The 72,089-nt window shown below is 33.0% G+C and overlaps 3 protein-coding genes across 3 annotated transcripts in view; all 3 read right to left on the bottom strand.

Annotated features, from left to right (window-relative positions):
- LOC133194982 (uncharacterized) overlaps nt 1–914 on the bottom strand; it is a 922-nt gene extending 8 nt beyond the window's left edge. Inside the window, exons 1-2 of the mRNA XM_061330874.1 lie at nt 891–914; nt 1–586 (exon numbers count right to left, since the gene is read on the bottom strand). The exon at nt 1–586 is cut by the window's left edge and continues 8 nt beyond it. Coding sequence (XP_061186858.1) covers nt 1–586; nt 891–914 — 610 coding nt within the window. The remainder of the gene's footprint in view (nt 587–890) is intronic.
- A 36,623-nt stretch (nt 915–37,537) lies between these two features.
- LOC133194512 (uncharacterized) lies at nt 37,538–44,712 on the bottom strand. The gene is made up of 5 exons (XM_061330453.1): nt 44,216–44,712; nt 42,488–42,736; nt 41,574–41,706; nt 40,915–41,073; nt 37,538–37,729 (listed from the first exon to the last, which is right to left on the bottom strand). Exons 1-5 carry the CDS (start codon nt 44,710–44,712, stop codon nt 37,547–37,549), a joined length of 1,221 nt encoding a protein of 406 aa, XP_061186437.1. The 3' UTR covers nt 37,538–37,546.
- Nucleotides 44,713–51,789: 7,077 nt separating this feature from the next.
- LOC133194228 (uncharacterized) lies at nt 51,790–56,450 on the bottom strand. Its single transcript, XM_061330229.1, has 4 exons — nt 56,160–56,450; nt 53,831–53,852; nt 52,457–52,663; nt 51,790–52,004 (listed from the first exon to the last, which is right to left on the bottom strand). The coding sequence occupies exons 1-4, from the start codon at nt 56,448–56,450 to the stop codon at nt 51,790–51,792; spliced, it is 735 nt and encodes a 244-aa protein (XP_061186213.1).
- Nucleotides 56,451–72,089: the final 15,639 nt, after the last annotated feature.

Genomic DNA, 72,089 nt, shown 5'->3' with positions numbered 1-72,089 from the left:
TAAATAGGCTTGCTCGGTTTTGATGTTTACTAGAGTTTGCAATGAGTTTCTTGTTGGGCTCTGAAAACATGCTGCACTCTTTCTTTGGGTGCTCTCCATAACATCTGTTGCAGATGTGCGCGTACTCACAGTTTGGTCGAACACAGTCCCCATTATTGTTGTTGCAGCTGAAGCATGGCTTATTTTTCCCACGAAAGGACTGCTGGCTCTGTGTTTTCTGTTTGTCTGTTTTTTCATTCATGTCTAACCGACTTTTAAGTCCAACTTGTAATGCCTCTAAGTAATGTTTAGCATTGATTTTTTCCCAGGGCATTTGAGCAGGATTTTCACCTCTCCAAGAACCAACCTGTTCATCGTAGTAAAAAGCTACTTTTTCACCGACATCGTTGCTGAGTTTCTGAATCGTTGCCATGTACTTCATTAAGCATGGCGAATGTGATGGGGATTTTTCACAATACACTGCTACAAAAACATGAAAAGCGTTCATCCACTGTTGGAGGGATTGGAAGAAATACTTGTGCTCCTTTTGAAGGAAGGTAAATGAATTATCATTTCCTTGCACAGCTTCAAGCTTGGGAGAGGTTTGCTTGAAAGTACAATTTTAGGCAAACATTAATTTACACAGTTAGCACTGCATTGAGTTGGTATGATCTAATTTAATTAAGTTACACCCTTAAAGCCATTCCTAATGGAATGCACTGGATAATATAAAATTTGGGTAGCACCAAATATCTACATCTAGGGTTTACATTCACATTTTACACAAACATGATAATTTACACAGTTACCATTGTTTCACTGTTACAAGCATTTGAGATAGAAAGATATAGTTTTCTTAATTCAAACTTTTAAAAGCCAGCCTTGATGGAATGTACTGGATGATAAAATACTTGGCTAGCACCAAATATCTTCATCTAAGATTTTATATATTGACTTCTCAGTGAGCCCTATTTGTAAATGCCTGTGTTATAATTACTCAAACTTCAGTTCAGCAGAGCTAACACTCTTGTCTGTTCTGTGTTGCACTTTCAAGGCTGCAAAATTAAGGAACAAAATTAATACATGTAGACATGTGACTTGCATAATGCACCCAATATTTTAGTCACTTCAGGGTGACCTTCTCCCACAGATTCATGGAATATTTGTTAGCAATAAAAGTTTTAATCTGTTTTAAAACCGAAGAATTAAAGTTGAACTTATTTTTCATAAATGCCTTTGATAAAAGTTTTAATTTGTTTTTAAAGTTGAACTTATTTTACATAAATTCCTTATCTGTCTGTCATTTCCACACACCTGGAACACTGCAAACTTTGGACAAAACCAAAATTAACTTATTTTACATAAATTCCTTATCTGTCTATGTCATTTCCACACACCTGGAACACTGCAAACTTTGGACGAAACCAAAATTAACATTTTCAAAGTGTTGTATATGGTCCACCTCCTGACATTTCATAGCATTCACTGTAATGTCCTTAAATCTAAAACACAATTATTCTGTACTCTCTCTCTCTCTCTCTCTCTCTCTCTTCTAGTGAATGCAAAGGGGCTTGCAACCCTAATACCCCCCCCCCCCCCCACTCTGGATCCGTCACTTTGAATGCATAGTAAATTACACATGAATCAAAATTAGATGTTTATACACTGCATTCTTTTCCTTGAAAATTGCATTCTGTCCTATAATCTATTATATAATGCCGCATTGTTTTTTTAGGTAAAGAATTCAAATCTTAGATTTACACACTACATTTACATATGGATATATATAACATTTACACCTGTAATACATTGTAAAAAGGCTTAAATTCAATACTCAATATTTATTTTATTTTCTTATTTCAGCTATATTATTAGGAAGTTGCAGATTTTCGAAATACAGATTGCAATATGACGAAGATGATTTTAGGTTGAAGACTGTTAAATACTATACCTATGTTTACTGCAGTGGTCTCTGTGACTATGTACTCGAGACTTGTGACTACGTGTACAACATTACAGTCTGTAGTATATCTGCCGCATCACTTTTTTTCTCTTTTATATGCATTACAATTTTAGGTCTTTGATTATAGACTATTTTTTTAATTTGTTTTCAGGATTATTGGGTCCATAATATGCATAGTCTTGGCTGTTTAGCTGGCCTTCCAGTTTTAGTCTATTTGTATAGGAGTGGCTTGCGTTTGTGCACGGCAATGTAGAAGTCCGGGGCAGGTTGTTTATACCAGTCGTCAGGGAAACACAGCTGTCGCATACAGCAATCGTAAGTTCCTTATTATATTCATAGCAAAGGTATTATTCTAAATGGATTCTAAATGGAATGAGGGTTATTAACAAATTTGAGGAATTTTAAAGATATGACATTACCACTTAGTCTATTAATATTGAGTGACCGCTGTGCATAAATATGAAGACTTCTTAATACATATGGATAAACCTATTGATAAGAAAGAAATTAAAACATTTAGAACAAGAACGTTTTATTCTTTTAATTTTTTTTTAAAAACTTCATCATTTCTTTTTTTCTTTTTTTTAATAAAATTTCTGCAGCCACAATATCCAGTTGCAGTTCAGCTGTCCGTTTATACAGTTTCTTCAATGAACGAAAACAGCAAACCTCACTAACAGGAGAGTGACGTAAAATAATAATAATAATAATAATAATAACAATAACAATTATAAGATAACCTAATTGAAAATAAGAGACTTATTGTCTTAATAATATGCTGACAAGACATAATCTCATTTTAAAAATGTTAATACTCTTCTGTTTGTTGCTTGTATTTTCAAACTATTGAAAAACTACTGGAAGAAAACTCTGTAAATGAGTAAGAATGTTTAAAAACAAACTCATTGCTAAGAATACTTTACCAAAGTGTGATTCATTCAAAGAAAATCATGTACTATTTAACATTATTTTTTGATAAATTTTTAACAGAGATTTTCAGTCCTTGTTAACGTAAAAAAAATGTTAAATATTGATGCCTTTTATTTCATGTAAATTCATTAAACTTTATACATGATCCTCATTTCATTTTGTGATTTCCTATTATGTGTGAATTCAATCTATAAAGTAATATTTTTATCGAACATGTCTTTGTAAAAAATATCTTTGCTCAAATTTGTTATTTTTTTTTTTATTTAAAGGTACGTTATAGACAATAAAAAATCGCTAATAAAAAATTTCCAGTGGGAAATTCATAATGTGATAAGAACTACGCACGCTAACTCTCGATTCCCGCCTACATTTTACACCCATTTAATTCAATACTAATGACAATTTGGAAATGAAATCTTTGTTGAATACAAAGAAGAGTTCAATGGTAATTGATTTATGATTTAAACACCAGAATTAAATAGATAATTACTCTTAATTCCAGCTTTTTTATGAGGGGGTAGACGATATTTTCCATGGAAATCATACTTGAAAGCATCAGCATACTTTAAAATATGTTTGGGTATGGATAAATGTTCTTAAAATCTTTCCTTATGTTTTTGCATATAAAATTAAACATCTGTAATTAACAAAATACAACGTTAAAGTTGTAAACCCCTTCGAAATTGGTGAAAAAATGAGCATTTTTGTCGTGTTTTGTCTGTAAACATATGTCCCCCCCCCCCCCCCGTGAAACACAAAAACCTTTGGTGTGAATTTGTGAAATAACAATCCATATTACCCGTAAAAAGGAATTTTTGTTTCACGAGGGGGGGGGGGGGGGAGATGTTTTAAAAAAATTTCCGTTTTCCGTTGATTTCTATAGTGAAATTACCAGTTTTACCAAAATTATGGATTGATCTTTCTTTGTTTTCCAAAATGAGTAATGTTTTATGAAAATTCATATAAATATCTATATAAATAGGAAAAATCATTCAAATATGTTAACTTTTGAAAATTGATTTGGAGGTAGGCGGGAGAACAATACTATCGTTCGCAGTTCTTTAATCAAATAGCCAAATAATAAATAAATCAAGTAAGTAATCATCTAAATGTTCAGAATTGTCGAGTACTTTTTTCAATTCATTAGAACTGTTCAATAGTATTTGAAGAAGCCAAAAAATCTCTGTTACTGAGTGAACTATTTAGATACAGATCTTCTATGGTCATTGAGAACAGGTCCCTTCCCAAGTGAACAGGAATTCTTAATTGTTAGAAATTTCATAGACCGCTATGGCGCGGGTTCGAATCCCACTGCAGGACGTAGACGTCTTTCGGATGAGATCGTATAAACTGAGGTCCCGAGTCGCAATAGGTGCTGGCAGGATAAATATCCCTCACTGCTCAATGGCCCTGAGTGCCGAGTATAGGTATAAATTTGCAGCCCTCTACCAGCAAGAGTTGGCGTCTCCATATGAGTGAAAATTCTCGAGAAGGGCATTCAACACACAAACAAACAATCGATAAATAGATCTTACCTCTCGTGGTGTGTGTCTTTACTGATGCTTTGGGTGTTGCATGTGACCTGAATTATCTGGATGATTTTACTCAAATCCATCTCTTTTCATCTATTGGATTGCTTGCATGTACGGTAAATTTTTTCCTAGATTTAATATAAATAAGCAATTCATTGCATGAATGTTCAGCAGATATGAAGTTTTTACTCATAGAAAAATCACATTCTAGGATGAAGAAAGCTTTGTATCTCCTAAAAGTCAGTCAATACATGGTTATTGCCACCCATCCTTGAATTATGTTATTCACTTCGGATTTCGATTTAAAATAATAAGTTTCCTCGCCGAAATGACTTTGAAAAAGAAGGTCGGGGCATTGAAACAATGATAATCATCGGTTATTCTTTTTCAAATTGTTTCTTTACAGGGAGATTTTGAGAACATGATAAGATATTAATTATTTTTTTTTAAAAAATTATGTTTTTTTAATTTCAATTCGTGAACGATCAACTTGATTGCTCTATCATTTAGTTAAGTAGAAGCGGTCCTACATAGTGACGTTTGGTTAAACTATAGCAGATGAAGGCAGTGCGGGGGGGGGGGGGGGCTACATATTCAAAATTTACACATAGAAATGTCGTAATAATAAATCTATTTGTTATCTATCATCATTTTTTAGAATAAAATTGCACGTGCCAGTCTAAATTTACAAACTGCCAACTTTATTTCCAAATAAGTTTGTTAAAACGTTTGCTTTAGACAGATAATCGAAAGAGGACAGTAATGGGCTATACGGTATCGCATGTATGGTGAAATATTGGGTCTATATTTTCAATTACAAGTAACTGAATATATTTATATACATTTCAAAAATATCATGAATTTTCAATTACATTTCAATTACAGTTCAAATACGTTATTTTTCAAGTTACATATTAAAAAAGGTGAATTATCATAATGCATACCAGTACTGGTTGACATGAGTTTATGTTTATTCAATAACTAAATGCCTTAGAATGTTTATACAGAATAAACGCACTGCCCAGTGCAATAGGAAAGGTAAAATTTTATAATAATGCTGCTTCAAAATATGCATGCATTTGTTCTCTTTTTTTTTTTTGGAAATGAAACTAAAGTAATTGATATGTATTTAATAACATTCTTCAAAGTAATTGAGAGTAATTAATTACATTCGTTAAAATCAATGTAATTGCAATTGCAAGTAACTGACAAAATTATCAATGTAATTGAAAGTATTTAATTGCATTTAAAAGTAATTGACCCCAACCCTGCTTGTGCCTCTTGTTCTTAAGAAAAATTGATATTTTGAGAGTTTGAATGGAGGACCGAGGAATTTAAACTGACTCGTTAGGTCCCTACTTCCCTACTTAACTATACACCAGGTTTCAAGAACCATTAGTTGAGGCCATAAAAGTGTTAGTTTGCTCTTCCGAACGACTAATTGAAAATGGCCAAAAACACTTTCTTATACCTCCGAGAAAGATTTTTTTCTTCTATCTGTTATACCTAATCAAATCTTCATTTATTGCACTTGAAATTAAGTTGACCTTAAAATTGAAATGTATTTAATCTTTTAAATTGATCTTTACTCCTGTAGATGTAGACAGGCTCCTTGAATTTCAAAATGATTATACAGTTTTTTTTATAATTTGTAAATTTATGTTACATAGGATATTATTGCAGATCTAGAGAAGTACTGCATATTGATTCCAGAGAACTTTCTTCCACAATTCCCAGATGACACACAAATATACCGTTTCTTCATTACTATAGCACTGCTCCTTTTGCGATAAAGAAAGAAATGTTGAGCAGTAAAGAAGTAACTCACTTATTTTATTGATTGTAGATAAAACGTTTTCCTTTTGAGACCTTTAGGAAAATGAAACTTACAATACGACGTCATCTGACGTCAAAGACTACAGTTCCAAATGTGTTCTGCGATGTAATGAGGCAGATATCGGTTTTATTTAGAGTGAGTAGGTATCTTGAAAAAAATTTACATGTCAAATGCACTCGCCCAAATAGTTGCACCTTCAGTAAATTTATTTCTTCTCTTTTTTAGATATCAAACAAACAATAATATAAGTACCGTACAAATAAGCTACATAACAATAAATAAATGATATCATTGATTTATTTTTTTTTTTGAGATTTAATAATTATTTTTGTATAAACAAAAGAGAAAATAATATATATCGAGCGGCGCTCGCTATCAAGAATTACTAACAAAAACAAAACATCTACTCTATACATTTTTCATGAGCAGAAACTACAAGTTAATAGGATTAAGATTGTTTTTATCACGAAAGAGGGTGGTGGAAGGGGAGACGTAGTTGTTGGAAAATTCCATGGCTTCTTCGTATAGAGTGAATTAACTACATGATACGCATATCTTCATCTAATTGGTCAATATTATAAAACCAAGTTGTAATTGCAAAGGGCACCCAAAAGTATTACAATAAAATAGTAAATTACATAAGTTATAGGTAATAGAACAATTTTCCATATAAAACAATTTATTGTACCTATATTTTTTTTTATTTATTTGATGAACGTAGAATAAAAGATATAGGAATATATTTTAAAAAGTTGTTTTTATAATACCCTTTATATTTTCATTCATAGCATTGTCATATTTGGTAGTCAATATTATACGCCATTCCGTTAAACTTGACGCAGAAAATCTAACCGTCGTCAGTAAGTATCGAATAACAATATTACATTTGTCCGATTTTATCAAAGTAATGAAAAAGAATGGGCATCCTGATTAAGAGTGTATTTTCTATCATAAAAAATCGCCGATATTTCCATTGCGTATCTTTACTGTACTGAGATTCGAATCCGCGACGTAAGGATCATCTCTTTGCGACTCTAGATCGTCGCGAAGGACCGCTTAGAAAGAAAGATTACAACTATTTGAAATCTTTTGACATAGTGTATATTCTAGTAAGTTCAAATCAAGGAAATCGAGGTAGGGTGGGGCCAGAATATAAGGGATAAACTTCATTCCTGGAATTATTTAGGAAAATACATACATATCAAAGCATGGTCATGATTAGTCATGATAAGCAAGAATCTTCTCAAAGTGCCTTTTTTCAAATCATGGCCCCCGTCTCACCAGCGATTATATTATGTTAGTTTTCGAAAAATATTTTTCTGTTAATCAAAAACACGTCTTTAAATACATGTACGATATAAATTTGGCTGCTTAAACAACAAGTTAGTCTTCTGAAAAGAGTGTTGTTGAACACGGTATTAGTGTGGGTAATTCAAAGGACACAAGTGTATTTTAAGAGCACGCATTCGAAAAGATGTAAAACCCACGCATGTGCACTTTTTTCCCCCTGTTATTGATTATCAGTGGTCATTTTCACAAAAAATCTTACGACTAAGATGAAAAAAAGATGACTGTATTTTCTTTTATTTGATAAAGATATTTATTTGATTTCGTTAATATGATTTCCTAATATGTAATAGACATATAAGATTTTTTGAGACCCACTTCAGCTTAGTTGTCTTCTTCGTAAAAGTTTGAGGTGTGAAAAGAGACACGGATTGTAAAGTACTTAAAATTTCAAATGTATTAAGGACTGTATGTTGTTAAATTTGCCATTGTATTTTCTGTTTCCATATATACCATATGATATTTTACATTTTTGTTTCCTACTTTTGCGTCCCCTTGAGAATACTACATTTATTTTAGAACGTCGCCAGTTGTTGGTGGAAGTCTGTAAATTAGGCACTTAGTTTATTGAGCAATGAAAGGGCTTTTTTGCCAAAGCTCATCCGAAGGACAGGTGTCCGCGTTCCGCAGTAGGATTCGAATCCGCGACGTGAGGATCATCTCATTGCTTTGCGACTCTAGAAGTACCACTACCCACAGCATCACTTGGGTGACTTCTACATTTTTGACTTGCTCAGCGGATTGAACACTGATTTTAACTTACCACGTTCTTATTACGTATTATTTTATAAAGGTCACAGGCTCTGGGAGAACGGTTAGTGCCACTCGGATTCTACTTCGAGACTTTAGCAATGTATCATATATACAGTCAGCAGATAAGCAGTACTAGTTTGGTAATAAACAAAGAAAACATTTACTTAAGATTGCAACGTTTTACTCAAAGATATATTTGAATTCCTTTGGAGATCCCATGTATTCAATTTCTTAATGTTCTATAAAAATTGTAAAACTTGTGATATTTTGATGTATGGTACTTTTGATGGCAACCTCAATACACAAAGTTTTTATACTGGATAAAATTTGACTTGTAAAACTTCAAACATTTTCTATGTACATGTACTCAATGTGGACTGATTTATGTTGGGGAAACAAAGGGTTCACTCAATAAGAGAATGTAGGAGCATAGGTTTACGACGGCTGTTCGGAAATTATTGAGACATTGCGTATATTCTTCTTTCTAATGAACGTCTTTCGGTGAAAATTTGCATATATGTTTGACAAATATTAAGAATTAATAAAAGCAAGAAATATTTTACAAATATTTTATTTCTTCTTTTCAATGGTATATCACTGTGTATGGGTACCCGGCGCAGTCACGAAATTAAATATTGAAAATATGTAACACCAACGTTAAAACTCCCGGTGGACCCATAGTAAGAGCGAGAATATTTCAAATTATGTATATTATTTTTCAATTTAATTTTTTGACTTTATTTTGATCAAGTTTATTAGAATTTCGATCAGAAATACGGTGATCATTAAAAAAAACATTAAGCGCAGTTTAGAAATCTGATAACGCCGACAAAATGGATTTTGACGTCAAGACGGCGCAGCGAGTATACCTAAAATGTATGAAGCGCTATGGAGAACTCTTTTCTAGACTAAACTACCTGTCAAAGCAATAACAATGCGATAAAACATGTCTAAGGGTTTGTTTTTATTATTGGTATATATTTTTTTCTAACAAATAATTCAACCAGAGTAAAAACAATAGCTCCGGACGACCATCAATTATTTACGGACTAAATAACGTTGACCCGCGTTGCATAAATCGGTACTGCATGGTGCTTAGTCAACCTATATATGACACTTCATGTATATTTTACACTGGGGTAGCAAAAGCAAACGTTTTATTATATATTTTTAAAGAATCGTTTAAGAAAAGAGACAATTTGATTTTTGGAATGTTATATGTGATAACAAAGAAGAGTAAACGCTTCCCGATCGTTTCACATCAGAAAACAACTCCCGCTGATGTAATGTTAAAATGACGCAGCGATGCTGCTCCAGGTCAGTAGATATATGCATGTTTATAATTTCACCAAAACTGATTTAATTATCCTATAACTTAGAAATTTTGCAGATTTGTTTTATTTGTTCCTTATAAAATGTTGACAAATTTTCTTGAATTTATCTTTGTCCTTTGTGGAGTAAAAGCAAATGTCTCAATAACTTTTGAACAGCCCTCGTAAAATAAATAATGGGGCTTTCAACATCTTCACAAGCATGTTGATTTTATGAGTGTTAGAATTTAGGAAGAAATATATCATCCAATTAATTGTATCACTTTAAAACCGATAGTTCATACAAACAATTGAAAGAATGTAAAGTTTCTGTTAGAGATATATTCGAAGACTCCTTTTCCGATCCCATGTCTTCTATTTCAAAATGTTCTGCAAAAAACTGTAAAACCTGTGACAATTTGATAACTAACACTTCTTTCATCAGTAATCTTACTGGACAGAGCTTCTGTACCAAAACTTGGGAAAATCTGAACTGCAAATCTTCTAATGTTGTCTACGGAATAGAATGTAATCTTTGTGGACTTGTTTATGTTGGTGAAACCAAGGGATCACTCAATAAAAGAACATCAGGTCATAGATTTCAGATAAATAATGGGGGTCAGCAACTTTTATACAAGCATTTTAATTTACCTGATCATTCTATTTTGTCAATGAAAGTTATAACTCTGGAAAAGATTTACCACCACACAAACAGTCCATCACTGAGTACACCTTTCCGTAGACAACGAGAAGAATTTTGGATAAGAAAGCTAGGGACAGCCTTTCCCTATGGATGTAATGACAATGTCGATAGTGTTGGAAATCTTTCCAGTTCACAGTGTAACAATGTAAATGTGATGGGACTTTTTAACCATACACAGAGACGTAAGCGTAGTCATGGGCACCGGTCTTACAATAAACCTTTAATACACGATGTCTCTTTTGATTCATTACTACCTTACGTAAATCAACAGTTAGGTCTACATCATATTCGCACCAAACTTTACTCTGTCCCTTTGATACTTTTAAATAGTCTTCTTGAAAAGGTCAAGGAAAGTCCATTTTTTGATTCCTCGACACCAGAATATAGGCTCGGATCTGTAGTTCTGGATATTGCCAATCATAGGCTTTTTAAACCCCCGCGTTTTACTGAAGAAAATGCAGCTAAAACAATCAGTTTCTTCCTTAAACTTCAATATGCCAACAAAGGAATTGACGCGGTTAATATTAGTAATATTCTTAATCACAAAAGGGTACAGTCTTGTATTCCACCATATTTCAAGTTAAATACTACACCTTGTATTTCCTACAAATATACATCGACTATTGCTTCCAAACTTTTTAATTACAAGAAAACTTTACAGGGCCTGGATATCGAATATCTGAAACATAATCCTCCATCGTGTTCATGTTCTTCTTCGCCCTATAACTATAGTCCTGCTGGACACGTTATTACTGGTGACGTAAATATAGTTAATAATGAGGACCTTAGATCACTAATTTTAAAAGGTCCTAAATTTAGGGAACCCAGATCCTTCAACTGGCGTAAGAATTTCATAAATATTATGGATTCTGTAGAGGACTACGCCAGGCGATGGGCCAGACATGAAAAAGAAGACCTTGACACTTTGTCAGAATGGACTAAATGTATCAGATGTATGTTAAAATCGCGCATTAAAAGATTGAGAGGCAATATGAAAACCATCTATCCTTCTGTATTCAATAATCCAGAAGTGAAAAAAGAATTAGATAGATTAGATGATCAGTACGTACTGGTCCCTGCTGACAAAGCAGGTAACAACATTGTCTTTGTTTGTAAGGCTCATTATATTAAATGTATTTTAGAGGAACTTGGATTAAATTCTACAAGTGGTAATCCGACTTATACTCATAATTCCCTTTCTAAGGAAGAAATTCTTCAAAATCATATGTCAGTTTTGAATATTTTTAATATTCCAAACAACCAAAATGAATTCGAATTACCATATTTATATTGGATTCCGAAACTTCATAAAAATCCTTATAAACAAAGATACATAGCGGGTTCCAGTAAATGTTCAACCAAGCCTCTATCTTTACTCCTCACTAAGATATTAACAGTGGTGAAGGAGAAACTTCAAGAGTACTGTGCAACAATATATTCGAGAAGTGGTGTAAATCAGATTTGGATACTTAAAAATTCCAAGAAACTTTTGGAAAATTTGAATTCACAAGATTTTACCAAAATCAACAGCTTAAAAACTTACGACTTTTCAACTTAATACACAACCATTCCTCGCGATAAATTAAAGTCCAGGCTTTTTGATATCATTGACAGCTGCTTTTTCAATAAAAATGGAACTCGTAAATATACTTACCTTGTCATTGGTCATTTGCAAAATTATTTTGTTAAAAAACATTCTGATTGTACACACAAGTACTCTGAAGTTGACATTAAAAAGATGCTCGAGTTTCTGATTGACAATATCTATGTGGTTTTTGGAGACCAAGTCTTCCAACAATCTATTGGAATACCTATGGGTACCAATTGCACCCCGATATTAGCAGACCTTTTTTTGTATTCATATGAAGCAGAATTTGTCCAAAATCTTGTACGTGAAAAGAAGAAAACACTTGCTGTGGCGTTCAACTCGACATTTAGATATATCGACGACGTATTGTCAATTAACAATGGCTATTTTCATTCTTATGTCGATACGATATATCCTGGTGAACTTGAGATAAAAGATACCACAGAGTCTGACACATCTGTTTCATATCTGGATATTTTACTTGAAAAAGACGTTAATGGTAATTTAACAACCAAGCTTTATGATAAACGTGATGACTTTAAATTTTCAATCGTCAACTTCCCTTACTTATGCAGCAATATACCTTCATCACCTGGATACGGGGTATATATCTCTCAGTTGATTCGATACGCCAGAGCATGCTCTACGTATGTACAATTTCTAAAACGAGGTAAATTATTGACAAATAAGTTGATGAAACAAGAATATCAGCTGTCTCGTTTAAATTCATCATTTCGTAAGTTCTATGGTCGATACAATGACCTTGTCAGCAAATACAATTTATCATTGAGTCAAATGCTGACTGACGTTTTTCATACTAATTGTTAGGCCATTATTTACACACTGAATTGTCGACGGATTTTTCCGTTATTTCCCGATCATGACAAGGAGCACACGGTGGGTGTGACCGGTCGGCAGGGGATGCTCACTCCTCCATGCATATGGCACCTGATCCCACTTCTGGTGTTTGGAGGTCCGTGTTTGCTCTGCTCCTATTTTGTATTGTATAATGGACTTTTGAGCTTGAATACTGTTCGTTATCTCCATAAATTTCATTTAAGCAAAAGTACTCCATTCAGTACATAATGCGGGGAATACTGGATCAGAAACTAGAAACTACACTTCCGTACAGTTGCAACGACTGCGTAAATAATTTACGGATTGCTTCTAGCCCACGATATGCCAGTTTATGTGTGATTGGACTTTTTAAAAAATACGCATAGACATAGGCGTAGTCATAGACTTCGATTATGCAGAAGAGCAAATATGCATGATGTCTCTTTTAATTCGCTTTTACTTACATTAATAAACAATTAGGTCTTCATTTTATTCGCACTAAACTTTACTCCATTCGCTTGAAATTTTGAATGGACTATTTCAAAAAGCTATTTACAGCAAGTCCATACATGGATTCTGTAACTAATTTTTGCTAGCGTGACAACTCTGTTTGATTTACACACCAATAACTCACACAAAACTTAAAAACATTCCTTAAAATAAAGCTTTTTGTAATCATTGATCCTTTCCTCTCGATCACGTGTACTACGTCAAGTCAAGACTAGTGGCGTCGTTTATTACAAAATATTTGTTTCTTATTACTCAACAGTTTGTTTATCAAATGACGAGATTTTTCATACTTTAATAAATAACTGATAAAATAAATGTATGGAGGTTGTTCATTACGTATTACTATGTAGTAAAATTGATTTTTGTCACTTGTCAAATTTTTAGTGACGTCACAATGATACTCACTATTCACTAAAACACTTGTTGTGGTGGCCTTCAACTCGACATTTATATATATTACGACGTTTTATCAATTAACAATAGTTACTTTCTTTACCTATCCCAGTGAACTCAAAATAAAACGCACCACAGAGTCTGTCTCATCTGTTTCATATTTGGATCTTTTATGACTATGGACAATAAGATGACTTCTCAGATAGCATGCATACGTTGGGACAACGTTGGTTCAACGTAACACACTTTGTTGGCCCAACGTTGGCAAACAACGTTGGCGCAATGTCTAAGTGCACTGTGGCCCCTTGTTGGCCCAACATGTTGGTGTAGTGTTGGTCCAACATAGTAATGTAATCATGATATTGTGAGCCAACATAGGACCAACGGTGTATGTCGCATTGTAACCGAAAGGCCAACGTTGGGTCAACGTTTTTTAAGGTACATGTATAGGCCAATATAGTAATCGTATCGCCAACATCGGACCAACGTTGAGCTCACTTACAACTTACATGGCAAATGATTGGCTTTCAATCATAAAAGTACAACACAATTCCTGTATTTGTTTTGATTCCCAACATTTCCAGACAATGAAATTAATCAATTTCAAAAAATCAACTTGTTCCTCTTATAAATGTTTTAGAGTATTCATGTCACTTTCATTAAATTATTGAATGCAATCAGCGGCAGGAAGGAATAGTTCAAATGTTTTTCTGAAGTATATTCCATATCACTATTAATAATAATCACTTCTTAATTTCTCTAGTATAGGAATCCACTGTTTCAAACTTGTAGAATATAAAAACGTAAATTAACTGTGCATTTTCTCCAGTCCATATCACATTTGAATTGTCCACTCCTTTTTCCTGTCCATGCGATTGTTGTCTCTTTATGCTAGAATCCATGTCTTTCAGGAAAATACTTTTGCATCAAACGCCATATGACACAGAGTGTTTTTTCTCCACCAGTTGCTGTGAATGTTAAAAATACCATATCATTAAATAAAGTATTTTTCTCACAAACAGATAACGAGTAAATATATATGAACATTTTGAAACAAGTGTATTTTTTAATAGCTTCTTTAATAATTTTTACATTATGCGTCAGTTAAGTTTTAACAAAGCTTAAAATTCTATCAATCACACATAACATTTTAATTTACAATTCAAGGGCTAAGATAATCCATTTTCTCTTTTTTGAGTAACAAAGTATGCTTTGTTCCAGTGCGGACGTGATAAGAAAGCGACCGCTCTGAGTTTGCAAGATCTGATTAAGATGCTAGTCTCCTAGGAAACCGGACAGTCACCTGCTGAGTAATTGAATTTCACCACTGACCTAATTATATGGAGTTCTTAAACACAACACTTTAGATTCAAGATGCTAGATATAGAATCTACAACTCTATTTATTGTGTGGAATTAAACTTCTACTTGCAGTTTTCGTACATTACTATAATCTTTAAAAATTATTTGATTTCTTTTTTTTAATAACTTGGGTTCTGGTAGTTTTTTTTTTTTTTTTCATTTCAATTTAAACCAAAATTCAGTGAGTAATTAAAAAATTCTCCTCTCTTTTAACAGGCAGTTTTTGATAATAAAATTTTTATGAAACCGAAATGCACCTCGGTTTGGCCAGCATTACATTCCCAGCACACAGTGACCATGTTCATGCTAACAATGGACCAACGCTGGACCAACATACTGTTACCAGCTTAAGTAACCGTGCATCTTTTTAATGGCATAGCAAACATTGGGCCCACAATGACCCAATGTAATACTCCCAATTCATATGCACATCGTCCTATAGTTCGCAGTACGACGATGGGACAACGTTGGACCAATGTAGAGAAAACGCATGCTAACACTGGCCAAACATACTGTTACCAGATTAAATAATCAAGTGTGTTAAGGTTGCATTAAAACGTTGGGCCAACACTGGGCCAACTTTAGAATCCCAACGACCGTAGAAAATGAAACAAAAAGGAATTGCTTGATGTTGGACCAACGTTGGGCAAACGTAATAATCCCAACATGGTTGGCTACTAAAGAAAAGATTGACATGGTAACATTGGTCCAACGTTGGTCCAGCGTTGTCTAGCCAACGCCAACCATCGGCCAACTGTACAACCATTTACCAACGTTGGCCCTACATAGTCATGCTATCTGGGTTCAGCTTTTTCATCGTCCATATTTCTTATTTATGTAGTATTATCCCGTCATTACCTGCATATGGTGCTTATGTCTCCCTACTTATTCGATACTCAAGAGCATGCTCGGAGTACTATAAATTTGAAATTGAGGTTGCCTACTGACAGATATGTTGATGTTACAAGGAATTTAACAACCTCTTTTAAAGTCAGCATTTCGTAAATTCTATGGTCGTTATAATGACCATGCTAGCATATATTACCTATGATTGGGTCGTATTTTGACTTAAATATTTCTTACCAATTTTTGTTAGGCCTTTGTTTTTATATTAAATTTGCCTACGGAATATTCCGTCCAGCTGATCAAAAAATAGAGCTCATGGAAGGGAGGACCGATCGACAGGGGGTGCTTTCTCCTTCTAGGCACCTGATACTACCTTTGAAATCTCGAGGGGTCCGTGTGTTATGCCCTGTTCACAGTTTCGTGTTGCAAGATCGATAACTGCGCGTTATCTTCACCTTTTTCCATTTTTCAAAAAATGAGACCTTAAATACTTGTATTACGCAGAAGCATACACATATATTCATAAATAAAAAATAATTTAAGATTCTAACCCCAAAATTTTAATATCTTAAATTTACAGACTCGCAAATATTCAAATTATCTTTATTGTTTATTTTTAGAATTAAAGTTGAATTTTTATTAGATACCACACTAAAAATAAAGAACCAGACAGGGATTGGAAATTAAGTTAAATGATCTCACACACACACACACACACACACACAGAGAGAGAGAGAGAGAGAGAGAGAGAGAGAGAGAGTACCTTTCGTCAATATCTTAAGGAAGAAAAATAAGTGAAAAGTTTTTAACAATTCTTCAAGTCAAGTACATATTTATAAATATGGTTTATTTCAATAAAACAATAATACAGTTATATTTGTGGTATTATGACCTCCGGATATGTTGCTTTAACAAACCAAATTGTATTATTTTTTATACACCAAAAGGGAGAATATATGATTTTGAAATATAATTTTCAAATTATTTCAACTTATTGTTACAAGAGACAACTTAAGAATTTCTTCAGATCGTGTGCAATCTAGACATATTTTCAATCTTACATAAGAATTGCAAAAATAATATTTTCATTCTTGTATACCCTGACGTCTAGCAAAATATCCCATCAGATTCCTGAAGATAATCTCATTCATTCTTTGCGACAATATCTGCATGTCATTTTCGAACCCGGTTTTCAAACGTCTGAAACCTTTTGATAGGACTCCATACACTCTTTTGCATATAGGTGGCAAATTAATCTGCTTGGCAGTTTGTATCACGGATATAAGACGTCTAAAGTTGGCTACAATAATACTTAACCAACTTTTAAATACGTTTTTCCAACGGATCCTTTGGAAAAGTTTTATCAGCTCACTTCGAGTTTCAGAATTCAAAATCAAAATGAACACAATGATTATAATCATTACTTTCAAAATCAGTAGGTAACAACTGTGACATATGAATAATATCTTTAAATTTTCATAAAACTCATGTGGCACATTTGAAAAAATTTGTCGAATATCCTGAATGGTTTGCATAATTATTTGCCAAATTTCATTGACCTCAATATCAATTGCTTCTAAAAGTCTGTAAAAATTTTTTAAAGGCATAATTAAAGTAGTAAAAACGATATACAAAATTTTCAAAAGGATAAACAGTAATACATTCACAAATGGATAAACTATTCCACGCAAAAACCCAAAAGAACTCGGAATGTCGATAAGTATAAAGACAATAATCAGAAAAACAACTAATATTACACTCCATTCAGCAAGGCCAAGTGCAGTCAATCTTGAAAAACCTAAAAGAAGAAAAATGATGGAGAACACTTACTTAATGCACAATGAATTCAATCATAAAATGTATGCTATATTTTATCAAAAAAAGGCAATTTTGAAAACGTATTGTCTTATAATGCACAATGTAAATCTAGGTGAAAGTTGATCATGAGAATGAAAAGAAGATTTTAATTCTGTAAAAAAAAAAAATAGTTAAAATTGCAAAATTTGGAAAAAAACAATTGAAAAGATAAATGGTAGCTTACCGTCATGAGTTGCAACTTGCTCATAACGATCAATTTTTCCCCTACATAAGGGACATATTCTATTTTCCAGCCGAGAAATGCATTGGAGACAAAACTGATGTCTGCATGGCACACAATATTGAGGATTTCTTATTTTCTCAAAACAAATAGCACAGCTTTCCATTTTCCTTTGGATTCTGTCAGTGAAATGTAGTGCTATAATGATATTTTTCAAATTTACAGTAAATAATCAACGTAAACTTGATAAGTTTACAAACGTTCTTTAATAGATTTATAATGAGTATCTTGATTTTCCCTGCGCCTAGCAAAAATTGTAAACATATACCATCAAGGAAGATTTATGGCAATTTTTGATGCAACTAAGAAACGTACAATAGTCGGATAAAACATGAGAAATGCTATAGCTTTGAGTGTATGAATATTAAATTCAATTTGTGCACTAAGCTCTTATAAAAGTATATAGCATAGAACAATTTTCTTAACAGGAATAAATCTAGGTAAAACAAATGTGGAAAGAGCCATTATAGCCGTCTTGCCGCCGAATGGCTGACTCAAGAATTAAAAAAAAAACATCCGTTCTTATGTGTAAACATATAGACATACCTTATCAATTCAAAACTAACCTATTTAATATCATTTGTGGACTTGTATTATATTTTCTAAGTTGCAAGTATAACATTTACAATTAATTTTACATGTTTATTGCTCTAAATTCGAGACAAAGGATTTAGAAAATCTATAAAAATTAAACAAGGAGCTATGAATTTTCAAAATGTAATGAAATGGTTTAGAACTGCTTTACCCGAGATACTTTCAAATTGTATCCTGTATATTCGAACTTTTTGTATTCATGCTTATAAGAAAACGTTAAAAAACGTCAAAAAGATACACACAAAAAATTAAATGGATATGAATGGAAAATATTGGTCTCGATCTCGGAAAATGTATTCTCAGTCTAGCACTCATATCACTGCGCCACGAAATCAATGATGTTGAAATGATAAATTTAAGACTGAAATTTGCGTAAATATGAGAAGGAAAAATATATGTTTCCATCATTTTCAATATAAAGACCACCTTTATGTAATGAAGTGAAATCAAACCCAAATAAAATTATTCAAAAGTTGTTTTTCTGGTTAAGGGTGGTCTTTTGCAAATGTTTGTCACAGTTTAGACAGGTGCTCAATATTTGCCTCATAATTCATACATACTGAATGATTTTTAAATTAATGATTAGGGGAACTTTTAATATTTAAATACCATTTAAGTGTAATGTTAGATTACACATGTAAAAAACTCAGATTTTATTACAAGATAAAAAATGTATTTAAGAAATAAATACTACGGTAGGCCAAAATGCATATCAAATGCGCCATTGCTCCTTCTCTCGGCAAAGATTATTTCAAGGAAAAAACAATTCATGTTGTTTCCTCGAGGATTCAAGCCAAGCAATAAAAAATCAGAACGTCATTCTTTTTTATTGAGTCTCAAAAGTTAAAACACTTAAAACCACACAACTCATAGCAGATAACGCCATGTAATCCTTACATGTATTTGTGAGTCATGTATGACCATTTTACACGATTTGAAACATTTCTAGGAAAGAAATGCATTCATGGTGAAAAAATTGAATTCTTAAAGTCAAGTGGGTTCTCTCCATTGTTTTTTTGTTTTGCTGAATTATAAATCTTTATATTAACGTATAAATTGATAGTACATTTAAATTTAATAATGGTTTGAAATATTATGCTATAGCATGAAGAAAAGATCCTTTTCGCCCTCCTTGATGTGAACAGGTTACATCTACTTTATACACGAATAATTTCAATATTAACGTCATTAATTCAAATGGTAGAAAACTCATATTGATTATTCACTGTTGTTAGGAGTTTTTAATGACCTTGTCAGCAAATACAATTTATCACTGAGTCAAATGCTGATTGACGTTTTTCATACTAATTGTTAGGCCATTATTTACACACTGAATTGTCGACGGATTTTTCCGTTATTTCCCGATCATGACAAGGAGCACACGGCGGGTGTGACCGGTCGGCAGGGGATGCTCACTCCTCCATGGCACCTGATCCCACCTCTGATGTTTGGAGGTCCGTGTTTGCTCTGCTCCTATTTTGTATTGTATAATGGACTTTTGAGCTTGAATACTGTTCGTTATCTCCATATATTTCATTAAATGTTATGATTTTCACTGTCTTATTTGTCGATCCGTGAATATTTTAATTTGACTACTATTAGCCCATGCTTTTGATTAACATGTTTAGGAAGACTTAAAATATTGACCAATGACCCCTTTTATTCATGCAAATAATAAATGAATTTCAGTCAGTGATGTATTGTACATTTGATCATAACGTTTTTTCAACAACAAATTACGAATAAACATAAATAAAGTTTACCTTGCAAAACGAAACTGGAGTTTGTTTCACATCGTTTTATAGTAATTGCAGGTGTTTTTCATTGTGAGAGAAATCAGCCGTGTAACCTAGATGTTTTTTATTTGTTATGGTTAACAAACAAATGACAAAGAACATAATGCAAGATTACCTTTAAAATACTTACCGATATATGAGAAAAGTAAGGATTTTTTTTCAGACAGTAATGGTAGTGATTTGTACGGAAGCCCAATAATGCAAACCAAAACTAAATTAAAAAACGGAATTATTAAATAAAAAAACGAAATTATTAGATAAAAACGAAAATACAAAATAAAAAAACAAAATTTTAATATATATATATATATATATATATATATATATATATATATATATATATATATATATATATATATATATATATATATATATATATATATATATATATATAAGAAATTATTAAATAAAATACGAAAATATTGAATAAAACACTAAGTTACTTAATTCAGAAAACGGAATTAAATAATAAAAAAAACGAAATTATTAAATAAGAAACTGAAACTAAAATACGGAATTTAGATGTGCATGGTAAGGGCGTGAACCCATGAATCATTCCATAAAGCGCACGTTCATAAAGCATTAATTCAATAGACCGAATTTTGTTTCGACATTAAAACAAGTGTGATAATATTTAACACTCAGCTATTCCATTATTGGTAACATAATCAGATGGAGTAGACAATCACAATAGGTTAGAATTTTACCTTTGGTTAGCTAATATGCCTAGATCTATATTTTTTTATATCATAAAATATCATGGGAAATAAAAAAAAAGTTACAGAATTTAATTGATTTTGTAAGACATTTGTATTCAGTAATAATTGTGCCAACGTTGACATTTCAACAAAAAGCATTGTACTAACGCTGAACCAACCTTAATAATTATATTTTGAACTGAGGTCCAGCGTTGGGCCAACGTTACAAAATATTTAGTTACCATTGGTATGTTGGAATAACGTTGTACCATCGTTGACATTTCAACAAACATTGTTGTACCAACATAGGCCCAACATGTTGGGCCAACGTCGCGCCGATGAGCAAAAGGACATTGGGCCAACGTAAATTGCCATCATTGGCTCAGCATAACCAACATTGTTGTGCCAACTTTGGGCCAATGTTCTCATGCTATCTGGGTATTTGCTGTCATATATTCCAAATTACAAATTCTCAATCTCTATTTATAAGTCAGTTATAGTTTTGAACAAATATAAAAAATCCCCACAAAGTATTCAAGTTATTCTCTTAATTGTTTCAACAACCCAAGATTTATGGGTACACAGATATGGCGCTAGGTTTAGTTCGGGGGGAATTCAGTAATACGATACATAAAGTGTTTTCCTGTCAGCGATTCATGAGCTTTTTAAGAATGTCATTAATTTTAAGTAAGCAGAGACAGCAATCCTCACAGCGTCCATGTGATTCCAGGCTAACGGGCTCACACCTTGTTGTCGTAGGGATGCCACACAGCAACAAACTACCGTAAACAAAAATGAACAGTTATGAACCATTTACTTAAAAGTAAATCCTCCAACAAATATTTCAGTCTGTCAGTAATAAAGTAATGATAGAGAGTAGTGAATAAGTAAACATTATTTCATTGGTTGAATTCAGGTATATAATTATTTTCATTTTAAAGTTTATCTATTTCATTTAATGTTTGAAATATATAATGAAATAAGATAGAAGAAGATAGTTTCGGAAAAAAGTACCAGTCAGGAATTAGAAAAAAAAATATAGAGAGACCTAAGGTTTGAATGTATATTGTAGGAGTTTTTGTTGCAAGAATATTTTATGTGTGCATTTGGATGGAAGTTATTGCTTATATATTTTATTCATATGTTAGTGTCACTTCTACTATTCATAGGATGTGGATTTTGAAATACGAAACTAAAGCCAACAATCACAAATCTTGGATTTCCTCAGTAATTATAAAGCAGGGTGGGTTCATGGGATGAATTGTAGCTTGAAGGGAAGGTGGTTGAGTCAACATCTCTTGCTGTTCAGTAGTATGTACAGGTCTTTTGGGTGCATTTTGTGTGGTAGTGCAGGACATGAGCACGGGCCTGGAAACTGTTGCGGATCTAGTGAAATAGTGAAATATGCTTAATTTTGAAATACTTTTGAGACTGTCCCTGTGTCATCATTTGGCTTTATTATGTAAGTTGTACATCTTTTATTCCTAAAAGTTGTACATGTTTTATTCATAAAAAGCTTCAAACCCCTCAAAACACTAGAACAAGATATTGTTGCCTGTAGAGGGATTTTATAAGCAGCTCAGTCCGGATTACAAAACACCTGTCCTCTGCCACCGAAGGGAATAATACAGAAAATATAAATATACCCGGGTAGATTTTAGGGGAGGGTTTATTGCTTATTAAGAGTATCATTTACTTGTTATATGTTGTAAACGTGTAATTTTTAAGTACCATGTGACCTTAAATATCTTTTTTTCGGCTTTTTCATGAATGCTTGGAAAAAATATCAAGCTATGCAAAATTCTGTTTAAAACTTTATTTGTTTCGTAAATCAATGAGTGGACATAAGGTTTGTATAGATTTCTGTGGAAAACTAATTTGAACCCATTTCACATAAAAAATGTAAATAATTTATGTATTAATTATAGATCGTACATGTAATCTTTGAAGTGTAAGGTAATATTATGAATTGTACATCAATAAGAAATTATAACGAGGCGTTAAAATATAAAAATCTAAATTATACTTTTTTCATGTTTGTCCAGGTTTTCTTATTTGAAGATGTAAATCGGAAATCCAATAAAAAGAAATGATTTATGAAATATCCGATGAAAAGACGATGAAAAAATGAACAGCAATGGGAAATGAAAATGTGTATATACAAATTAATAATCATGTTCCAGATACATATTTTATACAAATTAATGTCATTAAGGCCAATGGGACATTTTATTATTGATCTACCTAATTTTATCAGTATGATTTCTCTCAGATGGCTTTGGCAATCTTAATTATACTTTTCAGGAACCCATAATTAATGAGTCTGAAGGATAATCTGATGCAAACACTGTAGGCAGATATTGTGAAATTTAATCGTAAAGGCCAAAGAGTAAATGTAAATTTATTTCTTTTTTTTCTGCTTTTGTCCAAAGATATTAGGACAGTCGCCTTTTAACATGTGATTTACTATGCGAAAATCACATTTTCTGAATCTTCTTTTAAAAGAATAAAAGAAAAATTTGTGTTTTTTTTTTAAATATGTGTTCTAATATTCCTATAAACGATAACTCATAAATCGGCAATTTGTTGATAGTTGTTCACACTTGAGTTACCTTTCCTTAAAACACAACGTCGTACAAATCAATTTATGATAATTTACTTTTTCAATGATTTAATTAAATATATGTATAGATTATACTTTATTTTGAGAATTTCACGTACTTATAAATCTATCTATCAAATTTTTTTTTATCATAAGTGAACTTGAAAAATTAGTTGAAAGGCCTAATACATGTAACATGTACGTTACCTTTTTATATCCTTTGCAGTTACTGTCAAATTATATTGTTAAACAAACACTGCCAATTAAGCGATAGTTCTCACTAAGTTTTGATTATGATGGCAATGTAGAATGAAATTGCGTGACATCTGATCTGAATATTTTTGTCGCCTGCAGAGCAGAGCGGCACTAAGGGATCACTATACCCGGGGTCTGTCCGTCTGTCTGTCTGTCCGTTTGTTCGTCTGTCACACCCTATATCGCAAGAACTATTAGTATATGGTAAGGTATGGATTTGGTATTTTGCACATATATTGCTTTGCAATATGGCTTTTGTAAAATACCATGGTTACCGACCTCGTGACCTATGACCTTAGCCTTTGATCTACTTTTCAAAATAGCTCATAGTCCCGATATACAGCATATTTTTGATATTTAAGAGGTAAGTCTATGCTATTTAACATGTGCACTGGTTGTCATAAGACAATATGAAAAATACCAGCATCACAATCCACTTGATCTTGTCCCTTGACATACTTTGCAAAAAATATCTCTGGCAGTTTTATTAAACTTATGACTTTTGAATTTTGAGAGACAGGATTTAGACAATTAGCATTAATACATGTTTATGGGCTTATGATATTCAGTTACCAGAGAAATATATTTTTAAATACCATGAAAATACATCGGGATCGGTATTCCACAAAGGATCGTGTAGACTGAGAATTTCAGTAAAGACGGGCTGAAATCTCTTTTATTATTGGAAACATGTTTAGCTCATAAAAAAGCTCATGAAAAAGTACTTTGAAACTGTATAGTATTCAGTTATCACACAGACTTACATTTAAATACCATAAAGATACATCGGGATCGGAATTCAACAACCGGATCGATTGTAGTAAAGACAGACTGAAATTTGTGTAGGAGGATTGTTGAAAATACGTCTTAATAAAATGACAAATAGTTATTTCTATTATTTTTATTTTAATATTTCATTTGAGGATTATCGAACCATATTTTCTTTGATTGTCAGATTCTATCGCAGTTATACTATCCCTGGATGCCATTTTTTCTTTGCAGCCAAATGTATGAACTATCAGTCTATCATGCTTATAGTAAATAAAAAAAATGACCACCCTTAGATTTATTTACACCTTTTATGAAGCTAAAAAGCAGGCAACACATGCGTTTCTTGGAATTCTCTAATTTTTTAATGTATGTGTTAGTTCAGGCATATACATGGGTTTCAATTTTTGCCAATAAATATTAGAATAAAATATATACAGTTTTCTCATCAAATATAAACATATTTGTTACTCACACCTTTATAGTCGTGTATTTGAATACAGCTTACAACAATGAAATATGTCAAAGATTTTTGATACTACTAATTATCCAATTGGCAATTCTGTATCCGATTGCCATTCCTAGTAAAAAGAGAAGTAATATTACATGATTTACAGTTTTACATGTAGATTGTGTTATATATTTCATATCATATTTGAGGTATTTTATAAAATATATGGAGATAACGAACAGTACTCAAGCCCAAAAGTCCATCAGACACTACAAAATAGGAGCAGAGCAAACACGGACCTCCAAAACATCAGAGGTGGGATCAGGTGCCATGGAGGAGTGAGCATCCCCTGCCGACCGGGAACACCCGCAGTGTACTTGACAGGATCGGGAAACAAGGGAAAAATACGTGCAAAGAATGGCCCAACAATCAGTATGAAAAACGTCAGTCAGCATTTGACTCAATGATAAATCGTATTTGCTGACAAGGTCATTGTATCGACCATTGAACTTACGAAATGATGACTTTAAACGAGACTGCTAATATTCTTGTTTCATCAACTTGTTTGTCAATAATTTATAATTACCTCGTTTTAGAAATTGTACATACGTAGAGCATGCTCTTTCGTATCGAATCAACTGAGAGATATAAACCTCGTATGCAGGTGATGAAGGTAAATTGCTGCATAAGTAAGGGAAGTTGACGATTGAAAAGTTAAAGTCATCGCGTTTATCATAAAGCAGGGTTGTTAGATTGCCATTAACGTCTTTTTCTAATAAAATATCCAAATATGAAACAGATATGTCAGACTCTGTGGTATCTTTCATCTCAAGCTCAACTGGATATATCGTATCGACATAAGAATGGAAAAAACCATTGTTAATTGACAACACGTCGTCGATATATCTAAATGTCGAGTTGAGTTGAAGGCCACAGTAAGTGTTTCCTTTTTTTCACGTATAAGATTTTGGACAAATTCTGCTTCATATAAACACAAAAAAGGTCTGCTAATAACGGGGCGAATAGTACCTAGGGGAATTCCAATAGATTGTTGGAAGACCTGGTCTCCAAAAAAACCACATAGATATTATCAATCAGAAACTCAAGCATCTTTTTAATGTCAGCTTCAGAGTATGTTTGTGTACAATCAGAATGTTTTTTAACAAAATAAAATTACAAATAACCAATGATAAGGTAAGTAAAATTACGAGTTCTATTTTTATTGAAAAAGCAGCTGCCAGGGATATCAATACCTGGACTTTAATAATTTATCGTGGGGAGTGGTTGTGTATAAAGTTGAAAAGTCGTAAGTTTTTATGCTGTTGATTTTGGTAAAATCTTATGATTTCAAATTTTCCAAAAGTTCTTTTGAGTTTTTAAGTATCCTCATCTGATTTACACCACTTCTCGAATATATTGTTGCACATTACTCTTAAAGTTTCTCCTTCACTACTGTTAATGTCTTAGTAAGGTGTAAAGAAAGAGGATTGGTTGAACATTTACTGGAACCCGGTATGTATCTTTGTTTGTAAGGATTTTTATGAAGTTTCGGAATCCAATATAAATATGGTAATTCAAATTCATTTTGGTTGCTTGGAATATTAAAAATATTCAAAACTGACATATGATTTTGAAGAATTTCTTCCTTTCAAAGGGAAATATGAGTATAAGTTGGATTACTACTTGTAGAATTAAATCCAAGTTCCTCTAAAATGAATTTAATATAATGAGGCTTACAAAAAAGACAATGTTGTTACCTGCTTTGTCAGCAGGGACCAGTGCGTACTGATCATGTAATCTATTTAATTTTTTTTTTTTTTTTTTTTTTTTTTTGGATTATTGAATACAGAAGGATGGTTCTCACATTGCCCCTCAATCTTTTAATGCGCGATTTTAACATACATCTGATACATTTAATCCATTCTGACAAAGTGTCAAGGTCTTCTTTTTCATGTCTGGCCCATCTCCTGGCGTAATCCTCTACAGAATCCACAATATTTATGACATTCCGACGCCAGTTGAAGGATCGGGGTTCCCTATATTTAGGACCTTTTAAAATTAGTGATCTAGGGTCCTCATTATTAACAATATTTATGTCACAAGAAATAACTTGTCCAGCAGGACTATGGTTATAGGGTGAAGAAGAACATGAACACGATGGAGGATTATGTTTCAGATATTCGATATCCAAGTCCTGTAAATTTTTTTTTTATAATTAAAAAGTTTGGAAGCAATAGTCGATGTATATTTGAAGGAAATACAAGGTGTAGTCTTTAACTTGACATATGGTGGAATACAAGACTGGACCCTTTTGTGATTAAGAATATTACTAATATTAACCGCGTCAATTCCTTTGTTGGCATATTGAAGTTAATGGGAGAAACGGATTGTTTTAGTTACATTTTCTTCAGTAAAACGTGGGGGTTTAAAAGCCTATGATTTGCAATTTCTATAATCACAGATCCGGGCCTATATTCTGGTGTCGAGGAATCAAAAAAATGGACTTCCCTTGACCTTTTCAAGAAGACTGTGAAAAAGTTTCAAAGGGACAGAGTAAAGTTTGGTGCGAATATGATGTAGACCTACCTGTTGATTTACGTGAGGTACACTGTAGTAATGAATCAAAAGACATCGTGTATTAAAGGTTTATTGTAAAACCGATGCCCATGAATACGCTTACGTCTCTGTGTATGGTTACAAAGTCCCATCACATTAATAAATTTACACTGTGGACTGGAAAGATTTCCAACACCATCAACATTGTCATAACATCCATAGGGAAAGGCTGTCCCTACTTTTCTAATCCAAAATTCTTCTCTTTGTATACGGAAAGGTGTACTCAGTGATGGACTGCTTGTGTGGTGGTAAATCTTTTCTAGAATTCTAACTTTCATTGACAAAATAGAATGATCAGGTAAATTAAAATGCTTGTATAAAAGCTGCTGACCCCCATTATTTATTTGAAACCTATATCATAGAAAACATGATACATGTTGTATGCTTCTTTGAGGTGTATGTAAAATGGTACTTCATACTATATTATACTGTGCATATACAGGGCATATTCTATATCACTGTATAACAATGCAAATTTGGATTATGGTAATTTTTATTTGAATTTTAGAGGTAATAAAATCTGATCTAGAATATTCATTAATCAAAGAAAGCCATCTTACAGCTCAGCTAACAAATGGAAGAGAGGATAATGCTGGAGAAAGGATGAGGCTTGCTATCTTTGGCAACAGGGAAAATATTTATAAATATTGTATTAATGTGTTACTTTTAGAAAAAATGTACTATAATTATATTCCCCGAACGAAATTTGGAAATATATTGTTTTTACATTCTTTTTTTTTCAAAATGTCTTCCCCGGTACTTTTTCGCCTGCGAGTGTTCTCAAAAACTACTTATTCGATTGACATGAAACCTTTTTTAGGGTTAACAGGCATGTTGTGTATTTGTGCAGAACGAAGGTCATTTCGCGCGCTTTTGCATGCACCTGCGTACGCGTGCGAGGAGTGAAATGAGTGATACAATTGAAATAGCTTTAACCTTCCTATTTTTAATGATATGCCTTGAACCTTATCATATAAACATATATTAGTGACTAAATTAGCAAGGAAACACTCTGCACGCACGTGTGATTCGTTCTGATTGGCTGACATAAAAATCTCATCATCCTTCTTGTTTTTTGACACAATACTTTAAAATTTAAAAAAAAAATCATACATAAGGATGTTCCACATTATGATATATATGAGATATCGTGAAAACTTGCTCCAGCACGTGTGCTGCAATTTGATTGGATTAAACTTTAATTAAATGGCTGTAACTTTCTTAATTTTCAATAAAACAGAATAACTTTTAGAATATAGATATATGCAATGGCTTCCTACCTTGTGCTACTATCAAAGTTGAATGCAAGAACATACGTACACGTGTGCTGGATTCTAATTCGCTAATATTTATATCTAGAAATATCAAATATCTAGAAAACATGGACTTGTCTATGCTCTGAAATCCGATTGGCTTATATTCCAAGGACTATACTGGATTTGTTTTTTCGATTAAATACTTCTGAAAATAAAGTGTATATTTATTACACAAAAGAATTACCTACGTTAATGAAACTTGTAGGGAATGGGCCCTTAAGGTAGTAGGTGCAAGTTTGGAAACATCTGTAACGGTTACCGTTACAATTAGCACTAGTTGTTGAGTGTGTTGAATGATCTTTTAAAACTGCACTTTATTTTTGTAGGTTTTTGAGTAAAATGTTATAAAATATAAATTGAAATTCTATCCTAAAAAGAAATCCATGGTAAAACCAGACTTTTGCTAGTGAGGATTAAGAAGAACCAAATACTGCCATCTTTTGATCATTAATTCTGTCAATTATACTGCAGATATTTCCTGTGATGTCTCTAAAATAAAGGATTTTGAGATAATGTCGGTGTCATAATGTCAGTCATATAATGTAAAATAAGGGAACTCCACTCATTGTTTTACTTGTAAATACTTTTTACAATGTAATATATAGCTAATTCAGAAAGAATTCAACAGATTTATATGTATGCTCCTAGGATTCTGTTTTCAAATGTACACAATCATGTATGATACAATATTTTTAAGCAGTGGGCAACGTACATGCATTGGGGTTAATCTTGTGGATCATTTTTATGTAATGCATAAATTTCGAAGTATTTTTTTTTAAATTTATTTGAGTAGCCTTTACCCAATTTTATTACAGAAAAGACTTCTAATTCAAACTTTTGAAATACATAAAAATAATTTTTAAGTTATTTATGAGAAATGAAACATTTTATTTCCTGAAGAGCATCTTCCAATCTGCTGAATGTTTATTTAACATAATAGGCCAGATGGTGCATTTAAGAACAGGGAAATTATTTTCTGAACTTTCACTCAACCAAATATATTGAGATTTTATTTGTTCGATTTCGGATTTAAAAAAAAATATCTTCTTAATCAGATCAGCATTGCAATGAGTCCACAATTATATACATTTACAGAGATGATTTGGTTACTGCGTAAAATCTAAGAGGAGTTTTGGGAACAAGAGTTCTTTTAAAAAAAGTCGTTTTCCAATCCCCACTTGACCCCCATTGAAAATGAAGGTTTCGAAACCTCATTGCACATCTACAGGACAAAACCAATCATCTTCCAAAATATGATTAGGCTACTGCGTAAAGTGTAAGGGGAGATCTTTGAACAATGTTTTTGTGGAAAAAATGTCATTTTCGATCCCTAGGTGGCCCCCAGGTTGAAAATAAAAGTTCTTAAACCATATTGCATATCTACAGGACACCAGCAATCATTGATCAAAAGATGATTAGGCTACTGTGTAAAATGTAAAAAAAATTGTTCTGGGAACTAGCCAGGTTTTTGTAAAAAAAAAAAATAATAATAATAATAATAAACAAAACAAAAACAGAAACAAAAAAAACCCCGGCGTATTTCGACCCCCATTTAGTCCCTAAGGTAAAGTGAATATTCAGAAATCTTACCGTACATATACAGGAAACTAGTAATTACCTTCCAAAAGATGATTTTAAGTAGAAAAAACATCAACTTCGACTCCCATCTGACACCAAAGGGTGAAAATGAAAATTTCAGAAACTTATTGTACATCTACAGGACATCAGGGATCATCTTCCAATGATTGATTTGGCTGCTTTGTACATATGTAGTATTTTTTTGTAGGAATATGGTCATTTTTTGACCACCATTTAACCCCTAGGGTGAAAATGAAAATTTCGAAACTTTATTGCACATCCGGATCCACAGGACACCAGCAATCATCTTCCAAAAGATGGTTTGAATACTGCGTAAAATGTAAGAGGCGTTCTGGGAACCATATTTTTTTAACAAAAAAGCTTTTTGATCCCCGTTTGACCCCTAAGGTGAGAATGAAAATTCCGAAACCTTATTGCACATCTGCAGGACACAACCAATCATCTTCCAAAAGATGGCTATATTACTCTGCAAATTATTTAAAGAAGTTCTAGGGACTAGGGTTGTTTTTAGAACTTCTGTAAATAATTTGCAGATGATAATTAATAAATCGATATTACTAATTATCATTCATACCATTTTCATAGATTTTCCGAAGTCATTATCTTGTTATTGTAGCTAATTGCCACTACAGAATTAACTACTTTCATTTACTGCAATATCAACCATCCCATCATAAGAGTGAGTGATCCTTGCGAATAAGAGTTTGAGTGGTCAGTCTGGTTTCTATTCTATCCAATTCGTGCCAAAACTAATTCTCCAAAACTCAGACCTTGGATTTTGGAGAGAAAGCACGTTCTTTCTCCTCAACGCAAATTTTTCAACTATTACAAGTAAGGTCGATATTTTCTTCCAAAACCTACATTCCTCTTCTTTAATTTTTCTTCGACCTCGAAGACACAAAAAATTAAGTTCGTTTTGCCTCTGGTATAACTCTTAATAGAGAAAATACGACAGACCAGACAAGGATTCGAACCCGACCCCTTTGAATCAAGAGTCATGGGCTCTTGGCTATCTGGCCACCGGCAAACAAACCTGTCTGACCGTAACATAGACAAGTAAATACCTTTTTGTGTTTACATTATATTTTGAAGACTGAAAACATCACCTAAATATATACATGTATATTCAAGAATAAATAGAACAAGCAAGATTAATTTTGTTTACATTTTTAAAGTAAAACAGTAAGTATAGTGATTTTTATGCCTCCGTAATTGAAGATTCGGGGGTATATAGTTTTTGCCCTGTCTGTCTGTTTGTCCGCAAAAACTTTAACATTGCCCATAACCTTTGATAGGTTGGAGCTATGACTTTCATATTTCACATGTGTATTCCTTGTGGCAAGACCTTTCTTTGGGTATCATCATATTTGACCTTAACCTTGGTGTTTGACCCAGTTTTGTAAAATTTTACCCAATTTTAAACTGGGCCATAACATGTGAACAATTGGTGCTAGGGCTATCATACTTGGCATGTGTAATTCTTGTGACAAGACTTTATTATTGATATCAACAACTTTGACCCTTAGACCTTGACCTTGGAGTTTGATCTACTTTTCAAAAACTTCAACCTTGGCCATAACTTTTGAACGGTTGGTGCTAGGGCTTTCATACTTCACGTGTGTAATCTTTGTGACAATACTTTCCTATGGATACCAACAGCTTTGACCTTGGAGTTTGACTTAATTTTATAAAACTTTCAACTTGACATTAACTTCTGAACAGTTGGTGCTAGGGCTTTCATACTTCACATATTTATTCCTTTTAACAGGACCTTCCTATGGACACCAACAAATTTGATCCTTTGACCTTGACCTAGGAATTTGACCTACTTTTGAAAAACTTTAACCTTAGCCATAACTTTTGAACGGTTAGTGCTAGGGCTGTCATATTTCACATGTGTTTTTCTTGTATAAAGTCTTTTTTGGGGGGCACCATTAATTTTGACCATTTGACCTTGACCTTAATGTTTGACTTACTTTTGAAAAATTTCTACCTTGGCCATAACGTTTTAATGGTTGTTGTTGGAACTTTCATATTTCACAGGTATACATGTATTCCTCGAAGAAAAGACCTCACTATGGATACCAACATATTTTATTTGCATTTGAAAAAGTCTAACCTTCGCTTTATGTTGCCATACGGGGGCATCAGTGTTTAACATACACACCTTATTTTTACAAGGAATTTTTCTTAAAGGTCTTGTAGTGAAAAAATGTTAGAAATAACAAGATGTATTTGTGAAACACTGATGCCCCCGTAAGGCAGCTTATGGCGAAGGTTAAAATTTCTCAAATGCAATTCAAAATCCAGACCAAAAGATAAAAAAAAATGTTGGTACCCAAAGAAAGGCCTTGTCTCGAGAAATATACCTGCGAAAATTGAAAGCTCTAGCTGCAATTGTTCAAAAATTAAGGCGAAGGTTAAAGTTTTTTTAAAAGTAAGTAAATCGTCAAGATCAAGGTCAAAGTTATTGGTATCCAAAGGAAGGCCTTGTCACAAGGATTACATATGTGAAGGATGAAAGCCCTAGCACCAACCAATCAAAAGTTATGGCCAAGGTTAAAGTTTTTCGAAAGTAGGTCAAACTCCTAGGTCAAGGTCAAACGATCAAACAGGTTGATATCCAGAGGAAGGTCTTAACACAAGAAATACACATGTGAAGTTTGAAACCCAAAGCACCAACTGTTCAAAAGTTACAGTCAAGGTTAAAGTCTTTCAAAAGGAGGTCGAACTCCAAGGTCAAGGTCAAAAGGTCAAAGTTGTTGGTATCCAAAGGAAGGCCTTGTCACAAGGATTACATATTTGAAGGATGAAAGCCCTAGCACCAACCAATCAAAAGTTATGGCCAAGGTTAAAGTTTTTGAAAGTAGGTCAAACTCCTAGGTCAAGGTCAAACGATCAAAGAGGTTGATATCCAGAGGAAGGTCTTAACACAAGAAATACACATGTGAAGTTTGAAACCCCAAGTACCAACTGTTCAAAAGTTATGGCCAATGTTAAAGTCTTTCAAAAGGAGGTCGAACTCCAAGGTCAAGGTCAAAAGGTCAAAGTTGTTGGTATCCAAAGGAAGGCCTTGTCACAAAGAATACACATGTGAAGTTTGATACCCCAAGCACCAACTGTTCAGAAGTGATGCACAAGGTTAAAATCTCCTAAAATTTTGCAAATGTGGGTCAAACTCTAAGGTCAAGGTCAAAAGGTCAAATTTGATGATACCCAAAGAAAGGTCTTGTCACAAGGAATACACATGTGAAATATGACAGTCATAGCTCCAACCAATCAAAAGTTATGGGCAAGGTTAAAGTTGACGACAGACAGACAGACAAACAGGACAATTACAATATAACCCCAGGATCTTTCGATTTGGGGGCATTAAAAAGAAATTGCGCATAGAAAGGGGAGTCTCACAAGTCTTATCTGTTGTCCCTACATAAATCGATGACAAAAGTTTTTTTCTCCTTAAATATATTTTATGTGAGTTCTTTAAATGTGTTTAAAGTTGGAAAAACTTCCCTCAAAAATTAACCCAAGTGTGTTTTTTCCCCTTAAAAGTGTCAATTAATAGCTATAGACAACAAACGAAGTTGTTTTTTAAAGTTGAGGTTCATTATCATGAATATCAGAGCAAATTAGGTGTACAGTTTACAGCTTTCAGTCGTACACAACAAAATATAATGATTACGTTTTGTGTATGAAAGTTTATATATATCAACCTTACTTTATGTTTTCTAACTAAAAATATTGTTATCTTGAATTTGTTCGCCGACATCGTCATTTACATAAAATTAACTTCTTTTAAAGCGTGATTATACTTCCAGTATGTCAAGTGAATCTGTAAAGGTAAAATTGACACAAAGCATCAAATCGGCCACAAAAAATATACATTTATCATTTTAAAGGATTTCCACAAGAGTCCAAAGAAAAACAGGATGTGATTGTGAAACACTGATGCCCCGTATGGCAACTTATAGCGAAGGTTAAACTTTCTCAAATGCAAATCAAATATGTTTGGTACCCAAAGTAAGGTCTTGTCTCAAGGACTACACCTGTGAAATATGAAAGCCCTTGCAGCAACCATTGAAAAGATATGGAAAAGGTTAAAGTTTTAACATTAAGTAAAACATCAAGGTCAAGGTCAAGTGGTCAAAATTAATGGTGCCTAAAGATAGGCCATATCACAAGAAATACACCTGTAAAAAATAAAAGCCCTAGCACCAACCATTCAAAAGATATGGCTAAGGTTAAAGTTTTTCAAAAGTAGGTCAAACTCCAAGGTCAAGGTCAAAGGCTTTAATTGTTAGTATCCAAAGAGAGGTCTAGTCACAAGAAATATACAGGTAAAATATGAAAGCCCAAGCACCAACTCTTCAAAAGTTATGGTCAAGGTTAAAGTTTTCCAAAAGTAGGTTCAACTCCAAGGTCAAGGTAAAAGGGCTATAATTGTTGGTATCTAAACGAAGGTCCCGTCACAAGGAATGCAATTGTGAAGAATGAAAGCCCTAGCAACAACCGTTCAAAAGTTACGGCCAAAGATAAAGTTTTCCAAAAGTAGGTCAAACTCCAGGGTTAAGGTCAAAGGGTTAATGCTGTTGGTATTCAAAGTAAGATATTGTCACAAGGATTACACATGTGAGGAATGAAAGCCCTAACACCAACCGTTCAAAAGTTATGTCCAAGGTTAATGTTTTCCAAAAGTAGGTCAAATTCCAAGGTCAAAGGGCCAAAGTTGTTGGTACCCAAAGGAAGGTCTTGTCACAAGGATTACTTTGTAAAACTCGGTCATATTCCAAGGTCAAGGTCAAAAGGTCAAATACAATTGTACTAGGGATCCCAACGAATATTCGAGTACTCGACTATCGTTCGATCATACCGTATACCGACTAAAAAATTTTTGGTCGGTTATTTGTTAAAATTTGCTCCTTAATAGTAATCTTAAATTCAAGGTAAAAAAAATGGATCTGCTCAGTTCATTTATTAACGTATGAGTGTTCAGTGTTCTCTTGAGTAAAACTCATGGAAAGGCTTAATCGGTCTTCGTTTATTATTCTAAGATTTTTTTTCTTGTTCTGCCACCATGCATTGGCATACTTTAAAAGATATCAGATCCAAATTGTAAAGTTTCAACCTGCAATTCTCTTAGATCTTGTATAATGCAACTATTAATTAATGAAGAATAATTAATTACATATTTGTAAATACATTTAAATTGGGGGGATAGTTATGAGCGTAATTTAAAGTTGTTTCTTTCTAATATTAATAACAATCATTTTAAAATTGTATTGATTGTTTGCAAAAAATCTCATAATTAAAATTTACCCCAAGCTCTCTTTGTTTTTATCAGATTTACGCTTTAATTGGTTAACAATAACGGGTCATTGACAAGACACATTCAAATGGCTTCAGGTAAGAAATCAATAACAGGTACATGCACTAGCAGCAAGACAAGAAAGAATAAATGCGAGCGTTTGATTTTGATAATCTACATATAGATAAAATGTGCAGTCAATATTATATTTGAAATCAAATGCATTGGATACATATATTTATTACTACGTATATGATAATTCGTTGTATAATGGTGATACCCAAAGAAAGATCTTGTCACGGGGAATACACGTGTGAAATATGAAAGCCGTAGCTCCAACCAATCAAAAGTTATGAGCAATATTAAAGTTTTTGCAGACAGACAGAGGGACGGACAGGGCAAAAACTATATACCCCCGAATCTTCGATACGGGGGCGTAAAAATCAATGTAGAAAAGGGATATGATACATTTTTGGGGGGGCAAAACTCTATACACACTTGCTCTTTTTTCTGTGCATTTTTATACATTTAATTTTCAGGATTAATTGTTAAATATTAATCCAATTTAATACACGTAGTCATGGATATGAAAATCGGACTGAGATAGAGGATAGGAATGTATTATCATCAAATTATTTGATTTAAAGACAAATGCAACAAATATTTAAAATTATTAATTATGAATGTCTAACTGCTGACAAATAAGGACGTACAAACTTCACGTGCTGATACCCTGAATCTTTATCACGTGATACTGCAGATTATAATTAGTGTTGTGATACATATAAATATGTATTACAATAAACATGACGTACAGAATGTCATTATGTCATTTGCAACTGTAGTGTATTCAAAGCAAAATTAACTTCTTAAACTTTTGATAACTTACCGGTATTTATTATTTTAATTAGGCACTGTTATTCATATTCGGAAACTAAATGCGTTTTGTTTTTATTGCTTACGCACACCCATGCTGGGGAGCAGTTCATGTAACAACTTTTTTTATAAATCATAAATTAAGAAATATGTAATGAGAAATGAAAAAAAAAACCAAATTGAATGGTGACAACAACCATTTGGACTTGGTATGAAGCAAATTTTTAAAACTTTTATTATTCATAACTTTTATGTATTTTAACAGTAACAGGAAAGAAGAAAATGTATGACTGGACCGGGAATCAAACACTCTGCATCACTAGTCAGGTGCTCTAACGACTGCGTTACCCAGGCCGATATCCACGACAAGTTCTTCTTGCCCCTGACAGGACTTTCACCCCTGCAAGTCCAGGGGTGGTCTGGTCATGATTTTTATAATGTAATCTTTTTTTGAAATATTAATAAGATCACAATTTTATATCAAAGTGAACAGACGATTTTGCATTACTTTATAATTTTCTTGAGCTACATGTATACACAAGATTGCAAGACACAACCTTCGATCCTTATGAATTTCTTGTTACATGTGACCATATAAAATGAAACCACTGTTCTGAAAATATGCCACATATATATAATTCCAATAAATGCAATCATACACAAGTCTGTAAATCTGAAAATTATTATTTATTTTTGTTTTGAAGACACCCAAGAAAATAGAAGAAATCTGAAATTTTGAGCCTGTCTTCAGCATTTAACATATCAAATGGCTGGGTATAGGAGATCCTGCCTTCTGTGGTCAATGGAGTCTTTAACAGTACATCCACATAATGGTCATTTTGTAACTTCAGGTACACGAAAATAATCTGAAAATAGTATAACAAAAAAATTATTGAGAAATAACAAAACAAGAAGGCCATGGGCTGAAATGCTCACCATATATTGACCATTCTCTTCCTGTCAAATGTATACATTTGTATGTACAAATTACACTATCATGTCTTTCGAAAAGGTGTTATTATGCCTTTCAAAAAGGCCTTATTATGCCTTTTGAATAGCCTTTATTTTGCCTTTGACAAGGTTAAAGTTATGTCTTTGACAGGCCTGTGCTTTTGATGGGGGGGGGGGGGGGGGGGGCACCTCCCAAAAAATTTACAAGCAAACAAAAAAACAGAAACACCCCTATACCCCCTCCCTGGAAAAAAAAAAAAACATAAACTGCCTAAAACTTGATGGGGATCTTTTTTCTAACTTTTTGGTAAAACTCTTTTTCAATTGCAATAATTTGCAAAAGTTTGACCATACTGCAACAAAATGTTCAGGGACCAAGCAACCAATAAATGAACTTTTATATTTAAACTATAGACTTTTCTCCCCTCCCCTCCCACTCCCCCCCCCCCCCCCCCCTCGTACTACCGGCCTGTTTGAAAAGACCTCATCCTTGTATCCAAAAATGAAAAGGCATTATTTTATATTAATAGATATATGAAAGGTTGAATCAAAGCCATCTTTATTTTTACACTATTTAAAAGTATTTTCTGTATTCCTACACATCTTGCAGACAACTGTTTGAATGCATATTAAGAGAAGTCAACACTCTACTTTTGAAAAACCAGGATATCGGCAGATGCAGCTTGGGGCTTTGCTTGTCATGTATTAAAAATTCATATCAAATTTGAAAATATTTTTCTCTCCTCTTGGAAAAAAGCAGGCAAACTATTTGCATGGGTATAATGAGCAATTAGCCTTCAACCAAATTTGTGAAATCCATGACCCTTGGTAGAGGTGTATGGCATCAGAGAAGGACTAAGCTAGTTTAACATTGAAAATATATTATACATTTAAAAAATCTTTTTTCCTGGAAATCTAATTACAATATGTTTAAATTACTTTTTGAGAAATTAGCCCTATACTTAATTGTGAAATTCATGTCCCAAGGATAAGATTTCCGCCCCTGGGGTGGGCTAAATTAGTCATGTATTGAGAATAATAGGCGTAATAACACCTTTTTGAAAGACATAATAATGCCTTTCAGAAAGGCATAATAGTGCCTTTTGGAAAGGCATAATAACATGTTTTTGAAAAGGCATAATAATGCCTTTAGAAAAGGTGTAATAACGCCTTTTAGAAAGGCGTAATAACACCTTTTGGAAAGGCGTAATAATGCCTTTAGAAAAGGCGTAACAAAGCCTTTTTTAAGTTATTATGCCTTTTTCGCGTTATTACGCCTTTTTTCGCGTTATTACGCCTTTTCAAAAGGCATTATAACACTTTTTTTCATGTTATTACGCCTTTTAGAAAAGCCTTACAATGCCTTTTAATTTTCTTTCTCTCCATAGATTGATTCTAATAGGCTTTCGTAGCTTCTAAATCAACATGAGTAATCACTGCTGTTGTGAGAAGATGATTTCTAAAGTTTTCTTTTTACATATTCCTGTGTAAAAAGTTGATCATCAATTTTGGCCCAACAGTGAACCCTACCCCAATGGCTTATATTTGAACTTACTAGTATCTACAATATCTAATGGAGTTTTCATAGAAAGTTTTGTTTTCTGGCCAGGTGGCTCTTAAGAAGATTTTAAAAACATTTTTCTCCATATATTCTTCTGTAAACCTTTGATCACAAATTGTGGCCCAACCTTAACCCGGGGTGGGGGAGAGGATCATGATTTAAAAACAGTTGAATCTACACTATGTCATGAAGCTTTCACATTAAGTTTCAACTTTTCTGGCTTAGTGGGTTTTTTAGAAAAATTTTGAAAGATGCCACTAAATTTTCACAAAATCTTTATTATCTTCCCTAGAAGGATGGCACTTCATTTTGAAGAAACTTGAATCCCCTTACCCAAGAATGTTTTGTGACAAGTTTGTTTGCAATTAGACAAGTGATTCTTGAGAACAAGTCGAAATGAGAAAAGTTTACTGATGGACAGATGTATGGACAGACAACTAGACAGATGGACACTGGACAAAGTGTGATAAGCTCACCTGAGCTTTTAGCTCAGGTGAGCTAACAACTGAAACAACATCTGATTCTACACTGCATGGAGATGTTGGTACATGTATGTATTAAATATAATAAATTGTTACCCCCAGCTATAGCCCCTGTGGTCATGGTTTGATTAGCATGAGTTTACATTACATGATTACATGGCAATGCCTGTGTAATGACTAATTGTGACCCTGTATTTATTAAAATAAAGATTTCAAAAGCTTTTTACTATATATTACTATGTAAAACTTTTGCCCCATTTATTAGCCCTACCCTAGCCCAAAAGGCTATGATTTGGACAAATGAATCTACCACCTAAGATTTGTCTTACCTGGTTCAGTGGTTGTTAAGAAGATTTTTAAAAGACCCCTGCCTTTTTATTATATTCTTAATAATATCCACTTGTAAGAAGTATGTGGCCCTCTACTTGAACCAACTGGAATTCCCTTTCCCAATGACTCTTAGTGGCAAGTCTGGTTGAAATGAGCCAAGCAGTTCTGAAGAAGCAGAAGTTTCAATAATAAAAACAGCAGACAAAAAAAGAGAAGAAAAACTTTGATCAAAAAAGCTCAGGAGCTTTCAGCTCTCCCAACCTTAATCTTAAAATTGATAAAACTAAGTAACAAAAAAGAAAAAAAGAGTAAAGTATACCATGAATGAGGAATGGTAAAATCTCAGATCAAATAATTGCACAGTGTACATGTACATGATATAATTCTTTATACCTGCATATATTAGATACATGTAGCCCATAGGTTGTGTACTTATATTAAGGATCTTCTACTACTATGAATTTGATAAAATGCAATTTGCAAATAAATACATGTACAAACAAACACTTTCATTAAAAATTTCATTTAAGGCCTTTGACTAAAGTAAGTTAAATAAATTGTGATCAAGGTACATGTACCACATATTGGGGCAGTTACTGACCAGAAATCATGCTTTCTTCATAAAAGTTTTACAGCTATACATTCTTTCTCTGACACTGGAAGATGAAATGCATGACTCTAGGCCCTTAGATAATTCAGAAAAAGGCCATACTCTATTTGTACTTACTTTGGTTTCTGAGTATATAATGCCCAGAGAATTTGGTTTTATCAGTGAAAAATTTGTTTCAGCAAAAAGTCCTGCTCCAATCTGTCCTAAGACCCTGGAGCCCAGTTGTTCTTCCAATGATAGAGAAGTACCATCATTCATTTTAATTGTCTGTTTCACCTAAAATGTAATTAGCAGAAATTAATGTGAATAGACCCAGATCTTAAATGTTAACACAAAAGCTTACAAACTTTTGAATGAAATGGGAATATAACTTATTGTAAGTGAAATATATCCAAAATCCTGTACATAAAATTGTAAAAAACAAAATGTCTCAACAATTGACAATTTGATAATATTATGTTTTGCAGGAGGGCAGGAATAAGCTCCAATAGATCTCAAAAATTACTTCTCATTATTTTTATGTCTATAAAATGCAAACACTGTTAGGTAACAAATACATGTACATCAGCTTGTCCAAATTGTAAGCCCTTTTCCCAAATACCTCAATAAAATAGCCAAAGCTACATGTAACACTGTATCTACTAAACTGAAAAGCAATTTAAACATGTCTTCATCTTGACATAATTTTTGGCTGTATGATTGTATACTGTTTTACTATTCTTCATCACTCTAGACTCAGTTAAATGTTAACATTTTTTGCAGAAGATAAAATTTACCTGAGATACAGACAGTATAGATTCAGGTGCATCAATTACTCCTGGGACAGGTTCCCTATGTATTAAGTAACATGAATCAGGAGTGCTGTCCACCAACTTGTCCATGAAATAAAAAGTCTTTCTGGTCACTGAACTAACAAAACAATAAATTTGTATTTTTAAATATATATCTCACAGAGAACAAATTCATCTGACAGCAATTTGTAAAATTGGGAAGTCATGAATATAAGACACTGACTATAATTTGAATTATATATGGCATTGCAGATTCAGGAAAACAAGAGCATTCTGTTTGTGAAATACTGTGCCCCTGTATGACAGCTCATGGCCAAGAGGTCAATAATGCTGTGACCTGAAGAAAGGTCTTGTCACAAGGACTACATATGTGAAATATGAAATTCCTTGCACCAACCATACAGATATTATGGTCAACATTAAAGTGATTTTTTTTAATTGAAAAGAAAGAACAAGTCATAAAAAACATGACTCATTATATGCCTAGATTTCAACTACAGATCATGCATATTGCAAGGATATTTCTCAGTGTCACTTAAATCTTCAATAAGAAAATGTCAAAATTACTATAAACTCTTCCATTATAGTGAGCAGAAGATGATCTTTTTGAGGTGCATTGACCCTCTGATAAGAGAGATAACTCTCATTGGGTTAATTGACTATTTTTCCTTTATAAAATTATCAAGTTAAAAGGCCAAAAATCAAAATTTTGTCATGTACATTGTAAGGTATGCTAAAAATGTGGAATCGTGTGCATTTTAATTTCAAATTACATGTAGGATTAAATTTTCTTTTAGAAAATAATAAGTATTAAAGCAAAATTTTATATGAGTGAACTGAGGGATGAGGATCCTCAATTTATTGAGGTTTATTTTAAAATATGCATGTTGACAACATACTCTGGCTCCAGGAAAAACATCTGTCCAAATACAGAGGAAAAATGCTTCAAGAAACTTCCAAAGCAATCCTGGGGTACATCAGGTGAGTTTTCCTTCCTCTCCTGTCCAATAGCTCTCTTCCTCTCCTTCTCCCTCTCTATTTTCACTGACAGCAGGTCCCCTTCTTCTAAAGGATACAGTGACATTTTAATCAGTTTCAGAGTCTCTTCTGCAAATCTCTTCACAGCTGGCATCCACTTCCTGTTTAATCTGCAGATAGAAACAAGACTTTTAAAAATACTTAATACATTTATATCCACTCTGGACCAAAGTTCTAAAAAAAATGCAGACAAAATCATGTCAATGTTAAAGGTTCTGGATATACATGTTAGGTATCAAACATGTTAAAAAGAAAAAAACAAATGTGACACATTTGGAGTATCCCTTTCTAATGGCCAAAACAGAGACTTCTGTGAGCCAAAAACTCTAAACATGCTTAATGTGGGCATGTATATACATGTACACATGTAGTTATATATATATATGGCAATGTTATTCAAACAAATTTAACAGTTTAAACTATGCATTTGTCCTTTTACTTATTTCTTCATTTATAATTCATTTAATTTGGAAAAAGGTGAAGATAATCTTATACACAATACAAAATCAGAATAGTTCAAGATCATGAACCCCTTGACATATGAGAGGGGAACATGATCCTAGGAGGTGTAAGCATCCCCTGTCAAGTAAGAGGGAAACAGTTCACCATGATGGAATCAATTCATGGCAGGATTACATGTATTTGTCTGTATGATACACAATATAATATCTCCATTTTTGGTTTGGTTTAATTTTTGAACAGGATTTAACAAAATTTGGCATTTGTAAAAACATGCTTCACAGATTTTTAAAAAACATGATTCTTGAAGACTAAAAGTTTTTTAGTATATTTATTTTAACAATCAATTAATTTTAGTCAATTTCTTGTAATTGATTTGCATGTAACTGCTTATATGTACATGTACAATACACATCATGTGAAGAAGGCGTATCTTTTCATCCACTAGTGTCCAGAGAGCTGCGTTCATGATGACCTTCGTGTTATGATAGATATCTACATTGTAGGTCTATTCCTATGTTGTTTAACGTCCCTCTCGAGAATTTTTCACTCATATGGAGACGCCACCACTTGCCAATGGAGAGTGCAAATTTTGACCTATGCTCAGCACTCAGGGCCATTGAGCAGTGAGGGATCTTTTTCGTGCCAGCACCTACTGCGACACGGGACCTTGGTTTATACGGTCTCATCTGAAGGACCATTTTTGTAGGTCTATTAAATGTACATGCACTATATAAACTAACTGCTAGGTTAGCATACTGATCTACACTGTAGCTCTATACAGAGCTATGTAGTTGTACAATCTTGAAAACATAGTCCTAATCACAACTGCCATTAGCTCTTCATCTGTTTTGATAAAGTTAAATATGGAAATGGGGAAATCTAGGGTTACTGTTAAATTAATTTTTATTTTCAGGATTACCCTTAGCATGTATTTCATTTTTTTTTCATTTACTACATATCAACTATGTTATATATATTCCCTTAACCATGTTAACCTCTTATATTTATTTGGATGTGGTAACAATACATACCTTTTTTGAAAATTTACATAGGCATATCTATCTAAAACACTTTACATGAGCAGGTATGTATTTGATTTTGGAAAAATATGAAATACATGTACTTACAAGTCATTTAAATTCAGATCTTTCTCCCCTTCCTTTGCCTTTTGTACATCACATTCTATCTCATCAATGATCTTCTGTTCTATGGCCTTTTTGTTTTTATACATGTGTTTACTTAACTGACAAACTGTCTGCAGATCATACGAAAAGGCAACAGTCTCTTTAAGCATCTGACTAAAAGTTCTCACATCTTCATTGAAATCTGGACAATCACATTTCCACATAAAATTCTCTTTTACTTCTAACATAAACTCCTCAAAAGGTTCAGGTCTCTCCTCAAAGAAAATGTTCAAGTTCTTCAGGTCCTCATAATCCCATTTGCTGACAGGGAAGTAAACATGTTCTTTACCATCGACAAGTACAGTTTCGCAACAGTCAACTGAAGCACTTGGATCAGTGTAAGGTTCCTCATCTGATGTACAGGTTTGTGGTAACTCTACTTTCATTTTCCTTTTTTTAGGAAATGAAGAAGTTCTCAAGTCAGATAATTTGCTTTCCATGGCCTAAAACAAGAAGGACGAGAAAAAAACAAACTAAATTAATCGAGATAAACACAAATAAATGTACAGTCAAACCTCGTAATCTCGAACTCAATGGGACCAAGAATGAACTTCGAGATATCCAAGGGTTCGAAATATCCAGGAGGTAAAATACTTAAAATATTAAGTGCTTGGGACTTCCAAATCACTTTGACATATCCATGGCATTTGAGATATCCATGTTCGAGATACCAAAGTTCAACTGTAATAGAATGTACCTCGGGAAATAGTTGCTGTCTTGTGGAACGATCAACTTGCTATTGTCCGAATAGTCAGTAAATAAGTGTTTTAATTTATCGAAGCAGTCTTTACTTGTGTTACGTCACAATCTGTATAAAACCAGAAGAGTTCCGAGATGAAAAGCGAGGGAAACAGAATGCTGCCGGTGAATAGTTTAATGTCTATTTCACCATGGGCAAATAGCACAAAAACTATTCCATGGTAGGGGCTGTTTGGAAAAAATAGCATGTTTATTCGTAATATTTTTATATAGAAAAAATTCACAGAGGTATAATAAATATATATATTTATCTTTTCCATTCATTTACCTCACTCCAAGGGTTTATTATTTAATGAACTTGAATCCACTTAACACTCAGATGCTTTAATATCAATAAGACCAATAAAAATTCAGGCCTTTCAAAATCAGCCTGCACCCAATACTTTAACCCGGCTGAAATCATGAATGTATTGACCAAAAAATATTTAGAAAAATTTAATAATATTTATTCAATTAAAATTACTTCCACAAGGTACCTCCACTAAGTACCACCTGTTTCTAATCTCTCCGAAAGCCCTGGGAATTGCTGTTCTTGAGAAGAATTTTTTTTTCTTTGTAAAAAATTAATGTGCAATGAAAAAAATATTGATCCCCACCTAAAGTCCTTAATCACTTGGTTCATCATTTTAAAAAGAACTTGTATCATAACACAACTGAACAGTGTTAGCATATCAAAATGATCAAATGTGGGTCTGCTACATGTACTCTTGAAAAGACTTTTTGTATTTCTTATTTATTCACTTGTAAAATTCTTATCCACTATTATACCTTACTACCCAGGCCACTAGACCTTGACTTGTCATTTTGAACAGATTGAATCTCCAATACATGTAGATGCACGCTTTATACAACTTATAATGGCCCTGATGTTCTTGAGAACAAAGTTTTAAATGATTTTTTCCTACATAAAACTGATGTAAAAGTTTAATCCTTAAATATCTCCCTACCCTATTCCCAAGGGCCATAATTTGAACAAACTTGAATCTACATTGCTTGAGGATGCCTGCCTGATGTTATCAATAATCATGACCTCCTGTTCTTCAGAAGAGGATTTTCAGACTTTTTTCTGATACATTCCAATGTGAACTTTGATCTCCTACTGTGGCCCTACCCCTTGAGGCCATGGTTTGGACAAACTTGAATCTACACTTGTCAGGAAGTTTCAACTACTGTAAACCAGCTTCTATTGGTGTGCGAGAAATATCCATGAGTTTCGCGACCAACATTAACTCGCAAATATTAATGGCCGCAAACCATTCATTTCGTTTTGTATTAGTATAGAATAATTCCTCAGTCGCAAAAATCAATTGTGGCGAATTGATTTGACAAATCGCGAATAAAAGATGACGTGAATAATAGTTGGTTTACAGTATTCTGACCCTGTGGTTTTTAAAATGACCCATGCTAATGTTGTCTTATTTTGTCTTTTCTTGATTATCTTTCCTTGCCTCAATAATCCTTGTATTAATTTTCTTCATTGAGAGCATTACAGAGGTTTATTCCCCGAACATCTACTGGCTAAAACAACTATTTAATTATCACACTCAATTAAGAGGCCCTCTAAGGGGTCCAGGTAGAGTTTACCTGTATTACCTTGATTTAACAAAGTATTTTTCATTTAGATGTTGCCTCTTACACTCTGTTGCTGTAAGGTCGAACGCTGACAAATATTCCTGCACTTGAAAAAAAAAATCTACAAACAGAGAAAGTCCACCCCTTCCCACACAGGAACACACAAAATAGGATTTTCAAGCGTTTTCTTAATTATTTAAATTTTACTTGTCATATTTCTCTGGGAGGTTGCCCCTTCTCCCACTGTTTATCTTTGTTTGGAAGCAATATCTAAAGTTAGCACCGTTTTATTTACATCAAATTCAGACACGTTGTATCGTTTTTGAAAAGGGGGGGCAAAAAAAAATTGACAACTTACCTTTAAAAATATTGTCCAAAACCCAATTTCATTGGGGAGAGGGGAGGGTAAAATTCAAAATGATTTTTTTTTTTTTTTCAAATAATCGTATCTTACGCTTCTTGATACATTTTTACCAAAATAAATTACATGTATATTGTGATTGAGTTTTATGATACAAACTAAAAAGATTTTGAAATTATTTATTGTTATAATATTCAAGAAAAATCAGATAAGCTTCTTTTTTTAATTTTCCTAAAAATTTATTTATGAAAATGAAACACATTATTTTTAGCATTTTTTAAACTAATGCATAAAATCTTCAAGATTATTACATTTCCCTTGAAAAAAAATCATGTTAAAACAATAAATATTATCTTTTATCAATATTTCCATGCTGAAACCATGTTTCAGAAGAGATGCCTTAAAGATCCAAACATTATTGTTGCTGTAGAATTCCTCCTTCAATAAATACAGGTAAAGCTAGTTCATAAATGATTGTAGATCCTACCTGTACCCCTTACAGGGCCCCTTAATTGAGTGTGATAATTAGATGTTGGTTTAGTCCAGTAGACGTTCGGGGAACACACCATTACGGAAGGTTCTGATGTAAGCAGATCTGTTTTGCTTTATCTGATTAGTGAATAATTTAACTGTAATCTGTCGACCAATCAGATGGAGCGAAATGAAGTGCTAACATCAAAACCTCCTACATGTATAAAGCTGTCAATGGAAAAAAAATTTATGTGTCCTTTTAATAAATCATCTGATTACAGCACATAAAACACTAAGGATGGGGTTTAGATTAAAGAGACTAGTAGGAGAACATCTCCTTGACAGAGTCCTTGCAAAAATATGATAGAACAGGTAACACTGTTTACAGTTAGTACCTTGGAAACCAGCTGGAAGTGCAGAACCCCTATTCGATTCAAAATTTTGTTTCTTACCTTTGGTATTTTTATGGCCAAACCTTAAACTTTAACAAAAGTACAAACCGATTGCACAGAATGATATATAGATGGAATTGATGGAAAAATCACATATTTTCGAGAAAATACTGACTAGGATTTTGGAAATTAGGTGGGGGGGGGGGGGGAGAGAGAGAGATTAAGAGGTTGTCCACAGTTCAGGTGCCTGTGGAACAACTGTGTTCTAATAGGCCTATCTAAGAATTACTATTATTAAGAAAAAATGTTATTTTCCACTGTTTATTCTGTGACATTACTGAAACCAAAGAGACAACATTTCCGGATTTTTATAAAACCAAGCTTACCTGTTTTCATCACGTCATGCGTCGTTGCGATATAGATCTGTCAGACCAGGGACGTACATGTAGTATGTACATGTAGAATATACGTCCCTGGTCAGATTTATTAAAAGAAGAATATTAGTAGAGTCTTGACCCATGATCACTTGCATTTCGTTATTGGGGAAAAGACTGTGTGTCTTGTATACACTTAAATGATGCAGAAAAAAAATGAAATGCCCAAGAAAAACTTGCCTTTTCTGTCTACTTTCGTTTTAAATTAAACTAGTTATCTCCTCCGATAAATTGGTACTCGTCATGAACAAAAGAGAAAACCGATTCCAAATAGGAATACACATTTCCGTTGAAAGTTCCATGATAATGTATTCAAAGAGAATTTTTTTTTTTCTTTTTTACTAATAGATATATTCACTGGGGAAAGCGGCGATCCATAACTGCAGTTACAGTCTGTCCCAAGATGGCTGGAGTAAAAATAGGCGATCTTGTGTTGTATGCATTCATTTTTCGTTGGTTTTACGCACAGGTACTTGGGTCTTATCAATAACGTACATCTACATACATAGGCGTCGGAAGCAAATTGAAAGTGGGGTGGCTAATTGAAAGTGGGGTGGCTAATTGAAAGTGGGGTGGGGGGGGGGGCTAAACCAACGGAAAAAGGTAAACCACAATTTTCAATGCCTATATTATGCCTATCTTTGAATAGCTGCAATAATGTAGCCCTCTCCGATTTTTTTTAATCTGATATTTTCAGGAGAGGGCTACAATTCCACTGCATCTCCGTAATGGTGCAAATATATTTTTTAGATACGGGCGACTGCAGGCAAAATAAATTATTTTTGCATTCAACTTACTTCCAATGAGACGGAATTTTTATTCACTATCAACATCATAGCCCTTTATACGCGAAAACCAAGTAAAATAAATCTGCGTGTTTACCAGTCGTTCTCCTCAGCAGCCATGACAGTTCTCGCGTGATGTACTGAGACTTGCGCTTGAAATTTAGAATCACTTGTCGGTGTTGATAAATGTTTGTGTTGTATGATATCACTAAACTTCGATAAATAAAAGCATTCCATGGAATATTTTCTTCATAAACAGTGATATTTATACTTAAAGTAAGGGAAATCCTAAACGATCCGCTCCCCTAGATCCCGAACTCTCATTGGTTGTCCCAAAATAAAATCGATCAAGGTCAGTAAACATGGCGGATAAATTCAAGTTCTGATGTTGACATACACGAAAAATAACCGATATACGGATTGTTCTGTATATTTTTGGATTAATTCATGTCTTGCATAACTACACTTTATGAGTTCAGGTAAGATATGTTGATAAAATATCCACTTACTGATAATTTGAGCCGAAATCTGTGCGGTAGTGAATCACTCCCGCACTTGCACCATTACGGAGATCCTAAGGAGTTGTAGCCCTCTCCCCCCCCCCCCCCCCCCAAAAAAAAAAAAAAAAAAAAAATCGGAGAGGACTACATTATTGCAGCTAATCTTTGAAAAAAAAAGTGGAGGGGGGGGCTAAGCCCCTAGCCCCCCCCCCCCCCCCCCCCGGTTCCGACGCCTATGACATACATATTTATAAACCAATACCCAAGTACCTATGGTTTTACGTAATCATGGTAATATTTTATTTTCAATAGGTAACACACCGGTAATTGTTTTCACTTTGTAATTCTATATAGAATGATAAGATCTTTAAAAGTCAGGTATTAGAATTCATGAATTCATGAAAAAAATATTTAGCAGAAAGTGATCACATAAGCTGACACAAAAAAGGGTACATGTATCTACTTGGCATTAATGTTAATTTTTCTGATTTAACAACTTTTGTGCACATAGGAAGTGGCCTGAAATAGTTCTGTCAAAAACCTTCAACATTTTAAAGTACATTAAGTATCCTAAACTCATATACAAAAAAAAAAAAAAAAAAAAAAAGAAGTTGAAGAAGAATGAATGCGGGAAAATATAAAATTTTTCACATACATAAAAAAATATTTCTTTATTATGTATGGTAAACTCTAAACTGTTTGCTAAACTGAAGCGTATATTATTATATAGCTTTCACAAAATTCCGTATTGAAACAAATATCGACGATGGAAATTATCCCTGCTATAATTGAGGAACCAACGTGACTAAAACTGATCAATCAGCAAAAGGTGAATACGACAAAAATTAATTATACGAAATTTGGCTATTGTTTTACATGTACTTGCTCTAGGTAAGACACTTTTTAAGCATTTCATAGCTTAAATACAAAATAACATTGTACATATCTATATACTCACGATTATACAAACACTGTTTCATAAACGTAGAATTCTAGTTTGCGGACAGTTGCCTGTATCCTTGTGTTTCACTCTCAGTAAATACGAGTTTTACGTGCATTCCTTGGTCCAAGTGAATGGACTGAAGTGTCCATATTAAATGCATTTGTTGACCATTTAAAGTTTCCAATGTAAAAGAGATATTGTGTAAACCGAGTAATAAAATGTGAACGTACGTGTAGTAAATTAACCCCACATATTCCGCTATTGTGAAAAACCCTGTTATTTTTTTTCTTAAATGCAGTTCTCTCTCTCTCTCTCTCTCTCTCTCTCTCTCTCTCTCTCTCCTCTTGAATAGTTTGGCTCGACATGTTTTTTGAACTTTTTGACAATACCTGAATTATTCTATAAAATCTTTGATGACATTTTAGGCGCTATGTGCAACTTTTATGAAAATCTATACTCTTCATAATACCAGACGATGGCACGCCGAAATATTGCCGACTCGGCGTACAGAGACAAAAATGCAATCAATTATCTTTCAAGGAGAGATTTGAATCATTATCCGTCCCTTAGATAAAACCTAGATCGTGATGAAAAATTTAATAGTAAGAGCTTGTCTCACACTAATGAGAAGTCATTTCTCTATGAGCATAATCCTTAAAGATTCTGTTAATATACTGCATGATAAATAATTAGGCTGATTGGTTCAGCGTATGATCACAAACCAGAAAACAATCATTTTTGCTTCTGAGTGCATTACTGAAAAAATGAAAATAATGGCTTTGCAACGGTCCATAACTGAAAAATTTTAACAGTTTAAACCTATAGTAAACAAGTAGAAAATCGAAGGAAAAGACATTAATGTACAACTAGAAATAGTGCGTGAATTAATAGAAACGTTAATTTGGTTTTTCAGCTCAGGTAGAAAAAACTGTGGTCTGTAGGAATTGTGAAAACTGAGCCCTTATTCCAAGACACATACGGTATATGAAGAAAGCTGCCAAATGAATACAATATGTTGGCTGTTATATATACGATTGTTAGAATTTTAATGGTTAAGTCTAAAGCAATCTTATGTTAAAATGATGCAAATTTGAAAACGTGCAATCATAAGGTATATACTTCTGAGGAATAGATAGCTTTTTTTTTTTTTTTTTTTTTTTTTTTTTGGTAAATGTAAAGATATCTTGTCATTATAATATGTAAGAAAAAATCAAGAAATCAGTCATACATGTATTTTTTTAAACAACTAAAATTTGTAAATTTTCAGAATTTTTTCCGTACATGTATTACATCTAGAATGTCACTGTGCCACAAAGACCTGAATTTCACAAACATGTAAGAAGTCTTTTTCTCCTGGACGGCTCTGAATCATGAGTTTGACGTATCTTCCCCTGGAACCGGAAGTACAGAAAAGAAGAAGGCGACCCCCTGTCACTCCAGGTCCCTCAAAGAAACCGCATAAATGTTCTGTTCCATTTTCAACAATATTGATAGATAGGTCATGCAGTCTGTTCCCTATAAAAAACCTTAGACTTCAATTCCTTTGATTTCACCGTTGACAGATCTTAAAACAAGGAAGTTACACTTGTATACATGTATGTTACATAGAACATAAGACTTGATAAATAATAAAATAAATAAATGGCTTAGAATTGAAACGAGATCAAATGAATTTAGTTTCAAAATTTCCTAAACATATCTTCATTTTTTTTTTAGAATTGACTTGTTTTCCTATATAGTGCACTTCAAGCCATCTGTTACTTGCATGAATGCGGGACTCTACAATTCTCAGCTGCAGACTGAGGGAGTATTCTACATTGTAATTTGGCCGCGGTGAGGAAAATATTATAGCGATTAAGGAAATAAGAAAACTATACATGTACTTGATATATATCTCACACAAATACAAGCTGGTTTACATGCAGGCTTTTTTTTTCAATTTAGTAAATTAGAACTTTTAGATTTACCGCTTTGATCCTGTCTGTTAAAAATAAGAACTTTCAGAACGTCAAACGTATTTTGCAAGTCTATTTCTACCCAAGGATTAAATTCAAAGCGAGTGTGTGCATTGGAAAGGCCGTTTGGACAGACTGTGACGTTGTCAACTGCATTCGAGGCGAACTGGTAGTCAGGTTTGAACACAGAAATTATGGTCGCTGGCTTGTTTACAGCAACTGTGAAAAAAGTTTCATATAAAATGGTTATTCTTATTGTGACAAATTATCATTTTCCTATTCTAATTATAACATTCATGTCACTATAATTGGCACGTGTATTTACCCAGTTGTAAATTTTCTTTTTTTTTTTTTTAAATATTTCAGTTTATTTACATGCCATTCACAAATCTCTGTCCATATATATTCCATTTTTTCACCATATTGTACATTAATATGTCAATAAAAATATATATAATTGATTTTTAGTGATAAAAAGGTCTTTTTTTATTACAAGTACAACAAACTTCTGAAATATCAAATTTAAAGACTACTTTTAAACAAGTTGTCTGATGTAACATTGCTCTTAATGAGATCTGATACATTATTTTTGTAACTAGGCTGGTGATTTTTTCTTTCATTTATTCACATACAAAATTTGAAAAAGAAAATGAATGTGAGGAATTAGAAAGCGTTTCTGTTGTGTTCTACCTTTGAAGAATTGTTAGTGCATGACAAATGTATTGACGTTAAAATCTCTATTTCAACTTTCCTTGGAGAATCGACATCAATTAACCGGAACAACCGAATTATAAAATCACTTTGTTTCCTTTATAAAGTATATACTATCTCTAATTATTTTTCGTCTTGGGATTAACCCATAAAGATATACATTAATTAAGGACATACACAACGTAGTTTGAACTTTATTGTCTTTTTCCCTGGAGTTGAAGAGTTCCAATACTTAAAGGAACTGTGTGTAACATTTTAATGTCTATATATGGTGTTGTACTCTTCTTCTAAAACAAGTTTGGATAAACAAAACATCTAGAATATATGTTTAGTAATTTTTGTATATTTTTCTTTGAATTATACAAGAATTTTCATCAATTGATATCTTTTCATAACCCCTGGTAAGGCATGCTGATGTTTTGTCTACGAACATCTGATGGCACTATAATCTTAAATTAAGAATATCTTGAAAATTTATCAGAAGGTAAGGTACGTTGCGTATGTCCTTAAAAGGTATGCGAAATTCATTTATAATCCCGTCTTCATTCTGTTAGTAAACTAGTCAGTCATTATATTCAAAAAATCATTAGTAGACAGAGGGTTATTAGTATTCCAATTTTGCTTTTGCTTACGATACATGCAGTACAAATGCAAAATAAAATAAATCGCTCTTACCGTTAGAAGTTCTTTCCTCGTTCTAAAAAAAATGAAATGAGAGCATAGGAAATAAACAGGGTGTTTTTTTTTTAATTCAGTAAGAAAAACCTATCCACTCGCATGAATTTCCTATATTCCTTTTCTAATTGAAAATGAATATGAGCAGAATCCTCGAATGTATAATTAATTAAGCTTTACGAGACGTAACTTTCGTTTAATAATATACAATGAACACTTAATATAACTTTATTTGTTTGTCACATACTAGTATCCGTGTTGACATACATATGAGGCTTCTCTCTCTCTCTCTCTCTCTCTCTCTCTCTCTCTCTCTCTCTCTTCTTTACATATGTTTCATGTTCGATGAGATTAATGCATTTAACACTTCATCACGATGAACATATTGCTATATTAATGGCTATAAGAGTTTGAAAATTTGTAACATATTTAGATAGATTAAATGTACATTGTGATGAAATGTTGTTTAATTCTTTATTCAAATTGACCTATCAATTTTTTGTAGTATTTAGTTACTGTTAAAGTGGAATACATTGCGATGTTGTTGTTTTTTTCTCACTATTTCAAGAATTTACCGCGAAAATTTAGCCATCATGAATATTGTTGACATGTCAATGTAGCATTCAATTATCTGGAGTATACACTTTAAAATCCTGTTTTTTATGCTTTATAATAGTAAAATCGAATTCATTGAAAATCATAAGGAAAAAGCCAAACTTAAAAACAATGGCGACTTTAAGTAAGTCACTGGAGACGTTTATATTAAATACTTTAATACTTTTTTCTCTCTCTAAATATTAATAAAATTGCAAATATATAGTAAAGAGCAATTCAGTGACCGTGAAATTAAAACCGTTGTGAAATGTACCAACATAAGAAATCGTGAAATATTAATCACCTGATATTAAAAACGTTTACAGTATCATAAGTCAATAGCAGAGAGGAATAACTTCTCTCAGTAGAGTACAGATGTCCCTACATGTACATGTACAATATCAATACTGCCTTGCCCGGCACCAGAACACTCTACCTGGTGGTCAAGAATTTCACAAATATGGTAAAACACCTTTGCTCATTACAACCAAGATTTTCAAAGAATTTATGGATTATTACTATATGATCAATAGAGCCCCGCCCTAAGATCAGAACCCCTGACCCTGGGGCCACGAATTTCAAAATTTTAAAAGAGGCATCCTTGCTTCTCATAACCATGCACCAGTTTATAGTGATAAATACCCACCTTTTCAAAGAAAAATTCATTTTTTTTTTCAATATTATCAATACAGCCCCCTCTTCAAGACCACAACCCCTGGCCCGGGGCTATGAATTTTGCAATTTCAGAGGAGGCATTCTTGAGCAACATAACCATACACTAACTTTGTTTAATTGATACCCAGGTGCGGAGAAGAATAGTTTTTTTTTTTTTAAATTGAGCATTTTCAATATATAATCAATAGAGCCCCACTCTAACACCAGAACCCCTGACCGAGGGGTCATGAATTTCACAAGTTTAAAAGAGGCACATTTGCTCATTATAATCAATCAATTACTTTGTTTGCTAAATAAACAGTAGCACCTTTTTAAAAAAATTATGCATTTTTACTATATGATCAACAGAGCCCCGCCCTAACACCAGAGCCCCTAACCATGGGGCCATGGTTAAAACAATTTCAGAAGAGGCATCCTTGCTCAACATAACCATGCACTTACTTTGTTTGCTAATAACCCGAAACAGAGGAGATCTTTAATGAAATTATGCCTTTTCACTATATGATCAACAGAGCCCCATCCTAACTCCATTAGCAGTGAATTTCACAATTTTGGTAAAGGTCTCATGCTTATTAAAACCATCCCAACAGTTTAACTGTTTGATGTCCCAAATTAAAAAAGATAATTTTAGGATTTCATCCATTTTAATGGTTTTAGCCCCAGTTTTCAGCCCCCCCCCCCCCCCGGGGGGGGGGGGGGGGAGGAACAAGGATCATGAAATTTACAAATTTTGTTCCCTTCCACTTATAGATGCAATATGCTAAAATTGGCTGAAATTGGTTCGGTGGTTTCAGCGAAGAAGCTGAAAATGTTAAAATTGAACACACAACGCACGACGACGGACAAAAAAAAAATAGCAATAGGAGACCTGAGTGACTCAGGTGACCGAATAAAAAAGATAGATTAGAACCTGAAGATGGTATTTTAAGCGAATTTCCTATGTATTTTAGTTTTGTTGCTGCTTTGCTCTTGTACAGGTGATTAAAAATCATTTTTTTATTACATTAAACTGCTGATTAATTTATGATAAACAATATTTAAATTTTATGAATGTACATACCATCTCCATATATTTACATTCCTTTGAGTCTTTAAATAGAGACGTCTTTTCGGTCAATCTTAACCACTCACAACAAACCCTACATCTGTAAAGGTCCTCTCTAATTGTACACAGTTCCATGCCAATACAACGTCGGTCGCCTCTACAGAAATTCGCACATTTGTTGAGAACGGAAGAATATGTGGTTGCTTCGGCTGAAAACAAAACTTTAAAGTTGTCTGTCAACGATCCGTATGCCTTTAGACAAAATTGTCTGTGATAGAAGTGAAAATTGCAACAGCAGTTCGGCATAGCTATGAAAAAGAAAAGAAAATAACTTTGGCATTCCATGGTTTGTCGGTCCTTTGTTTTTAAAACTGCATAAGGCTCGAGCGTTCTTAGTAATTTACGAGCAGAGAGAAAAGTATTCCTTTATTGATTTTGAAGCTGACAGGGATATCTGAACTGGAACTTTAATGATGTACTTAGGATAATTATGGTAAATTGGTTCGCTCAAAAACATACAAATCTCATTTGATTTAATCCTTTAAATTAAAAGGAGAACGCGGGATATATTGGTGTTTATTACAAATAAGAACATAAAGCTTTTCACTGATTAAGGATTGATTTGAAAATCCAAAATCTTGTTTGGTAAAAGCATATATTCACTTATTATTTCATATCAGTTTTCCAACCGTCATTTAAACCATAGCTAATTAAGATCGAATTTACTTAATTAAAACCATTCATTTGTGTACTGGCTTTTTTAAAAGCAAAATTCCAGCAAGAATGCCTAGATGAATTGGACATTCAAACAGTATTTATAAAGTGTATACCAAGTTGCCTTTTCCTCTTATCCTGTTATAATTAGATTTATTTATTTATTTTTCTTTTTATTTATTTTAACATTCACTATTTAAGTAGAAAATAACGCATTTTAAAGAAACAGACTGCCTTTGCATTTTTTGATAAAAAGGAATCTACAAATATATCATCCAGTCATCTGTTCGGACACAAATATAATTTTAAAACGACTTCTATATATGAAATATTTTTAATGCCAGTTTAAAAAAAATATATTTTCTCAAAGTGCCTGTTGAAGTCAGTGTTCCCGAAACATTATTACAAATTATCTCCCGATTTTTTTAGCCACGCTGACCAAAAAATTCTTAAATCAAACTACTAAAACTAATAATGCTGGAGGAGTGATTTTTTTTTATCCTAAATTACATGGCAAAGCGTCATTTTTTTTTTTTTTTTTTTTTACATATCTGATTTCTGTCTTCCAAAGCTCATCAAAAATGTACTATGCAATATAGGTGAAACATGAAACTAAAAGCATATCATATTAACGTCTTGTAAATTTTGTTAAATTTATATTTAAGATGCTGAAGTGTTCTAGAAGTTTTAGCTGCCAATACTTGTACCTGAAAGAACTGTCGTTCTTTTTTCCGTGATACTTTTTAAAGAAAGCATAATTTACATCTATGTTAGAAACAAGTACAGCAAAAAACTTCATGAATAAGGAATAATTTGATATATAAGGTTATTTAAACAAAATTTCTTCCGACTATTTTCAATATTTTATTTTATTGTTAAGATTTGAGCATGAAGTCTTTCATTTAAGGAATAACCCCTACCTTTTTAATTTGGAGGTTCAAATTTTACATTAAAATTGGGGTGATCAGAGACTTTAGAAAGTTAACGGGAAAAAAAAATCACTGATGTTCTTAGGTTGTTACTGTAAATAGTGATGAGGAATAGAATTTATTATTGTGCAAAGTAACTACGGAAAAAGCTATCCTACAATGCCAAAAAGTACATATAAATTTCTTCAGAATGATAAGGCAATAAATTATCAGGATTATCATTTAATGACTTAATCCCTCGATTAAATCGTGCATTATCAATGTTATAGTGAAGGAAATTTTCCACATCATTTGTCACGTGATGTAATGGCGGTATGGCGGTGTTTTTTTTTTGAGTAAGGAATCTGTAAAGTTTTCGATTGTTTTGGGCCAGAAATCGAAACGAGTAAGAGCTTGTAGAATTTCTGAGGATTGGATTGGATATGCCACATACTACGCGTGGAGGTAAGAGAAAACGGAAAAATAGTAAACCTATGAAAAACGCCAGGTATAAGACACACACGAGCCCTAACAAAGACGACATTATTGACCCCATTGTTAACAAGCCGGTGATGTCTGGAAGTGTTTCCGACAGTAATTTTGATGTTCAACAGATGCAAGGAAACACGGAAGACGGTATTGGTGAGTCTCTTACAAATAATACAGAGTGTGAAATGACTGAAATAATGGATTGTTTGAAGACAAGTGAAATGATAAACACTGTAAACACTGAACCCAGGCCCCCACCCGCCCATTCAAATATCCCTCCGGGAATGCACACAAGGCCAGTATGGGTAGAACAGATCTTCGAGAAACTAGTGCGTATCGACAGGAAGCTGTCAAAGGTCGACGAGATAAACAATAAACTCTCCGACATTATACAAAAAGTGAATAGTTTTGAGCGTGACCTAGATAATCTGAAAAAGACATCGGGTTCGATGGGAAACACAATAGGTACACTGAAGAAATCATCAGATGAAGTTAAGCAGCGGGTAACAAAATTAGAAGAAGTTCAATCAAACTTGGAGGAGTCTATTGTGGATCTCCAGTGCAGAAGTATGAGGGATAATTTATTATTCTTTGGGCTAGCGGAATACAGAGGTGAAAATAGAGAGAACTGTCACACATTGATAGATAACTTTTGTGAAACCGAACTGGAAATCCCTGACATTGGTAAAGATATTGAGAGGGCACATAGGATGGGACAGAGAAACAATGATATGCCCCGCCCAATAGTTGTGAAGTTCAGTTCCTATAGGATAAGAGAGAAGGTACGCGCCCAAGGGAAAAAGCTGGCAGGAACTCTTTACAGTATCCAAGAGCAGTTCCCAAAAAAGATACAAGAGGAAAGAAAAAAGCTAATACCTGTCATGAAAGAAGCAAGGAGGAGGAAGAAGAAAGCGTATTTGATCAAGGACAAGTTGTATATAGATGGCGAAGAATACCAACCTGATTCCACAAATGAAGCTAGTGACTGCTAGGACAGTTCGGAGAATAACTTAAGAAATGAATCCCTAAATTGCATATGCTGGAATATAAATGGTGGATTTTCGTCTAAAGCGGATGTGTTGTGTTTTCAAAAATTTATATTGTCGTATGACTTGATTATATTGACGGAATGTTGGTTAGAAAAAAAATTATGATAGGCAGTTTGATGATTTTACAGCTTATTATTTTCCAAGAACTAAAAGCCGGAGCACGCAAGGAGGAGGGACTGTGATTATTATACGAAAAAAATTTCAAAGATATATAACTTTTGAGAAAAATCAGCAGGATACAATAATTTGGCTTAAAGTGCGCCATCTAGTGTGTAATTTACAAGATGACCTATATATTGGCTGTGTGTATTTACCACCTTGTAACTCTTCTTTCCATCGGCTGTATGACTGCGACATTTTCCAGGAACTCGAAGAACAAGTGGCTTCATACATGAGTAAAGGGAAAGTCATGTTGGTTGGCGATCTGAATGCAAGAACCTCAAAAAGAGATGACTTTATAGCAGATGACATTTTGAATAATAATATACTCCAGGAATTGAGTGAATTAATCACATATGAAAGTGACACGATTTTACCTGCACGTTACAACCCTGGTAGTACTGTTAATGACTATGGCTTAAAAGTACTGAACTTGTGTAAATCGAGTGGTCTTCGAATTTTAAATGGACGTCATAATTAAGCATGGATAGAGCTAGACTTTTCTTACATGGGAGGAAGAGGTTTTAGTGTAGTTGATTACTGTATATCCACACCAGACATCTTTGATATGATAGATAAATTTATTGTTGCGAGTTTTACTACATGGTCAGATCATGCCCCACTACATCTACAAATTCACACCCGTAATCTAAAGGAAGCTAGGACTACAAATAAGGACAATGATGAAAATACTGAACCATATAGAACTTTTAAGTGGAACAAGGAGTGTCTTGATGATGCCCGAAATGCACTACAAACATGCCTCGATGCACTTCATTCAGCAGCTGAACCACCGGAGGTCGAGAACCAGGAATCTATTGACTTGTCTGTTGGATTGTTGACATCTCAACTCTCTGACGCAATGGCACCATTTTGTGAATTAAAAAACCGACACACAAATGACCAGAGTAAACATGTTTACTCAAGCAAAACGCCTATTGATAAGCCATGGGTAACACCCGAGTTAAAGAGAAAGTACAGTGTGTACCGAAATGACCTTCGTCTATTCAATAATAGGAAAACGCCTGAGGCGCACCAGAAACTCCTACATTCCAAAAAGGCATACAAGGTACTCTCCGCAAAACTGAAGCGACAATATGTACGGCTGGAGGGAAATATGTTGGACTACCTGCGTAAACACAATCCCAAGGCATTCTATCTGCGTTTTCAAAAGAAAAAAGGTTGTCGATCTGGCGTGGATCCTGCAGTTTTTGTTGAGCATTTTAGGGAACTGGTAACACAGACAGCTCCATCTCCAGACATATTAGATAACAATTTCGTTTTTAATGATCAAACTGTTTTTGATGAGCTTGATAGTGAAATTACTGAAAAGGAAATACTTGATGCTATTAAGAAACTAAAACGTGAAAAGTCACATGGTCCAGATTTACTGTTGAATGAATATTTTATAGAGTTTCAGAATTATATTTTGCCTGTCATACGCAATCTGTTTAATAGAATATTTACAACTGGTATCTTTCCAAATACATGGTCTGAGTCTATTATTGTGCCAGTGCATAAGAAAGGAGATCTGTCAGATCCCAATAACTATAGAGGTATTAGTCTAGTGAGCTGCTTCTGTAAGTTATTTACATCTATCTTAAACCAACGACTCATTTTATGGTCGTATAAAGATAACATAATTACAGATGCACAATTTGGATTTCAGCCCTGTAAGGGTACACCAGAGGCTATTTTTTGTTTGTCGTCAATTATAAATTTGACCCTATTTAACAAAAAAAGGTTATATTGCTGTTTTGTAGATCTTAAGAAAGCTTTTGACACCGTTGATCGATTTAAATTTTGGAATAAACTCAGCACGTATGGTATAAGAGGTAAATTATTGAAAATTGTACAGGCTATGTATGAAAGAATGAAATATAGGGTTAAAACACCAGGTAAATTGTCAGAAATTTTTAAAAGTCACATAGGTCTTTTACAAGGTGAAGTGTTATCCCCCATACTTTTTTCTTTATATGTGAATGATTTTGAAGTAGAATTTCTGAAGAATGATATTGTTCCTGTACACTTGCGTGAACTTAATCTATTTGTATTAATGTATGCCGATGATATGGTAATCTTTGCTGAGACTGTAAATGAGCTTCAAAAGATGTTAGATATATTATACGAATACACAGCGCGCTGGGATCTTTCTGTTAATATAGAAAAAACAAAAATTGTAATTTTTAGAAACGGAGGTAAAATCAAGTCAACAGAAAAATGGAATATTAATGGGCACCCAATTGAAGTTGTCGATAAGTTTGTTGATCTAGGTGTGTTACTAAATTTCAATGGTAATTACAACAGTACACAAAAGCAACTAGCATACCAAGGAAGGAAGGCCATGTTTGCATTACATTCAAAAGTAAGAAGTATGTGTCTTAATACAGAAACCCTTTTGTCACTTTTTGACACCTATGTAACAAGTATTTTAAACTATGGTTGTGAGGTTTGGGGTAGTCATAATGCTAGTGACGTAGAAAAAGTACAGTTGGAATTTATAAAATCTGTTTTAGGCGTAAGGAAAAACACAAACTCTGCTTCAGTGTATTTGGAAACTGGTAGGCTACCTATGAAGATTACTCGACTGTATAGAATGTTCAAATTCTGGTTCAAGGTTTTATCTAGTGAAAATTGTATAATAAAAAACTGTTATGATGAACTATATGATAACTGTGACAGAATGAAAAACAGTAAGAAAAATTGGGCCTTTTGTATTAAAGAAAAATTGTATGAAATTGGGTTAGGATATATGTGGTGTGAACAAGATAGAGCTTGTTATAGAATTTTTTTCCCAATTATAAAACAAAGATTGAATGACATATGTGTTCAAAACCTTATGGAAGAAATCAATTATTCATCAAAATGTAATATTTACAAACATATAATAGACAATTTTTCTTTACAGTATTATCTTTGTAAGCCCATACCTGCTATGTACAAAAAGCAAATTAGTCGAATTAGGCTTTCATCTCATAACCTTGAAATTGAGTCAGGACGATATAATAAAGTACCTAGGGAGAGTAGAATGTGCAGAATGTGTAAAAGTGAGATAGAGGATGAATACCATTTTGTTTTAACTTGTCCATATTTTGAAAAGCTCCGTAAAAAATATATCAAATTGTATTACTGGCAAAAGCCATCTGTTTTTAAATTTGTACAATTATTAGGTACACGCAATGTCCATGATCTTTGTAATTTAGGGAAGTATATTCATGTTGCTTTTAAATTGAGAGAAAGCATTCTGTCATATGGTAATTCTCCATGAAATCATGATTGTTATATTGTATTATATTTTTGTAATCAATAAGGACCGCTATACAATGCCATTTTGTAATATTTTGCATTATATGTTGAAATGCGATAAGATGTATGTCTTAAGCAATAAATAAATAATATTATTTAAACATAAACCATAAATGATCGATAAACATCTTAGGGTTAACTTGTTTGATGTGCATTCTGCAAAATAAAAGGAAAATGAAATAAAAATCAAATGTTGGACTCAACTATTCATAAGTTATCCTCTATGACGTCTCAATAGAGTATTGCTGAATGTCACATATACCTAAGTGTTATAGAGAAATATTACCATGTAATTATCAACATACTCTGAGTAGCAATATGTACAATAATAACACATTTACAAAGATCGAAAATTTGCTTTTCACGTTGTGCTTGATACGAATTTTAATTTTTCTCAAAAGTCTCATCTCCTTAACCCTAGCATTGATTCACATAATTCACATAATTTATAAAATTATAATCTGAGTTTTGTCAAAGCTGAAGTATTTGGTATTTGATTCCTGTCTTTGTAGTGTATGTACCATTTTCTACTTGAAAGTGTTGATTGACTTTCCAGGGAGAACTGCATAAAACTCCAGGGGCCCGTTTTACAAAAGAACTTCCAACGAAGACTAAAAACTATAGTTGATTGTAAAATCTTATAAAACTTATGTTTCTGTTAAAAATTGTTTACATAAATTTATATCTTTCTAAATTCTTTTCGAAAGGATTAAAATAATTTTCAAAATTATGCAAAAAAGAAAGTTATTTGCATAATAACATTTTGATCTTAGTCTTAAGTTCTTTTGTTAAAATATTAAAGGGCCCTGAGCTGCACTGCCTTTTTCATTGGCTTTGATAAAAGGTGTACTATCTACCCTTTCTTCATTCACTTCATTTACATTTATCATCCTTATTCTTTCAGAAGTATTTTCTGTCTTGGGTCTGTCGTACAGTATCCTGTCCGTCTGCTCGGAGATTACACATCTCCTCTCCTGCTTGCGTATTGTATTCTATAGCATCTCTATTTCTTGTCTGTGTGTTTTTTTTTTTTAATTTTTCCCCTACTTGATCCATTTCTTGCAACATCTCCTGTTTGAAATTGTCTTTTGCTAGAGCTAGAGACAATGCATAGTCACGTACTGCTTGCATGTTCATCTGATGATAGCCCTAATTTGATGCTAGTATATGAAATTTGTTCCTTTCCATCAACCAAAATATCTGCATTGGTCTCTTGATTTGATCAATTAAGCTTTGTACATATATAAGCTCATTGATATTTTCTAGACTCTTGACCAGATCTGTTCATTAAAATAGCAATGCGTGAAAATAATTGCAACTTGTTAACTGCAATCCTGCAATAATATGTGCTGCTTTTCCTTGAAGCTCGTTTTACAGGTAATTCATTGATCTTCTGCATGTTATCACCATTGGGTTTCATGTACAGTTGACTCAAATAAGTCCCAAAATGTTTCTCATGAAAATACGTTTCCTGCAAATGTCGGTATAATTTATAGAAGTTTCTTCCTGACTATTTTCTTACAAATTATTTCCATTGTCATCCCCATGATTGTTGAAGGAATACGTGTAGTATGTGTAGTGGCGATGTATGTACATGTAGAGCTACTCACAATTAGCTGAGGAAAGGGCTCTTGAATATTTTACAAATGACTCTTTAATCTTTGAATTTCAGTCTCAAGCGATAAATTAAAATTATCTTTGATTTTCTGTTCCTCATTATATAAATCCGTAAAATCAGAAATCTTGGTATCAAGTTTTTGAAAGAGCTTTTTTTTAATTATCCAGAGTCCATTTTCTACCTTTGAAGCACAGACACTTATTTCTATAATTGTTTTACCCCATAGTATAATAATAGCACAAGGTATCAGACTTCGTTTTACATTGAGTACCTCCTCAATAGAATCGCAATCATTTACGCTTTCAGAGAAAATGCATTGGTAAATTGTTTATTATTATTGCTCTCTCTCTCTCTCTCTGTATATATATATATATATATATACTTTTGAAGGAGAGATGTGAATCATCATTATCCGTCCCTTAGATAAAGACCAAGATCGTGATGAAATGTTTTATAGAGCTTGTCTCACACTAGGAAGTCGTTACTCTAAGAACATAATGCTTGAAGTTTCTGTTAATATATTGCATGATCAATAATTAGGCTGATTGGTTCAGAGTATGATCACACACCCGAAAGTACTCATTTTTGCTTCTGAGTATATTACTGGAAAAAAGTGGCTTTTGCAACGGTCTATAGCTGAAAAAATTTAACAGTTTAAACCTATAGTAAACAATATGAAGAAAATCGAAGGAAAAGAAACTAACAAAGACATTGATGTACAACGAGAAAAAATTGAATAGAAATATTCATTTGGCTTTTCAGCTCATGTTGAAGAACTGTTTTGTGTTAGAATTATGAAAACTGAGCCCTTATTCCAAGAGGAAAGGTATATGAAGAAACCTGCTAATTTAATATGATGGCTGTTATATAAGATTGTTAGAACAATGGTTAAATCTAAATCAATCTTATGATAAAAAGATATAAATTTCAAAACATGTGTAATTATAAGTGTAAAATTCTGCGGACAAGATATAGTTTTTGATTTTCAAAATGTGGTCAAGCTATTTTGCAAAAAAAAAAAATATGTAAGAAAAAAAGATATCAGTCATATATGATTTTTTAAACAACGAAAATCTGTAAATTTTCTGAAAAACGAAAATCCATACATGTAATGCTGCTAATGCATCTAGAATGTCACTGGGCCACAATGACCTGAATTTCACAAACATGTAAGATGTCTTTTTCTCCTGAACGGCTCTGAATCATGAGTTTGACGTATCTTCCTTTGGAACCGGAAGTACAGAATAGAAGAAGTCGGTCCCCTGTCAACCCAGGTTCCTCAAAGAAACCGCACACATTCTCTTTTCCATTTCCAACGATAGTGATAGATAGGTTACGTAGCCTTCCCCTTATAAAAAAAACCCTGGACTTCAATTCATTTGATTTCACCGTCGATAGGTCTTAAAAGAAGGAAGTTACACTTGTAAATGTTACATAAACATAATGCCTGATAAAAATAAATGCATTATAATTTTACGCTGGTATGTTAAGGCTACACCCAGAGATATCCTACTAGCCTTTATAATGTGACGTCATAGTAAGCTGTATGACGTGAACTTTAGAAATAATGATTTCTTAATATCTATATTTAAAGTTTAATTTCAGGTCAAAGAAATGAATGGAATCATTCAAAACATAATATAAACTAAATCTTGTCGTTTTGGGGTGATATTAATAGCTTAGTACTTAGCACGGGGGTTAAATATCAAACCCATGACGTCATTACTATTCATCAAATATTTGCCGAGTGAAGTTAAACGTGACGAGAATTCATGTAAACAAATAGATGAAATGGGAGTTTTAAAGCATATACCGTTAATGTTATGTGTGATTCACAAGGAATTAAAGATTAAGAATCAGGAACGCTGACATTTTCTTATAATGTTTTCTTACAATGAACTCAGGCAGTGCTTTGAAAGCCCGATCAGCCTTCACAAGATGAAACACTTCCTTTAAGTTTGGCTTAATGGTGGCTTATAGGTCCTTAATGATGGTTTAATGTTTGTCTTTAAGTCACCATTAAGCACCTTTAAGCTACATTTAAGTAATAAATACACCACCATTAAGTTACCATTAAGCCATCTCAAAGTCCTTAATGGATGCTTAAAGGTGGCTTAATGGTGGCTTATAGGTGCTTAATGGTAGCTTCTAGACAATCATTAAGTCACCATTAAGCCACCATTAAGCCAGACTTATAGGTGCTTAATGTCCAAACTCCATTAAGCTACCATTAAACCACCTTTAAGCCACCATTAAGTCACCATTACGCAGTCGATAAAACAGCTTTTATGGGTTAAATATTATTTTTATAATGATTTCTTCACAAAAATTATAAATGTCGAGTTTATACATTTGTTAATTCGGCGAAAATAATGTAAAAGAAAGAAAATTTAAAAAAAAAAAATAAATGAAAAAAAAAAAATCGTGCGCAACAGGATTCGATCCCACGACCTTTAGATTGGAGTGCGAACGCTTTAACTTCTGAGCTACCGAGGCTGATAAAAATGCCGTGAAATATTAAACCTTCGTTTTTAACAAAATTTGTTTGGAATGGTTACAGGCACCTGTACATGTATTTTTTTCTGATGTTTATATTTATTAATCAATAATACAAATAATTATATTTATATATATTTTAAGAAAAGAAATCTTTATGAAGTTTTATATTACGTTAATATTTCTTAACCGTGGACCGGAGTCTGTGAACTGTGATCGTGAGAACAACTTTTTGATTTTAAGTAACTGAATTCCTCGTTCTGTTATTCGCAGATTTATAAGCATGAACAGATTGAAATTCAACAGATGTAACAAAATTTTGTTATTAAAAAGGAATATATCATCGAAAGAGAACGATGGGGAAAAAAACAGATTATAATTCTTATAAATATGCTGCGGATATTTACGATTTTTGACAATCTTTGCGTAACAATTAAGTTATAAAATATTTTTGTAACATATCATCTTCAGTTTTAATTCTTTTTATATCATTATGGGTATCAAAATAATTGTCTTTTTGTATACAATCATAATTTCTAATTTGTTATATGCTTGCGTAAATTTTAAGTTTTGTAAAAATAATTGATCATCAAATTCTGTTACTGTACGGTGTGTATAGTTTCCTGTTAGCTGACCGTGGACTGGTGGGGACACCTAATTAAGTTCTATTGTCTAACTAGTCGATATACTGTACACTGATTATTTTACCTCGCTTCTCAATGTGTATAAATCTGGTCGGATATCCTGTTAAATCTGATCGGCTGTTCTTCTGAAAATTGATTTTGAAATAACAATCACTGAAGACCGACTATATTTTGATCAATTCTTACTGCTGCATTATTTTAAATAAATTCTTACTTCTGCATTATTTTAATTAAATTCTTACTTCTGCAGTATTTTAAAAGAAAGGAAAAAATAATGGCACTTAACCACGAATCAATTCCAATTATTCAATGATTGGCAATATAATCTATACCTAGGCTATATTTTTTTTTTATATCTTAAACATTTCTCTACCAAAAGAAAAATTAAGAGACTTAGAGATATTCCAGTAGAAAATGACTCTAATTACAACATTTCCTATGAATTCGGCAGCGGAACGTGGCTCTCCAAACACGAAAGAAAATATGTGATTTTTTTTTAAAAATTAATGTATATTATGTAGTTATGGATAAAAATAATTTTAAAACAAATATTCTAACAAACTGATTTTAGGGAGCGAAAATTTTAAGGCATTTGGTGAAGCTGTTCTCAGTTCCCGAGTTTATACGCATTGACAAAGATGTTAGAAAAAGCGAGAAAAAATTATGAATTGAATAAGTATTTGCGTAAATGATACTGAAACAACTTCAAACTTAACAAGTTAGTTTAAAGACTTGATACTGGATGCGTTAAGGTGGTTTAATTAAGTTTGGACATTAAGCCACCATTAAGCTGCAGCTTAAAGGTGGCTTAATGGTAGCTTAATGAAGTTTGGACATTAAGCACCTAGAAGCTGCAGCTTAATGGTGACTTAATGGTGGCTTAAAGGAATTAACTTCTATAAGCCACCATTAAGCCACCATTAAGCGATAGCTTAAAGATGGTCTTTCGTCCTGTGCTTTCCTCTGTCGTTATATAACAACAAAGATGCAAAAGTTCAACACTACGCCGCATACTTTGAAACAAATTTTTTGTGTGTATCGAAAGCTTGTATTCTATAGTACTTGGAAAGTGCTGCTAGAATCGTGTGGTTAATATGAATTGATAACAATTCCTTGATCGTATGTATAAAATGTAAAAATTTTGGTAAGGTTTCATGTGAAACTTTGGAATATTTTTTTCTGTGTCGGGAGAGTAGGATTCTAGCAGCACTTTTCATGGCCCAGTGATGTTTTTACATAATTATTTTTCACTAAAAGAAATGAATTATCTCCGGGGTAGTGTTGAACTTTTCACTTTTTCGTTAAGGCAAATTTCCTATTTATAGACATCACGTGATGACGTCGAAGTGGAGTGCTTCTTTTAGCCTAAGACTCATTGACGTCTATACAAGGGATAATAGTAGTAAATGTTTTATCTATGACTTTTCCGATTTATCAATGTTACATTTTTACGAAAAAAGTCTAAATTCGCCGAAATATGATCTGGGTACTGCTTAACATACCTGCGTAGTGAGATCAAACTTATTTAGATAATTTATACATATACATAAATAGTGTTTTACATTGTAATTTTGCTTAAGTGAGGAAAAATATTACAGCAATTAAGGTAGTACCTTAATACCTAATGATGTAGTACCTGGGCTACCTTCAGATTGTGAAAACGTCTGTTTGAAGCATTATTTTGATTTCGTTGAGTGCTTATTATATTATCTGGTCTAAATTTGAAGATTCACCGTTTTAAAAGAACTTACTGAAGCTATTTAATGCCAGTTTTCAAAAGATTGCATTTTATGAAAAAAAATCCCAAACAAAAAAACAAAAATTTGCAAGTCTGTTATTATTTATGTATGTACTGTGGATATTTTAAAAACAAACCCTAGAAAAAGAAGTTTAACATAGATACTTTTGAACACTTTTAAGGAAATATATGTATTTCCAATGTCTGAGTAACAGTACACCAGCGTGTGTGCGTCGAGAGTATGATTACTTGATATTGTGCTGAATTTTTCCGATTAATTATTATGTTGACTTGAACTGGTCTTCCTTCTTATTTTATTCAAGAAGTAACTGTTTGGTCACATATAGCCCCAATACTTTTATAACTTTGATTTCAATTGCTCTGAAGGAGACACATCTGGTAAAGCGATTGTTCATGCACTGATTTCAGAACAGTCACTGCACAAAAGTGCAATTTTTTGAAAGTTAGAAAAAGTTCATTCTAAAGTAGCAACCAGAGTACATCAACCCGTGAAAGAAGAAGTATAACTCTTCCACTAGGAACGTTCAGTTCAAAGAAATTTAAATGCGTCTCTTTTCCATTCATGTCTATTTTTTCAGTTTCTGTAATATACTTTTTTAACATATTAAGGTACATTTTATTTGTAAATTACCATTGACTGTTGTCCGACTGTTTTCAAGAAATGAAGCTTTACCAGTTTTTTATGCTTATTTTTGTTGAAATCGAAAAAAAATAATGAGACATATCCTGTCATTTAGTAAATTAGAACTTTTAGACTCGCCTTTTCTATCCTGTCTGTTAAAAATGAGAACTTTCAGAAGGTCAAACGTGTTTTGCAAATCTATTTTAATCCAAGGATTAACTTCAGAGCGAGTGTGTGCATTGGAAAAGCCGCTTGGACAGACTGTGACGTTGTCAACTGCATTTGAGGCGAATTGGTAGCTAGGTTTGTACACAGAAATTATGGTCGCTGGCTTGTTTACAGCAACTGTAAAAAAGCTTAATAATGGTTATTCTTTTTGTGACAAATTATCAGTTTCCTATTCTAACTGGGAACATTTGAATCCCTATAATTGACACGTGCACTTACCAAGTTGTAAATTTTCTTTGTTTTGAAACATCTCAGTTTCTTTACATGCGAATCTCTCTCTCTCTCTCTCTCTCTCTCTCTCTCTCTCTCTCTCTCTCTCTCTCTGTGTGTGTGTGTGTGTGTGTGTGTGTGTGTGTGTGTGTGTTGTGTTCTACTTTTTTAAGAATTGATATTGCAAGACATATGTATTTACGTTCATTATTATCTTTCGCTTAAAGATAACCCATAAAGATAAACATTAACTTAATTGGTATGCGAATTTCATTTATGTTCCCGTCCTTTGTAAGTAAATTAGTCATAATTTCAAAAAAATATAAGTAAGAAGAGGATTATTAATATTCCCATTTGCTTTTGCTTAAAAAAATTCGTGCACTTGAAATACTATATATAATTAATCTTTCTTACCGTTATAAGATCTCTCTTCGTTCTGAAAAATGAAATCAAAACATAGGAAATAAACAATAACCTATTCACTCGAATTAAATCCCTAGATTCCTTTTCTAATTGAAAAAAAAGTATGAGAAGAATCCTGGAATGAATAAGGAATAAAGCGTTTCGAGCCATAACTTTTGTATAATAATATACAATGAACATAAAATATAACATCTGTGTTGACATACATATGAGGCGTTTGTTTCTCTTTTATTCAAATGTTTCATTTTCGACGAGATTGATGCATTTCATTATACTTAATCATGATGTAGCCATATTAATGCCTTCAAGAGTATGAGACTTTGCAGTACATTTAGAAAAGTACATGTAGGTGTTCTTGTTTTGTTGCACTTCTTAGTTTATTTGTCTTCTTATTTTGCTTGAATGTCGTTTTTCTTTTCTCTCTTGTGTTTGTTTTAGGCCTTTTATCCCTAAGTGTATCCTAAGAAAGCAAGATCTGGCATGAAATTTGAAACAATCTCATTAATATTTTATGTATAACAAGCGATTGTAATTTAATATGTACATAAAGTGTTCCCGAAATCGGTAAACAAGTAATTCAGCTGAAATTTACTTAAGAAAAAACAAAATAAACAAACACAATAACGGTATATATACAAATAAAAAAGATATAAAAGAACCTGCAGATTGTATTTCAAACGTAAGAGAATTTCCCATGCATTTTAGTTTCGTTGCTTATGTGCTGTTTTACGTCTGTATTATCATTCTTTTTTTTTATTAAGTTAAGCTGCTTATTAATACATGATGAAAAATATTTTACTTTAACATGTGCATACCATCTCCATATATTTACATTTCTCTGAGTCGTTAAATAGAGACGTCTTTTCCGTCAATCTTAACCACTCACAACAAACCCTACATCTGTAAAGGTCCTCTCTAATTGTACACAGTTCCATGCCAATACAACGTCGGTCGCCTCTACAGAAATTCGCACATTTGTTGATGACAGACGAAAATGTGCTTCCTTCGACCGAAAATAAAACTTTAAAGTGGTCTGTCAATGACCCACGTGCCTTAAGACTAAATTGTCTTTGATAAAAGTGAATACTACAACAACAAATCGGAATAGTGATTAATAAGTAAAAGCACAGACAACTTTGGTATTTCATAGTTTGTCGGTTCCTTGCTTTCAAAATGAAACTGCGTAAGATTCAAATGTTCTTGGTTATAAAATAAGAGCGTCCTTTTAACTGAATTATTTAAATATTTGATTACAATGATTTAAATGAGCAAGTTTATAACCCAAAGAGCTATTAAGTCAGAGAGAAAAGTATTCCTTTA

This window comes from Saccostrea echinata, unplaced genomic scaffold, assembly GCF_033153115.1.
Source record: "Saccostrea echinata isolate AGI-Se365-2 ecotype Australia unplaced genomic scaffold, CSIRO_AGI_Sech_v1 ptg000029l, whole genome shotgun sequence".
Lineage (NCBI taxonomy): Eukaryota > Metazoa > Mollusca > Bivalvia > Ostreida > Ostreidae > Saccostrea > Saccostrea echinata.
Note: the sequence above shows the minus strand (reverse complement) of the source record. Positions and strands in the feature narration are given on the sequence as shown.

What these genes read in the sequence shown, in the direction of transcription:
- LOC133194512 (XM_061330453.1), bottom strand. Translation starts at nt 44,712, where the DNA reads ATGGAAAGCAAATTATCTGACTTGAGAACTTCTTCATTTCCTAAAAAA. An exon ending in ATGTTTTTCCTGGAGCCAGA is followed by an intron (nt 41,707 to 42,487) that starts GTATGTTGTCAA and finishes TTGTTTTGTTAG; the next exon opens with TTCAGTGACCAGAAAGACTT. An exon ending in CTATACTGTCTGTATCTCAG is followed by an intron (nt 41,074 to 41,573) that starts GTAAATTTTATC and finishes ATTACATTTTAG; the next exon opens with GTGAAACAGACAATTAAAAT.
- LOC133194228 (XM_061330229.1), bottom strand. Translation starts at nt 56,450, where the DNA reads ATGCCGAACTGCTGTTGCAATTTTCACTTCTATCACAGACAATTTTGT. An exon ending in AATGTAAATATATGGAGATG is followed by an intron (nt 53,853 to 56,159) that starts GTATGTACATTC and finishes CATTTTTTTTAG; the next exon opens with AACGAGGAAAGAACTTCTAA. An exon ending in TAACAGACAGGATCAAAGCG is followed by an intron (nt 52,005 to 52,456) that starts GTAAATCTAAAA and finishes GGTTTTTTATAG; the next exon opens with GGAACAGACTGCATGACCTA.